Below are 72,089 nucleotides of genomic sequence, written 5' to 3'. Positions count from 1 at the left end.
GCAAGTATGCGACTTGTTTACGAAACTCTTTGTTTATATCATGATGTTATTCTTAGTTGAACCCTAGTCACATATCATTGTGATGATACACAAGACCAACATATGCATTGATTGATGATCACGTTTTATGGATCTTAGGTATAGAGATACAATGTCAATAATGTGGATATTTATATTGAAGAATATAATGTTAGATAGACCTACCTTAGGTAATATTGGGATTATTATTATGATGTGCCATCAGTTGTTATCTCAAATGATATACCTACAAGATCCTTAGACTTGAGTTCGTCATCGATTCCTAGAATGTGTAGTGACATACTTTGGAGATGCCAAACGGTATTCCGTAACTGGGTAGTCATAAAGGTAGCTTTCGGGTTTTTCATGAAACATATTGTGGGTGTGAGCGATCAAGATGGAATTTACCCCTCCTTGATAACAGGAGAGACATCTCTAGGCCCCTCGAGGTAGGTGAATTAAGAAAGTGCATGACCATTTAAATATGATTAAAGAGTTAATCATGATGAATCCACTACTTGATCGAGTGAGTGAGCGATCAAGATAAAATTTACCCCTCCTTGATAACAGGAGAGACATCTCTAGGCCCCTCGAGGTAGGTGAATTAAGAAAGTGCATGACCATTCCAATATAATTAAAGAGTTAATCATGATGAATCCACTACTTGATCGAGTGAATGGTCGAGCTATTGCAAGGGTAACACACATCTCACCTTGAGCTTGACTGGTATCGTGAGGCGAAGGGATCAGTGCATGTGTATATTAAGGTTCAACCGATATGATCTTTTGTGTATACTCGGGAGTCAACATGTCCTGCTATGGACCGCTATTGATTTTGGCTTGGAAAGGGTTTCCGAGTCATAGCCGTATGTACATGAACCTAACGGGGCACACACCTAATGGGTTAGAACAAAACATATGAATTGGATTCTTATATGGGTTTGATTGGATTGTGATCCATAAGGTGTTGAGTCCTAAAGGGATTCCAACGTGGGAGCCCATTAGCGAGCTCTATATAAGGAGAGGCGTGGGGTGGGGTGTGCAGAGATTGAGCCATTCTGAAACCCTAGCCGTAGCCTTCCACACGATCTCCCAAAATCCTAGCCATGCGTGAAGTGCTAGCACATTAGCACTCGATGTTTCCGCCTAGTATGTGTGGATACCGTAGAGGTGCTACTGCTATTGCGGCACTGATCTTCTCAATAAGTTGATCACGACATGTTCGGGACTGGCCTCAAAGCACAACACAGCCACTTAGATCTGGTCGGAGTGTACAACATGACCACTCAGATCTGGTCGCATAGCACAACACGACCACTCAGAACTGGTCAAGGTCATAGCAGACCTGATCTAGAGGTGGTCGAGGAATTGGTCGAGGAGCATGACCATCTGCTCAGAGTTGGTCGAGGAGCGTGACCATCTACACGCGGATGGTCGCGGTTCTGATCGAGAAGCTGTTCAAGGAGCTTGACGCGCACGGCATTGGATCGGTCTAGTCCAACTCTTCTTCCGCTATACTGTGCGTTGAGTGGTAACGATCTATGATCTTCTACTAGCATGGTTTCATGGGTGAATGCGGTAGAATTTTTTGTTTTAGGCTAGCATAGCATACTCATTACCCAATAGTGTATCAGAGTCATCCTTCATAGTTTTTGATCTAGATCTGTCACATATAGATGATATGTGGTAGTAAAAGATTGGATCTTGATCGGTTCATGTGATGGATCGGTTATTACACAGTTTGTTGTAATAGGGGTCGGATGAGGTGTGAGTCGATGGAACCACATGACCAAAGGATTAGCTTGCTTTCCCACCTGGCCGTGCGTGTGACTTGCTCCTACTGGATGGAATCACTATCGAGGCTAACAACATGCACCGCTGCATGGTCAGAAGAACAACAGATCGAGATTGTGTGTGTTGTCATCGATTCCAGAAAACCTCACGCGATGATCAATATTAATGATCTAATGGAAATTGAGGCATTGTGAATGACTCAGAATCGGCTTGATATGATCAATCCAATGAGATTTTCATAGCGATTTCATAGATATGATATATGTATTACTGAGAGGTTTTCAGGGCACTACCCTGGAACCCGCCCGGGGGGGGGGGGGAGGGGGCTTCCCCCTCAACCCCCCGCGGGACCGCCATGCTGTTTGAGCCTAAGGCTTTTAAGGATAACATGTTTTTATCATTCCGTTAGAATTCGATTCTACGCCTAACTTGTTTTTGCAGGGAAAGATATGAATAGTATGGCCTTTATGTGTATATGATGCATGTGCGTAATTTTCATGGTCTGCGAGTCATGGTTAACTGTAGCCAAAGGCTGTCATGTTATTGTATAACGGTCTGCATACCGACTTGTGATGCTTAATGTTCTCCTGTAATTTTTCTAGTGCTATTAAGTGTAGTAGACTAGCACATAAACATGGCGATGAAGATCACTATGTGAAGAGGCCATACTATGTCACAGTTAATATGATTGCCTGTGATGTTTATCTATGTTCCTGTCATGCTATTTTATTCATGTTTTCTATGAGATAGATATGTTTACATTATAGAATAGCCTCACTTAGAAAAATTAAGAGTAATTGATGTCCTTCCAATAGCTGTACCTATATAGGTTTTGATCATTATTTGGCAGGCCTGTCAAAGCAAGGTGCCATCTTTTATCCTAACTAGTTAGGGTGGATGTCGAACATCCACACGCATAGTGTTGGTTTACTTAACAAAGCTATCAAAACAATTTTAGATTTTGGGGCATGGAGTTGGACGCCGGGGCATTTGATGCCACCCAACAAAGAAGAGTCACATAGGGATGTGATTAGCAAGATGTTGCTTACCTATGTCGCCTAAGTTTCTAGCAGTGATGCCAAAGCTCACTAGAACCTAGTCGAATATGGATCTTGTTCCACTATATATCGTTAGACGGAAACAATTTGAAAACATATAGTGGGAGTATCTTTTGTTAAATTGTTTAACGAAAGGTTACATAAAATAGTGTTGAACTTTACATATTTATTTATGTTGTAGATCATGGCACCTACTGTTAACACCAATTTAAGTGTTAAGTTGAGTTCTATTCTTGAAAAGGAAAAGTTATCTGGAACAAACTTTATTGATTGGTATAGAAATCTGATAATTGTTCTCAAACAAGAGAAAAGAGAGTATGTTCTAGAGGTTTCCTATCTTGATGAACCACTTGATAATGCATCTGCCGCTGACCGGAGGGCTTACGAGAAGCATACTAATGATTCACTCGATGTTAGCTGTCTCATGCTTGCCACTATATCATCTGAGCTTTAGAAGCAATATGAGAACATGGATGTTTACGATATTTTTGTGCGACTCCAATGCATGTTTGAGAACCAAGCTAGGGCCGAGAGGTTTAACACCTCCAATTCCTTGTTTGCGTGTAGGTTGACAGAAGACAATCCAGTTAGTCCTTATGTGATCAAGATGATTTGTTACATTGAGAGCCTGGAAAAACTTAGTTTTCCTCTTAGTCCTAAGTTGGCTACGGATGTGATTCTCCATTCGCTCCCTACAAGCTTCGAGCCATTCATTTTGAATTTTCCTATGAATAGCATGGAGAAGAGCATGACTTAAATGCATGGGATGCTTAAGACTGCTGAGGAAAGCATTAATAAAAGCTCTAGTCATGTGATGATAGTTCAGAAGGATAGCAAGAAGAGAAGGAGTATGGCCAAGGCTAAAGCGTCAGATGAGATATTGAGCTCAAAGCCTAAACCCGTTAGAAAGTCTAAGGCTAGCCCTGCTTCTTCCGATGCTTGCCACCACTGCCATAAGTCTGGCCATTGGCGGAGGAACTGCAAGCTATACTTGGAAGAACTCAAGATTAAGAAGGGAAGTAAGACTTCCACTTTAGTGAATTTGGTGATCATCTAAAGCAATGTGAAATTGTTCCACAGTTGACTCCTTCGGGTACGCCTCTATGGAATGGGGTGTCCGAATGGAGGAACCAGACTTTGTTGGACATGGTCCGGTCTATGATGAGCTAATCGGATCTTCCATTATCCTTCTGGGGATACGGTCTAGAAACTGTTGCATTCACTTTAAATAGGGTTTCATCTAAAGTTGTAGAGAAGACACCATATGAGATATAGACCGGGAAGCGTCCTGGGTTGTCTCTCCTTAAGATCTGGGGTTGTGAGGCCTATGTAAAACATTTGACGTCTAATAATTTCACTCCCAAATCAGATAAATGCTTCTTTGTAGGGTATCCAAGGGAAATCAAAGGATATTACTTCTATAACCGGGAAGAAGGAAAAATGTTTGTCGCCCGGAATGGTGTTTTTCTGGAGAAAGAGTTCCTCTCAAAGAAAGTTAGTGGGAGCACAGTGCTACTTGAAGAAATTCGGGAACCATCAGAAAGTGTTTTTAGCCCCTTCTGAACCACAATTGGATGTTGCAAAATATGTTGTGGAGACATCAGCTCCACGTCGGTCAAAAATGGTCAGTCGCACACTTGAGAGGCTTATGTTCCTAACCACAGAGCAATGCGATATATTATTGTTGGACAATGACGAACCTAAGACCAACTCAGAAGTGGTGGTGGGACCAGACTCTGAGAGATGGTTTAGAGCCATGAGATCCGTGATAGAATCCATACACGATAATCAAGTTTGGAACTTGGTTGATCCACCCGATGGTGTTAAAGCAGTTGAATGCAAATGGGGTTTTAAGAAAAAGATAGACATTGATGGAAATGTTCATATCTATAAGGTACGATTGGTGGCGAAAGGTTTTAGGCAAATTCAAGGTGTTGATTATGAAGAAGCATTTTCGCTCGTTGCAATGCTAAAGTCTATTCGGATCATCCTAGCAATTGCCAAAAATGAGATATGGCAGATGGATGTCAAAACAGCTTTCCTTAATGGAAACCTAAGTGAGGATATGTACATGACACAGCCTGAAGGTTTTATCGATCCGAAAAATGCTAGGAAGATACGCAAGCTGCAAAAGTCCATCTATGGGCTGAAGCAAGCTTCTCGGAGTTGGAATCTTCATTTTGATGAAGTGGTCAAAGGGTTGGGTTTCATCAAGAATGAAGAAGAGCCTTGTGTTTACAAAAAGGCTAGTGAGAGCACACTTATATTTCTGGTCTTATATGTGGCAATTGTAATGCTTGATGCTGTCAAATCTTTGTTGCGAAAGAGTTTCTCAATGAAAGATCTAGGAGAGGCAACATACATATTGGGCATAAAGATCTATAGAGATAGGTCGAGAAGGCTGATCGGATTAAGCCAGAGTATATACATCGACAAGGTATTGAAAATGTTCATTATGCAGGATTCTAAGAAAGGTTTCTTGCCAATGTTACATGGCATCACTCTCAACAAGAGTCAGTGCCCTTAGACTACTGATGAGCTCGAAAGGATGAGTGTGATCCCGTATGCTTCCGCTATCGGGTCTATCATATATGCTATGATTTTTACACACCCAGATATTTCCTATGTTCTAAGTGTTACGAGTAGATACCAATCAAACTCGGGTGAAGCTCACTAGGTAATAGTAAAAAATGTCCTCAAGTACTTGAGAAGAACTATAGATATGTTCCTAGTCTATGGAGGTGAGGAGGAGCTTGTTGTAAATGGTTACACCGACGCTAGCTTCCAAACTGAGAAGGAAGATTCGAGATCGCAATCTAGTTTTGTGTTTTGCCTCAATGGAGGGGCAGTGAGTTGGAAGAGTTCCAAGCAAGAAACGGTGGCCGATTCCACGACAGAGGCCGAGTATATTGCAGCTTCTGAAGCTGCAAAGGAGGTTGTTTGGATCAGAAAGTTTGTTTCTGAGTTAAGTGTGGTGACTAGTGCTTCTAGTCCAATGGATCTCTATTGTGATCATAAAGGAGTCATTGCGCAAGCCAAAGAACCTAGGTCGCATCTGAAGTCCAAGCACATACTGCGGTGCTATCACCTTATTCGAGAGATTTTAGATCGGGGTGAACACGAATTTGAATATTTCTGATCCGTTGACAAAGCCACTCCCGCGGCCAAAGCATGAGGTGCACATGAGAGCTATGGGTATTAGATACTTACATGATTGATTCTAGTGCAAGTGGGAGATTGAAGGTGATATACCCTAGAGGCAATCATAGAGATGATTATATCACACGTCTATGTTCATATACTTATGAATAATGTGTTATTCCAAGAATGACTATTGTTTAGTTTGATGGGCAAGTATGTGACTTGTTCATGAAACTCTTTGTTTATATCATGATGTTATTCTTAGTCAATCCTTGGTCGCATATTATTGTGATGATATATAAGACCAACACATGTATTGATTGATGATCACGTTTCATGGATCATAGGTATAGCGGTACTAGGTCAATAATGTGGATATTTATGTTCGAGAACATAATGTTAGATAGACCCACCTTGAGATATTGTTGGAATTATTATTATGATGTGCCATCAGTTGTTATCTCAAATGGTGTACTTACAGGATCCTTAGACCTGAGATCGTCATTGATTCCTAGAATGTATAGTGACATACTTTGGGGCTGCCAAACGCTATTTCGTAACTGGGTAGTCATAAATGTAGCTTTCGGGTTTGTCATGAAATATGCCGTGGGGTGTGAGTGATCAAGATGGAATTTATCCCTCCTTGATAACAGGAGAGATATCTCTAGACCCCTCGAGGTAGGTGAATTGAGAAAGTGCATGATCATGCCAATATGATTAAAGAGTTAATCATGATGAATCTGCTACTTGATCGAGTGAATGGTCGAGCTATCGCAAGGGTGGCACGTATCTCACCTTGAGCTTGACTGATATCATGAGGCAAAGGGATCGGTGCATGTGTATATTAAGGTTCATCCGATGTGATCTTTTGTGTATACTCGGGAGTCAGCATGTCCTGCTAGGGACCACTATTGATTTCAGTTTGGAAAGAGTTTCTGAGTCGTAGCCGTATGTACATGAACCTAACGGGTTACAGGCTTAATGGTTTAGAACAAAACATGTGAATTGGATTCATATACGGGTTTGATTGGATTGTGATCCATGAGGTGTTAGAGTCCTAAAGGCCTTCCAAAGTGGGAGCCCATTAGCGAGCTCTATATAAGGAGAGACGTGGGGTGGGGCGTGCAGAGGTTGAGCTATTCTGAAACCCTAGCCGCAACCTTTCACACGATCTCCCAAAACCTAGTCGTGCGTGAGGTGCTAGCATATCGGCGCTTGACGTTTCTACCCAGCACGTGTGGATATCGTAGAGGCACTATTGCTATTGCAGCACTGATCTTCTCGACAAGTTGATTGCGACGTGTTTGGGACTGGCTACAAAGCATAACGCAACCACTTGGATCTGGTCGGAGTGCACAACATGACCACTTGGATCTGGTCGGATAGCATGATATGACCACTCAGAACCGATTGAGATCGCAACAGACTTGATCGGGAGCTGGTCGAGGAACTGATCGAGGAGCACGACCACCTGCTCGGAGTTGGTCGAGGAGCATGATCATTTGTGCGTGGCTAGTCGTGGTTCTGATCGAGAAGCTGTTCAAGGAGTTTGACGCGCACGATGTTGGATCGGTGTACTCCAACTCTTCTTCCCCTACATTGTGCGTCAAGTGGTAACGATCTATGATCTCCTACTAGCTTAGTTTGTCGGGTGAATGTGGTAGAAAATATTTGTTTTAGGCTAGCGTAGCCTACCCATTACCCAATAAGACCTCGCTGACATAGTAGACTAGTCGCTGAAGGCCTTCGCGCTTGACGACCAGGACTACACTCACAACCTGCGGGGTAGCTGCTATATAGAGAAAGAGCTCCTCGCCTGGTCGAGGAGCGGTTAGTACAAGAGGGGAAGAGAGGTACCGAAAACCACTTTTGCTTCTAGTGTCCACTAGAAGTGGTCGCTTTTCTTCAGGAGTTTGAAAAGCGGCAACCCCTTCCCTCCCATCCTCGAGATGAACCTATTCAAAGTAGCCATGCATCCTGTTAGTTTCTGAACTTCCTTCAACCCAGTTGGGGACCTCATTTGGTTAATGGCCTGAATCTTCTCAGGGTTTGATTCTATTTCTTGATTGGATATGAGGAAACCGAATAGCGTCCTTGATGGGACTCCGAACGGGCACTTCTCCAGGTTCAGCTTCATGATGTATATCCCAAGGTTGTCGAACGTCTCTTGGAGGTCTGTGATCAGGTTGTCCTTGGTCCTGCTTTCTACAACCACATCAGCAACATACACCTCGACATTTTTATCGACTTGTGGTCGAAGAATGAGTTGAATACGCTTTTGTGGCACTGGCATTTTTCAAGCCAAAAGGCATCTTTACATAGCAAAAGATCTCAAAGGGTGTTACAAAAGTGGTTTTCTCCTCATTTGCCCTACACATGCTAATCTGATGGTACCCTGAACGGGCGTCTAAGAAGCATAGCAGCTCGCTACCGGTAATCGAGTCCACAAGCTGGTCGATCTGGGGCAGAGGGAACTTTAGGGCACGCCTTGTTGAGGTCGGTGAAGTTGATGCACATCCTCCACTTATCATTGGGTTTTCACACCATGACTAGGTTAGCCAGCCACTCTGGGTACTACACTTCTCGGATGAAGCCTGCTTTCAAGAGCTTGTCGATATCCTCATGAAGTGATTCCCTTCGACCAGGTGCCACCTGATGTGCCTTTTGCTTCACTGGTCGCGCATTACGTCGTACTAACAAATTGTGCTTGATCACCTCCTTGGGGACTCTAGGCATGTTTGATGGACTCCAATAAAAGACATTAGTGTTTACCTAGAGGAAAGCGATCAACACGATTTCCTATTTCGGGTTTAGGCTGGCCCCGATCTGGACCATCCTGGATGGGTCGGTGTCATCTAGACATACTGCCTTGAGCCATCACCATCACAGGCAACCGAAAGATGGCCCTACACTACGGGGGTCATGGGTGCGAAGGGAGTCATGCATGTCAGTGGGTTGACTATCCCGACACAGTTGGGGTGTCCACGTACTCCCTGCTGTTGAGGGAGCACGTGTTCTCTCCTACTGTGGGGCCCACTACGAACCCTATTTACCGCAACCTCGCCCATTCCTTGTGCTGGATGAGGTGGTTGATGCCACGGTCTGGTGTCAGGCGATTTCTACCAAGAGGTCAAGGCCGTACAACAATGGCGCTACCGATGAACCCTCTAGTACTGCTACCGGCAGATGGTTAAAAAGCACTCACGCAGTCTGTAGGTTCTATGTAGGGGTCATGGCCTTGTAGTCAATCCACTGACCGTGGAGTGATGAGACATCGCGAGGGGGAGGGGGAGCTCCCGGCACTCGTGTTCCCCGTGTGGCGCGATGGCCTTGAAGACGCCGCCGCCAAGGTCCCAACCTCAGGTAGGCGTTCCTCCGGGCCATGTTGCAGTTGCTTGGGCATTGTAGGACCACCTCCGTGCCTAGTGCCAGGCTGGTTTCCCTCTAGGCCAACGACATGGGGCTCACCACCAGTTCCTGAGGCACGAGCATCTCTATTGCCCCCTGTTGCATGGTATGCCATGCACACTTTATGTTTGGTCTCAGAATCCTCGGACTGTGTGTCGGTGTCCCATGCTTGGAGCACACCAGGCTCGTCTGGGTCGTACCCCACAATGAAAACCTCACGAAGATTGTGGTCCTCGAAACGGAACTCCATGGATGCCATGGATCCGGTCATGGGTAGCCCAACTATAGTCTCAACACCTACATAAATGCGAAAAACACGCCCCCTCCCTAACACACCAACTGTCGGGGAATGATCCTTGACAATGTATCTGGGGTATACCAAACGATGGGCACGTGAATCAGCGTTTCTTGTGGATGTGTATTGGATGACTCAAGAACACAAGAATTTATCCAGATTCAGGTCTTTCGTGGGATAATAGCCCTACGTCCTGTGTATTTTCTTATGAATGTGTGAACTCTTCAAGTGTCCTCCCTCACCCTTTATATACTAGGAAAAAGGAGTATATACAAATGGACTATACCAAAATAGGTGGCAAACCTACCCCTGGCGAAGCCTAGCAATTCCTAGCCCATCATGACTGTGGGTATGCACGCCCATCCTACCATAGTCCCCCTGCACACCCTATCACATCCGTCTGCGAGACCGTCTCATAGCATTTAATGCTATAGGACTAGTCATCCCGTCTCCTCGCCTGCCCACGACCATGCTCACCGAAAGTGGGTTCCTGGGGAAAGAAAAACATGAATGGACGACATTTAATGTGATTTGACTGGTTAGGTGAGAACTTACCCTATGATCAGCAAGGGCTGGTTACAGGGTCTCCTTCTACGACCAGGGGCTGGTCGCACGAGCCCCACTCCGACCTCACAATGAGGTCATGGTCTTGAAAATATCTATTGTCGTCTAACATTTGGCGATGTGGGCCCCTTGATAGGGTACCCCCTTACCCATTACACCAACAGTATGAAATATAAATGAGTTATTGTCGGTGTATCAGGAATCAGGGGTCCACGAATCCCGAGGCCAGGCCAGCAATCCACCACATGGCGCCATCCCGCGGAGTCTCCTCCGCAAGGTAAAAAAGATTAAGTCCCGGGAGAGGACGCTCGGGGCCACGGTCGGTGGTCCCCGAACACCCAAGTTCCCCGATGATCTACGAAGTATAAGTGCCGGGAAGAAAGTGCTCGGGAAGGTATACGGTGGCCCTCGAGCACCCGAGTCCCCCGACGGTCAAGAAAGCTAAGTACCGGGAGAAACGTGCCTGGGGCCGCAAGCGGTGGCCCCCTGGGGACGCAAGCATCCCGAGGACCCACTGAAGGAAGTTTCGGGAGAGAGTGCTCGGGGTTGCGTGCGGCAGCCCCCGAGCACTCAGTCCCCCGAGGAGCTGTACAAGTGTGCCCGGGAGAGAGTGCTCGGGGAGGTGAACAGTACCCCTGAGCACTCGGTTCCTCGAGGACAAGAAAGGGTACTCTCGGGAGAGAGTGCTCGGGGAGGTGAACAGTGACCCCCGAGCACTCGGTTCCCCGACGACCCAGAGAACCCCCTGACAGTGGCCCCCGAGGGACCCACTAATGAGGTGTCAACCAGTCAAAGGCCCAAGGCCGCATTTAAAGAGCTGCGTGGCCTGTCACCTCCAACTGCTCCCGCCACGCTCAGTGTCAGTTTCTGCCACATTCTGGCAGGAGGGCGTGGGGTCATTGAATGCACGGGTCCCATCCCGTGCCATCTGGCCCGTCTCGGGATAACGTCGTAAGGGCCGAGGCGTTCCATCTGACGCACTGCTGTGACAGGGGAACAAGACAGGGCGGGCACACCGAGCCGCTCTGCGGCTGCCCGGTGGGCCCTCTCCACGGAGCCCGTTGCCAGTGCATTTATGGTGATGGATGACCGGTCGTGGGACACATTTTCCACCCCCGGTCACTTCGCCCAGAGGTAATGATGACGCCCTTTCCATTTATGGTGTCTTGGAACTCGTGCCCCCCTCCCGTTCGGGGCACGTTGTTGCCGACGGGTATTTAAAGCAGCCGGCGGCACAGAAGAAAGCAAGTGTGGGAAAGAAGACAGGCCTTAGAGGACGAAACAATTGCTCACAAGCAGAGAAGAGTAGGACAAGAGCACCCAAAGCCGGTGGCTACACACAGACCGAAGAACAAGGAGCCCCAGGCTCTAAGATAGATAAACATTCTTGTAACCAGCAACATCCTTGAGGGACATTCTCAAGGCATTTATAGTATCCATACAGGAGTAGGGTGTTACACCCCCGTGCGGCCCGAACCTGTCTAAACACCCGCTCATTTACTCCGTTCCGCATTAGATCGTTCCACCCCACCGGCCATCACATTTATACCTATTTATATCTCCGGCGAACATATTCAGGATCATCCCTTGGCCGAATCTCTAAAAAGGGGTCCCTCAGGATCATTGTGACAGGAGTTAACCCTCCGACAGCTGGCGCGCCAGGTAGGGGGGAAGCATCCCTGAATTTGTTTGTCTGTTTCCTTCTGCATAAAAAATGGCCGGTGGTCATCGCCTCCAGCATTCTTGCTCCAGCTCCAGCGGGGAAATGCAGCCCCTCGCACAGGAGGCCCCAGTCGCTGCTGCGTCCCAACAGCAGCCGCGATCTGCACGCGCGGCATTCCCCTCTCAAGGGGACCAGGACGCTGGGCCCAGCAGGGCCGCCGCCGCTGTCGCTGGTGCACCATCCGATCCCCAGCCGGTGGGCGAAACTCCTGCCGCCAGGTCCGCGTCTGGACAGCGCTGGGTGCCTCTTCGGCGTAGACTCGCCTTCGGCGAGGCCAGCCCCAGGAGCGCGCTGCTTGCGGTACACGCTCTCCTTAGGCATCCGCCAGTCCAGGCAAAAGGGGAAACCCCGGAGGGCCGCTGGCTCCAGGAGGTCGCCGCCCTGGTCGGCACTGCCCGCCGCCAAGTGCTGGCCGAGAGTTCCCGCGCCACCACCCAGCGTGGCGCCGCTAGGACCGGCCCATCGTCGGGTGGCGTTCGCGCTGGCCGGGGGGCCTCCAAGCGGAGCGCCGCCCCCCTGGCCACTTCCGGAACCCAGGACCTCCGCTTACACCTCAATGAGCGGAGGGGCATCGAAGACGCGCGCGTCACTCTCGAGCGCCAGCGGGAGACCCGGCAGGAGGCTGAAGCTGAGGACCAGGCTTCCTCCTTGCCGGCCCATGATCGCCGGGGCTCCCCGGCTCACCGGCGTTCACCGCCCAAGGGCACCGCCCGCGCCACAGGGTATGGCACCGGCTGCCGTGCCTTCACCAGTGAGCTCCGCCGGGTCAAATGGCCCACCAAGTCCCGCCCCGAGCTGCCAGAGAAGTACGACGGGTCCATAGACCCCATCGAGTTCCTCCAGATATACACCACCGCTGTCCAGGCAGCTGGTGGCAGCGAAAAGGTGATGGCTAATTACTTTCATGTCGCCTTGAGGGGCTCTGCCCGCTCTTGGCTTATAAACTTACCCCCAGGATCTATCAGCTCCTGGGATGATCTTTGCCACCAGTTCGTGGCTAATTTTCAGGGCATATTCACGCGCCCCGACCTGGAGTATCACCTCCATGCCGTCAAGCAGCAGGAGGGGAAGACACTGCGGCGCTTTATTCAGCGCTTCAGCCAGGTCCGTAACACCATCCCACGGATAACCCCCCACGCTGTCATTGTCGCATTCCGGCAGGGCGTCCGCGACGAGCGGATGCTCGAGAAGCTAGGCACGCATGAGGTCGAAACCACCGCGGAACTTTTCACGCTGGCTGACAAGTGCGCCAAGGCGGCGGAAGGTCGGGCGTGGCACGTCCCGCGCCCTGAGCACCCCGCCGCCGATCAACCAGGTCCTTCCCGCTTTGATAGGCGGTAAAAGAAAAAGAGAAGGAGGCGCGAGGCTGTCCCCATCGAGCCAGCCTAGGGCCCCGCCCGTGGGCCGACCTAGGAGCCCGACCGCTGGCAAGCACACCGGGCGGCTGCCGACAGACGGCCTGCACCCGTGAGAGCCCCGGCTCGAGCCCCTCCTAGGGCTCCGGCTCCCGCTAGGGCTCCGGCTCCCGCCAGGGCTCCCGCTCCAGCAAGGGCCCCCGCTACTGCGGGGCCCGAGCCGGGGAAGTGGTGCCGGATCCACCAGATCAGATGTTATGATCTCACGGGGTGCCGCACGGTCAAGGGCCTCGTCGAGCAGCGCCAAAGGGACTGCGATGAGCCCCGCGGGGGTGGCGACGAAGAAGCCGCCCCCAACAACACAGAGCTCGGCTTCAAGGAGCCTGCGCACACTGTCGCCTTCATCGACGGAGGCGCGTACACGCCCTCCTCCCGCCGCAGTGTCAAAACCATGCGGCGCGAGGTGTGCTTGGTGACCCCGAGTGAAGAGGCCGCAAGGCCCCTGAAGTGGTCGGACGCGCCGATCACGTTCAGCTTGGCCGACCACCCCTCCAGTACTGCAGGCGTGGGGCGACTACCCCTGGTCGTGTCCCCCACCATCTGCAATGTGAAGGTTAGCAGGGTGCTGATCGACGGGGGTGCAGGCCTTATCCTCCTCTCCAAGGAGGCTTTCGAGAAGCTACAGGTGCCCTCCAGACGCCTAAAGCCGTCGCTCCCATTTTACGGGGTGACACTCGGGCACTCCCTGCCCCTTGGGCAGGTCGAGTTGCCCGTGACATTCGGGAGCCGGGACAACTTCCGGACGGAGAACGTCATCTTCGACGTCGTGGAGCTCCCCCTCCCCTACAACGCCATCCTCGGGCGCCCGGCGCTCGCTCGGTTCATGGTGGTTACGCACTACGCGTACCTCACGGTCAAGATACCGGGCGCAGCGGGCCCCATCTCCGTGTCCGCCGAGACCAGCAGCGCCGTCTCCTGCGCCGAGCAGTTATACTCGACCTTGGTCTCAGGCCGAGCTGAGGTCGAAGGTCGTCCAGGGGGCTCGGGACCCTCTTCATCCAAACCCCGACTCGCTGCCGACGCCTCCGTTCCTACGAAGGAGGTTGTGGTGGGCGAAGGAGCCTCCCAGGTCGTCCGAATCGGCGGTGACTTGGGCAGCAAATAGGAAAGCGCGCTCGTCGCCTTCCTCTGGGCTAACGTTGATGTGTTTGCATGGCAGCCGCCCGATATGCCCGGGATCCCTAGGGAGGTGATTGAGCACCACCTGGCTGTGCGCCCGGACGCACGCCCGGTTAAGTAGAAGGTCCGGCGACAGGCGCCTGAGCGCCAGGAGTTCATCCGGGAGCAAGTCAGCAAGCTCCTTGACACCAGATTTATCCGAGAGGTCCTCCACCCCGAGTGGCTGGCAAACCCAGTTATCATCTCGAAGGCCAACGGCAAGCTCCGCATGTGCGTGGACTACACCGATCTAAACAAGGATTGTCCCAAAGATCCTTTTCCTTTACCCCGCATAGATCAAATTGTTGATGCAACCGCGGGATGTGATCTTTTGTGTTTTTTAGATGCAAACTCTGGTTATCACCAGTTTCGCATGGCCGTAGAGGATGAAGAAAAAACTGCTTTTACCACTCCGGTGGGGACTTATTGCTATGTGTCGATGCCTTTTAGTTTGCGCAACGCTGGGTCTTCTTTCCAGCGCGCTATCTGCATCACCCTTGATTCGCAGGTTGGCCGCAACGTCGAGGCTTACATTGACGATCTCGTGGTTAAATCCCGAGACCGCGCCACCCTGCTCGAAGATCTTTCCGAGACTTTCAATAGTCTCCGCACTACCAGCCTGAAGCTCAACCCCGAGAAATGCGTCTTTGGGGTACCTGCGGGCAAGCTCCTCGGTTTCTTGGTTTCCAGCCGAGGGATCGAGGCCAATCCAGAGAAGATCCGGGCCATCGAGCAGATGCGACGCCCGGCTCAACTCAAGGAGGTTCGGCGTCTCGCCGGCTGCATGGTGGCCCTCGGGCGCTTCATCTCCAAACTTGGGGAGTGAGGACTCCCCCTCTTCAAGCTTCTAAAGAAGACCGGTCGTTTCGACTGGACGCCAGAGGCCGAGCAGGCCTTCCGCGATCTGAAGAAGTATCTCACCTCACCACCCGTACTGGTGGCCCCTCTGAAGGCGAGCCACTATTCCTCTACATCTCGACCACTCCTCAGGTCGTAAGCATGGTGTTGGTGGTGGAGCGTGATGAGTGCACGAGGTCAGGTGCTGGGTCCCAGCTCCTGGCCGCCCCCGAGCACTCCCCCGAGCACTTGGCTCCCCCCGAGCAGGGGGTCGAGCCCAAGCACTTGGCTCCTCCCGACCAGGGAGTAGAGCCCGAGCACCCGGTCAGCCCCGACCACGTCGCTGAGCCCGGGGGCTGTAGCAGGCCCTCGGGTGAAGCCGCAATCCGGGCCCGCCGGTACAGCGACCGGTGTACTTCGTCGGTGAAGTCCTCCGGGAGGCCAAGACAAGGTACCCCCAGGTCCAGAAGCTGCTCTACGCCGTGCTCATCGCTTCCCAGAAGCTGCGCCACTACTTCCAGGCGCACAAGGTCTCAGTGGTTACCACATACCCACTGGGGCCCATCCTCCGAAACCGAGAAGGCACCGGGCGTGTAGTCAAGTGGGCGGTGGAGCTGGCGGAGTTTGACCTGCACTTTGTCAGTGCCAGGCGATCAAAAGCCAAGCGCTCTCTGACTTCGTGGCAGAGTGGACGCCCGTCCCTGAGGTCGTCCAAGAAAAAATCTCCACATATCCCGGGTTCGATGCGCTCGGGTACTGGCTTATGCATTTCGACGGTTCCCTCACGCTGAAAGGTGCGGGGGGCCAGAGTGGTTCTCACCTCCCCAACAGGTGAAGAACTCCGGTACTTCGTGCACCTGCAGTTCCGCGCATCCAACAACATGGCGGAATATGAGGGCCTCATCGCCGGCCTCCAAGCCGCGGTGGGCCTCAGGATTCGTCGCCTCCTGGTCAAAGGAGACTCCCAGCTGGTGGTCAACCAGGTATCGAAAGAGTACCAGTGCACGGATCCTCAAATGGCGGCGTACGTGGCGGCAATCAGGAAGCTGGAGAAGCGCTTCGACGGCCTGGAGCTGCGGTACATCCCTCGCCGCGACAATGCTCTGGCCGATGACCTCTCCCGCCTGGCCTCCTCCCGTGCGCGCGTCCCTACCGGAGTCTTTGAAGAAAGACTCACACGACCTTCTGTCCTGCCTGCCGAACAGGACGAAGGGGAAACCTCGAGCTCAATTCAGGGGACCCCCGCGGCGCCCTCAGTGGGAAGCCCCGACAGGGTGCCGCCGTCCGGCGAGTGCACTGCGCTTGCTGATTGTTCTCAAGATGCCTCGTGGATGGACGAGATCCGAGGGTACTTGAAGGAAAAGTTCCTCCCCAGGGATGAGGCTTCTGCCGAAAGAGTTGCTCGGCAGTTCAAACGCTATGCCATAGTAGATGGGGATCTCTACCGGCGTAGCGTAGGCGGCATCCTCCTGAAATGCATCACCCGCACAGAAGGCGGCGAGCTTCTCGCTGAGGTCCACGAGGGCGAGTGCGGTGGCCATACATCGTTCCGCACGTTGGTCGGGAAGGCCTTCCGGCAAGGTTTCTACTGGCCTACAGCCCTCCAGGATGCTTCCGAGCTGGTTCGGCGCTGCAGGGCGTGCCAGTTCTACGCAAAGCAGATTCATTAGCTAGCTCAGGCTCTTCAAACCATCCCCCTGTCTTGGCCTTTCGCGGTCTGGGGGCTGGAGATTCTGGGTCCATTCCCCCGAGCAATCGGGGGCTATGAGTACCTCTACGTCGTCATCGACAAATTCACCAAGTGACCGGAGGCGGTTCTAGTCGTCAAGGTGACCAAGAACACAGTGCTCCAGTTTATCCGCGGTATCACCAGTCGCTTTGGTGTCCCAAACCGGATCATCACCGACAATGGCACTTTGTTCACAAGTGCCCTGTTCGGGGACTACTGCGAAGACCTCGCCATCAAGCTCTGCTTCGCCTCTGTCGCTCATCCTTGGAGCAATGGGCAGGTCGAGCGCGCCAACGTGGAGATACTAAAGGGGCTCATAACTCGGACCTACAACATGCTCGCAAAGCACGGGAAAGGGTGGATCGACGAGCTGCCTGCGGTGCTATGGGCCAATCGGACCACGCCATGTCACGCTACCGGGGAGACTCCTTTCTTCCTTGTGTATGGCACTGAGGCGGTCCTCCCCTCGAGCTCACTCTAGGCTCCCCTCGGGTGCATGCCTACTCTGAAGGCAAACAGGAGCAGCAAAGGCGCGATGACGTCGACTATTTGGAAGAGCGCCGGCGGCGTGCCACCGTCCGGGTAGCCCGCTACCAGCAAAGCTTGCGGCGCTACCATCAGCGTCATGTCTGGGCCCGGTCTCTCGAGGTGGGGGATCTGGTTCTTCGACGCGTCCAATCACGCGAAGGAAGGAATAAACTATCCCCTATGTGGGAAGGCCCCTTTACCGTGATCGGTGTCCCGCGAGAAGGCTCCTTTCGGTTGGTTGCAGAAGATGGGCAATCGCTCCCCAACCCGTGGAACATCGAGCACCTGCGCAAGTTCTTCCCGTAGATGGCCATGTTTGCAGGCTTAGGTCAACCAGGCCGGGGGCTTCCCCCCGCCCAAGTTGACCGGGGGCTACCACTAACTGGGTAAGTCACCCAACCTTGCAAAAAAAAATTGTCAATACAATATATATATCAATGTGCAATCCTTATGTCAAATTTCGTTTTTCTGGATTCCATATGTGTAATCTTTCTGGTGAGATGCTCGATCATGCGAGAAAAATTCGCTCTCTCTTTTTCCCTGTTGATAAAAGAATCCCGATCGGTATGCACGCGGGCAGTTGCCGCTGACTTACGTCTGTTGTGGTAGGCTGTGGTTTTCGGTGCCGTGGTAGTCTCCCGGGCACTACCGAGTCCCTGGGGTTCTCGGGTAATCCTATTGCTCGAGCCGCTCGAGTAGTCTGGAGCCTAGGCCCCAGGGGCGGGCTGTCGGTGCTCGGTCTGGTCTGTCATCCCCGGGCGCCACCGAACCATAGGACCTCTGGGTTATGCCTCTGCCTGCTCTTGTCCGCCGGTCTGGGCATTCGAGAGGTCTCGGGTCGAAAATGAGAGCAGTCCACAATAAGTACCGCACTAACAGAGCGCACCAAGCAAAGAATTTCTCTATTTTTCTAAAGTCACAGATCGACAATCAAAAGCAAAAGCAACTCGACCGCGAGGGCCTTGGTGCCTAGGTCGCTGCTGGGCCATAAGGGTTCTCGGGTGGTCCTACTGCTCAGGCGTGAGTGGTCGGGATCGCCTGATCCCGGGCTCCCCATGCGCCCTCTGCTGCTCGGGCGCCCCAGCCGTGGGAACCAAGTTCCCGGGTACCCTGAGCCCGGAGCGCATTCCCCTCCTGGATCGGTTGGCCGAAAAACTGACAGCTGTCCGGTGAGTGGTTAAATTCATACGAATTTACATTTAGTAATATGTTGTTCCCGAGTTGTCCTCGGGGGCCCTCATACTCTAATCTGTTCGGTGAGATGGTCTCCTCGCGCACAAAACCCTGCCACGTGTCCCCTGTCTCCTGGAACGACAGATCGGTCAGTAGAAAGGTGTACCGTACGTACGACAATGTCTGACCGAAGTCTTTCATGGTGGTCATGGTGTTCGGTCCGCTTAAAAGGCCCCGGGCACTACTGAGCCTTTGGGGTTCTCGGGTTTTCTCACGGCTCGAGCTGCTCGAGCGGTCGGGAGCCTAGGCCCTGGGGGAGGGCTGTCGGTGCTCGGTCCGATCCGTCCTAGCCCGGGAACCACCAAACCGTGGGGACTCTTGGTCGCATTCCCGCCCGCACGTGTCTCCAGTCTACTTGCTGAGTGGTCACAGAGTGGGAAAGTGTTCACTGGTCATGGCGTGCTCCGTGCTGGATCGATCTATCTCCCGAGCAAGGATGTTCGTGCCTTTGTCTTTTGACTTAGCCGTTGCGGACTCGCGAGGGCTCGGGGGCTGAACGCGCCGAGAAGGCCTCACCGCTCGGGCGACGAGTGGTTGGGGCAATTTCGTTCTCGGGGAAGGAAAGGTCTGGCTCGGTCCAACTGAGTACTCCTCGGGGCATCAAGTGAAAACAGCAGAAACTTCATCAAGCACTCAGAAGAATATTGGAGTTGCGAGCCCAAAGAAAGGCTTCCATTATATTCACAAAAAAGGACAGCTATTCTGAGGGATCACTCCCATATTTACATCAAGACAAAGAAAACGAAAAAATTACAAAAGCCTAATCTAAGTCGTAGCCCTCGGAGGATGGCGGGGCCTCCTCGCCGCTGCTCCCCGGGTCCGGAATCGGCGGCGCCTCTCACGTGAAGCAGGTTGCCACCTCAGCGGTGGCACCCCGAACTGCCTCCCAGGCGGCCTCCTCTTCGGCTTCGACCACCCCTTCCCGAGCTGGTCCCAACGGGAAGTTTGGGTCCCGGCTTCGATAGCAGGTCAGGACGTGCTCGGCCACCGCCTGGGCCAAGCTTCGTCCCTCTCGGGCGGCTAGCTCTTGGATGGCCTGGGGGAGCGCCTCGAGGCGCTGGCTGATATCTTTGAAGCCAAGGGCGAGGCGGCCGATGCCCGTCCCCTTCACCTCCACCTGGACTCGCCTGAGCCCGGCCACCCTCATAGACCTCCGTGCTTGCCGAAGGATGTCTTCCATCATCAGCCTCACGTTGGCCTGTTCGGTCTGGGCGGCCTCGAGCTCCTCCGTCATGCTCCGCAGCCGCTCCTCGAGGCTCTGTTCCCCGGCTGCGCCCGCCGAGGCAGCGCCGGGCGCTTGGGCTTCAGCCCGCTTCACCCGCTCTGCAAGGGCGGAGAGGGCCCGCTCGCGGGCGGTCAGCTCTGACTGTCACAGCCCAAAATCCTTAATTAGATAATTAAGCATCATGAGTATCATTAACATCATGTTTAATGGTTTTGAGCAATTTTAGGCATGCAATTTTCAATTAAACAAATTGTAAAAATCCATATTAGTTGATGCGTTGTTAAGCAACTCACCATATTACTATACAGCATAGGGCTGGAGAAAATTTTAGAAATTAGTACATGATATGCGGGGAATATAGATGAATTTTCCCAAAATTTTGGGAATTGTTTTGAATGCATAGAAATTACCATAATTTAAAAAAGGTTGCATGTTTAGAGAATTTTAGTTTGAAATTGGCTCAAGCATTATGGGTCACACAAGTTAAAATGGGTTGCACATGAATTATAGAATCCAGCAAAATTGATCCTCAATTTTTATGACGACTTTTCAACCACTAGAGAAATTCAAGAAAACAAATGAGAAAATGAAGACACACGTACAAAGTAAACTAACACCAGAAGTCACTAGAAGTTGCTAGCTTTTTTCTTTCTTGGTTACTGTTCATGGCCATGGCTGTTCTTCGAGCGGCTTCATCCCGGCTGCCACCGAGATTCCTTCCAGTGGATTCGGCCACCTCATGGACGGTGCCGTTTTCCTTGACTTCCAGCCGGCCAGCTGCAGGCTCTCTCTCTCTGATCCTTGTCGCTGGCCAAAAGCCTTTTGCTCTCCTCCTCCCTTTTCCTTCTCTTGCAAGCCATCACCCACGCCACACACACACCGGCATACTTGCACCAGCAGCTCACTGCATTAGCTCAGCCAAGCAGCTACCACCTCACCAGCTCGCGCATGGTCAGTGCCTCAGCTGGCCACGCTCGCACGTGTTCACCAGCGTTGCCGACTCTCTGCACCACGACGCAGCACACCCACGAGCGCCGCTGTGAGAAGCTGTTTCCTAGACGAGTCGTCGTCCCATTGAGCCGGTGACCACAGCTCCGGTCTGTCCCTCACCATGAAGCTCGTGGTCGTCATCCTCTCCACGCACAGCCACGCCACCGCACGAAGCATCCCCGAGCTGAATTCCGCGCGAAGCTCCACCAAGCCACTCCGCCGACCAAATCCACTGCTCGGCCAACGTCGTTGGACCTCTCCGGAGCTTTGGCACGCGCGTCTTTGACTTAGGCCCGTGGCCGGCGTGTCTTCCGCGGAGCTCTAACCGCCGTCACGTCGGGCGCTCATCGCCGGACCTTTCAGGCCGGGCCCGTCAGCCGAGCTATGCTCAAACCGGTTCCCCGCGACCGCTGGAAGCTTTCACGCGTGCTTGTTGGCCCTCGGGCCGACGCCGGCACAGCCGCTCGCATGCGTCTTGCGCTGTCATGCCTCTCTGCTCGCCGCCGATCGTCTTCCAGCCGAGCCCGCCAGTCGAGTGCCACCCAGAGGAGTTCCTAGTGGTGGACTGTTGCCGCTGCCACCCTCCACCGATCGTTTGGCGCCGCCATTCACCGGCTGCAACGTCACGCCGTCCCTTCTTCATCAACTCTGGCGCAGAGCTCCAAGATTCCACCGCTAACCCAGTGCTCTAAGCCGCCTCCGTCCAAGACGAACCACTGGTGAGCTTCCCCACGCAGTTTCCTTGCTTTTGCACGCGGTCGTTTTAAGTTTGCCCGTAGCCGGCGCGGCGTTCCTCGACGACCGACCGCCGCCGCCCATGGCCGCCGTCGCCGGCCCAGCTCCGGTCGGGCTTACCGGCCGTGAGTACCTTGAATGGACTCCCCACTTCACGCTGGTGTCGCCGATGCTCTCCGCTGGCCGTGCCGCGCCGCCGTTCACCGCCGACGACGTCGCCCGAGCCGCCGGCGCACTGTGTTCTGGGCGCGGGTCAATTTTGACTCGGGTCAAAATATGCCGACCCCACTGTCAGTCACAGCGGCTGGCCGAACCCGAGTAGGAAAAGGTTTTAGGGTGTTTAAGTATTCGGAAAAATCGGAAAATGCAAAATTGGATGTTTGTTTAACTAATAAATCAGCTGAAACATTGTAAAATGCATAAGAAATGGAATATGGCTCCAAAATTTGTGAAGCAAATTTTGTTAGCTTTATATGCTCATGCTCTACATGTTAAAATTATTAGTGACCATGAGATATGTGCTGGAATTTCCTTAATTAATGTAATGTGCTTAGAGCCTCATTAATTCATAACTAAATATTGGTAACTCCAAAATTGATGAAATCAATTTTGTAAATCTTGTTAATTGATTTCCTGCTCATAAAAAAATAATCACCCACATGTTAGATGTTGTTACAATTCTGTATAGGGTTAAGCTTAATTAATCCTAGAAGTGTTCAAACGTTTAATAGTAATCCCACTTAAGAAAAGTCTTCGATGCTTTAGAACTCATGCCCTGACGATTTGCACTGTTATCGCATTCTATGGAGCATCCTTCATTTCATAACATTCATATTCATTACATTGCACGCGTTATTCTCTTAGGGAACTTCGACTCGGCGAGCGAGGCGAACGAGGCTGTCCCCGGAGGTTACCGCAGTGGTGATCGTGAATCGGGTAGTGTCGGGCAGCAGTCAGGGCAGCAAGGCAAGCATCGTTCATATTGCACCGTGTCTACTTGAAAATCTAATATGATATCTACGCTTATGTATACATTGCATGTGTCGGGTACCGAGTCGGGTAGAACCTATGCCGATGCATTCTCCCATTTCGGTCATGTGTTATTCCTTGGAGCCTAATGGTGTCGTCGAGGTCTAATTATAGTTTGCTATGCTTAATGGTACTTAGGCTTTCCGGTAGAAGTCGACGACGGCGTCCACCGTTGTCACGAGCCTAGGACTTATTACTTGTTCACACTTGTGGTTGTGTTGATGATGAGTTGGTTTGGTGAGTGGTGAGTTGAGACGAGGTGTGGGCGGTGTTAGGGGTGTCATCTGCTCACGAGGAGTCCTCAGGCAGTTCGGGGAGGGAACCCAGACACCGTAGACCGCTTGTACCGGTTAAGCGCCGACCATCGGTGTAGTCGGCTTTAGCACTTACCTTACTCACCACATGCTGATATAATGGTAGGCGAGCTGATTACCTTCGCAGACGTGGTCATGTGGGCCTCGTCATAGACGGTGTGAGTCCGGTTTGAGTCCGGGCTTTTAGCGGTATTAGTTTGCTCGGGGAGTAGTTCTAATATCGCCGTGCCGAGCTATGGTTGATCCACATGGTTGGGCCTGGTTGGGAAAGGTTATCACGGGTACCCCCTTGTGTGCATCTTAGTGGGTGGCACAAGCCGTATGGTCCCTGTGTCGTGTGGGTCTAGGAGTATCCCCCTGCAGGGTGTATAATCAGTTCGAACTGCCGCGCTCTCGGTCATGAGCATTGCTATCGCTTATCTCCACCGAGCGACCATGTTTTGGTCGTAGAGTTCGATGTGGGTTGTGGCATGGTTGGTTTGGGTGGTTTGGTCGTTATGTGGTCGGTGGTTTGGTGGTAATGGTTTACTTTTATACACTTGTTATTTACTTATCTGTTGTGGTCTGTTGGTTGGCAGAGTTTGAGTCGGTGGTTGGTTAAGTCAGTTGCTTACACCTAGAGTCTAGGTTGCTTACCGCTTAATGAACTTAAAGATGTCTTAATCCTTGCTACAGCTTTAAATGCATGATCCTTGGAGTCGAGAATATATATATATACTCATACTGTGTAAGACTTGCTAGTACCTTCGTACTAAGGGGTGCTGCCCTTAAGTTGCTTTCAGGTTCACAGGTTGGCGAGGAAGAGGCAGTGTTCGGCTACTTTGTGCCTACCGATCAGGGTGGCGGGCAGGAGTAGCACCTTCTACTCCGAACCCCGGCGCTTTTGGTACGGAGCCTAAGGGCAGACAGCTCCATACTCTTTTGTTGTATAGGTTTTTCTTTCGCTGCGTAGTTGCTGTTGTTCCTCTTTTGTTGTAAATTGTGGAAGCAGTTGCATGTTTAAGTATTGTAATACAGCTTAATTACTTGCTCTCTATTAAACTGTGTTGTGATATTTGAGTTGGAAGGCATGTGTTCCGATCCTGGGCACAAAACACGTGCCGGGACTACCAGAATGGTATTCTGGTTAATCATCGAGGTTGTGATTATGAACAATGATCCTCTTGATGATTAATTGGAATACTATTTGGACGGTTCCTCACACTGACTCCCACTTAGCGGACCGCTCCTCCCGAGCAGCTGAGGCCTCCAACGCCTCGGCGACCTCCGTCTCCCGGCGGACCAGCAACTCCTCTCGGGCGTCCAGGTCCATCGCCGTAATGCTGACGTCAGTTTCGCGGATCGCGATGTCCTCCTCCCGGCGCTGGAGTTCCTCCTCCTGCCGTTGGAGTTCGCCGTGGCTCTACTCCACCTCGCCCTTCTGACGGGCCAAGTCAGCCTGGGAGGTCTCTGCCATCCTCTCGCGAGCCAGGACCGCCTCCTCCCGCGCTTGAACCTGCCTCTCCCTGGCGAGCGCCTCGGCAGCCTGCTGCTGCGATGCCTCGGCCAGGTGGGCGACTTCTTCCTGTTCCCGCACAACCTCTGTGCGAATGCCCTCTAGGGCCTCCCGCTCCTCCTCCAGTGCGCGCCGCTCGTTCTCGTTGACGGCGCACGCTGCGGCGACGCGGGCCTCAAAAAGGTGCCTGCCCTCAGCAAGCCGCTCCCTCTCCGCGGTAAGGGCAGCGCGGCTCACCTCAAGCTACATCATCTCCCCCGCCACGACCGCCTCCAGTCGCCTGATTACCTCCCGGGTGCTCCCTAGCACGACTGGGAGAGGTTCGGCAGGCCGGCTGGGCGACGACCGGGCGCTGGGTCCCCTGTGAGCCCCCTCTGGCGGGCTCGCGGTCCCCGAAAACTGCCTTACAGGCGCCGCCCACGGCGAGGTAGTCCGCCCCATGCTCGATGCACTCGGGGCAGGCTCGGCCAGCGTCGGTTGCTCGGGCGCGGCCATCGTCTTGGGGCAGGCCGGCGCCTTTGGCTCTGCCTCGGTCGGCCCGCTCAGCGGCTCTGGCTCCACCGGAGTGCTCGGCTCACGCGCGCTCATCTCGGGGGCTGGAGCCAGCCTCGGTGCCTCCGGCCTCCCTTGGTCTCCGGCGACGCTCGTAGGCGGCCTACAAAAGAAGAGCACGATCAATCTCTGAACTCTCTCCGGGCAAGGCATGCTCAGGAAAAAAGGGGGAAACTTACGCAGGTTTGGGTCTCCAGTATTGCCACCTTGATTTCGGGATCTTGTACCCCGGGCCCGACGGCCCCGGCCCGGGATCCTCCCTCCTCTTCCGCGGGGGGCTCTGCGGGGCTGTCGCGCGATCTTCGGGCTCCAGACCAGGCCCAAGCAGATCAAAGTTTGGTTCCAGAACCGCAGATGCCGCCCCCGCCGATGACCCCGCGCTAGACGACTGGCCATCCCGACCTCCCTCCCTCTCGCCGGGCGACGGCGACGGCGGGGACGTCGGCGCAGGAACGAAAGTCCGGGGGCGCTTCCCTCTGTCCCCCGGCGCTATTGCCGCCCCATTGTCGGTGGCGCCTCCTTCTCCGACCTGGCGGCTGCTGCCCGCAGCAGCCCCACCGCTGGCCTACGGCTTGCCGCATGCGGCGCCCGGGCCACCGGTCTGCGCCGGATCACTTGCGGCCTCCTCGTCCACCTCGGGGATCTGGATGGTCCTGGGGTTCCGGCGCCCTGGTCGGTCGACCAGCCCCTGGGCTTCGAACTCCGGCAGCTTCGCTTGCAACGCCACCCGGTCCGGGTTGGCGCAGAGCGCCAGCTCCTTCCAGGGAAGCTCCGCCCGACTCAGCTCGTCCACCCCGATCACCACCCAGAGCAAGCCCCTCAGCGCCGCTCTGTACAGGTCCCACTCCACTCCGATCTGGGTCCGGGTGATGTTCTGAGGGCCGATGTAAAACCAGCAGGGCCTGGCCCGCTCCCGTAGAGGCGCCAGGCGGCGGCGCAGGTAGTTCGCCACACCATCACCGAGGTAAGCCCGGCCTGGCGTAGGAAGTCGATGCGCTCCAGGACCGGCTCGATCCACGTGTCCGCCTGCGGCGGCACCTCCCAGGTCGCCTTCTGGGGCTCCGCCGCCTTCTCCGTCAGGGTCAGACGGTCGTGGGGGCTGACGTCGATGTAGAACCAGTCGCGCCGCCAATCCTCTCACTTGCTCCGCAGCACCTGGGGAATGTATTGCTCCCCTAGGCCGTCCCGCAGCCGGAAGTTGCAGCAGCCGGCGACGTCCGTGGTGGAGAGGCCCCTCTTCTTCCCGGCTGACCGCAGCACGAAGAAGTGCCGGAAGAGCGTCACCGACGGCGGCACTCCCACGAACATCTCGCAGAGGTGGGCGAAGACCGCCAGGATGATGACGGAGTTGGGGCTGAGATGCACCAACTGGATCCCGAACGTTTCCATGACCTGGAGAAAGAACGCCGAGAATGGTGGCACCAGCCCGGCCGCCACGAAGGAAGTAAAAAGAACGATGCGCCCCGGCCGGTTCGCCACCGGCGGGAAGCTCGCCGGCGTCACCACCGAGGCCCCCCGCTAGCCCTCGGGTACCATCAGCTTCCGCACCCTGTCCGCCGCCTCCTCATTCACAAGGCGGGACTCCGGCAGCACGCTGTCGGGAGTCCTGTCGCGGCGGCTTCCTCCTGCTCTCGACATCTCGTCAGGGTGGGGGATGATTTGGACGGTGGGGGAAGAAGGGTTCTATAATCACCTAAGGAAAGTTTAGGGCTCAGGAGCGCAAAGAAGGCAAGAGGTTGATCGCAAGATGGCGTAAAGAGGGGGGCGGTTCGCTCCCCTCCTCCTTTTATACCCCAGGGAAATTAAAACGTCGCCTGCCGCGGTGTGCTCGGCGGGACATTTTCCTCAGCCAGCGCAACCGCCAGGCGAATCTCCCACAGGTCGTACGGTGTCAGCAGTTGCCAGGCGTATTTTCCTCGATTTGCGCGGTTGCCACGTGTGCCGCCTGCCTCGTTATCACGCGCCGCCCGTCCCGTTGTCACACGCCTCGGGAGCCGGTTGGACGCGCGTCCGTTCGGCTCCCCGTTGGGCCGTACCAAAGGCCTGGACCGGAAGGGCCACCATCTAAAAGCTCGCCACCTGGCGGCAGTACCGGCTTTGGCCTCGTTGACGACGAAGGGCCCATCCGCAGTCTCCGGGCCATTGCCTGCCAATGGGCCCGGGGGATGCTGTCGGTGTATCAGGAACCGGGGGTCCCCGAATCCTGAGGCCAGGCCAGCAATCCACCACATGGCGCCATCTCGTGGAGTCTCCTCCGTAAGGTAAAAAAGATTAAGTCCCGGGAGAGGGCACTCGGGGCCACGGTCGGTGGTCCCCGAACATCTAAGTTCCCCGATGATCTACGAAGTCTAAGTGCTAGGAAGAAAGTGCTCGGGAAGGTATACGGTGGCCCCCGAGCACCCGAGTCCCCCGACGGTCAAGAAAGCTAAGTACCGGGAGAAACGTGCCCGGCGCCGCAAGCGGTGGCCCCCTGGGGACGCAAGCATCCCGAGGACCCATTGAAGGAAGTTCCAGGAGAGAGTGCTCGGGGTTGCGTGCGGCAGCCCCCGAGCACTCGGTCCCCCGAGGAGCCGTACAAGTGTGCCCGGGAGAGAGTGCTCGGGGAGGTGAACAGTACCCCTGAGCACTCGGTTCCCCGAGGACAAGAAAGGGCACTCTCAGGAGAGAGTGCTCGGGGAGGTGAACAGTGACCCCCGAGCACTCGGTTCCCTGACGACCCAGAGCATCCCCTGACAGTGGCCCCCGAGGGACCCACTGATGAGGTGTCAGCCAGTCAAAGGCCCAAGGCCGTATTTAAAGAGCGTGCGTGGCCTATCACCTCCAACTGCTCCTGCCACGCTCAGTGTCAGTTTCTGCCACATTCTGGCAGGAGGGCGTGGGGTCATTGAATGCACGGGTCCCATCCCGTGCCATCCGGCCCGTCTCGGGATAACGTCGTAAGGGCCGAGGCATTCCGTCTGCCGCGCTGCTGTGACAGGGGAACAAGACAGGGCGGGTAAGCTGAGCCGCTCTGTGGCTGCCCGGTGGGCCCTCTCCACGGCGCCCGTTGCCAGTGCATTTATGGTAACGGATGACCGGGCGTGGGACGCATTTTCCACCTCCGGTCACTTCGCCCAGAGGTAATGATGACGCCCTTTCCATTTGTGGTGTCTCGAAACTCGTGCCCCCCTCCCGTTCGGGGCACATTGCTGCCGGCGGGTATTTAAAGCAGCCGGCGGCACAGAAGAAAGCAAGTGTGGGAAAAAAAGACAGGCCTTAGAGGACGAAACAATTGCTCACAAGCAGAGAAGAGTAGGTCAAGAGCACCCAAAGCCAGTGGCTACACACAGACCGAAGAACAAGGAGCCCTAGGGTCTAAGATAGATAAACATTCTTGTAACCAGCAACATCCTTGAGGGACATTCTCAATGCATTTATAGTATCCATACATGAGTAGGGTGTTACGCCCCCGTGCGGCCCGAACCTGTCTAAACACCCGCGCATTTACTCCGTTCCGCATTAGATCGTTCCACCCCGCCGGCCATCGCATTTATACCCATTTATTTCTTCGGCGAACATATTTAGGATCATCCCCCTGGCCGAATCTCTAAAAAGGGGTCCATCAGGATCCCTGCGATAGGAGTTAACCCTCCAACAGTTATAGAGCGCAAAATAGGCACATGCGACTTTTTTCGGGTAGTATCAATTAGTTGACTTTCACCACCACTACATGTTGAAGCTGTACAAGGGACAAGCTCTCCGGTCGGATAACTTTGTGGCTCTAGCCATTAGAGTTCACCCACACAACAATGGATTTTCTACTAAGGGCACTTGGATCCTCAGCGTCATCTTCACAAAGGTAGTGCTTTGTCACTCCAGTACGTGCCACTCCTCCAGCTCACAACGCTTGTGCCCACTCCACAAACTCTGTTGGAGAGTCTCGCAAGACTCACCACTACCAAACCGTCTAGGTATAAGCAAACAACAAGAGTAGTAAGTGTGGATCATTCACTTAATCCAACTTTAGACTAAACATCTAGCTAAATACACACTAAGCCTAAATTAGCACTAATCAAGTTTTTAATCTTGTGCTAATTGGATTAAACTTCAATATCTTCATTTTGGTGGTAAAAGCTCTCAAATGTGTGTGACAACACTCTCTAGCTCAACAACCTTCGAATGATCGAGTGTTGGAGTATTTATAAAGCCAACTTAGAACCAATTCCAAAACTATCCGTTGGACGACTAAGAATATGCAGTGACTGCTTTCAATCCCTTTAGAGTCTTCTGCTGGCTTAGTCCCAAGGTCGCCGTATCATGCAATGACATGATGGCATCATGAGTTGGCCTCAACACATCATGTGGTGAAAACACTTCAAATGAGACTTGTCTAGTTCAATCTATCTTAAATCCCAACTTTCGTGACTTTTTTAATCTATTAAGCTAACCAAACCTAATATGTATCATCTACTATGTAACTAACCTAAAGACAATAGATTAAGCTATATTAAATACAAACCCCTCTTTATAGTACGACAAATGAAAATATATCTATCTACACAAATGATGTTTTGAACACCATGATCATTTGTCTAAATAATATGCCCTTATATCTTCATGAAACTTTTTTTGACCTTGATGTTCATCCCTTTGAGGTGTTTGGAACTCTAAGTCTATCACATTGCATCCACGAGGCTAAATCTTGCACACTAACAAGCCATGTTAGTCTCATTAATTATATTGATATTAATCATCAAAATCATATGAACCTAATGCTTGATCATCGATCTTTCACCGGGCAAAAGTCCAGCGATTAAACCAAACAAGGTGCCTGCAGGTTACACGCAGGCTCCAGGCAGATTTCTTCCGGGGCTTGAACTTGAACCAAACACTTGGCTCCCGGAGTTCCAGCTGCCACCAATGCGTGCGCGCATCATCGTTTGGTCGTCTCCTCTCTGTTTGTACCTCCATCTCCATGCCCCCAAAAGGCCGATAACCTAAGTACCGGTCCACATTCCAGATGACATTGGAACAGAACTATCAGTACAATACTAGTACAATGTCCGTGTATTTACAATCCTTCTTCTCAAATATTGAAGAAGGAAATCTGCACTACTGTGGCACCATTAATCAAGACGGAATAAATCTCTAAAGAACAATTAGTGCATGAAATACGAACCGGCCCACGTTAAAACCCATCAAAATCAAGTCAAGCACACCTGAGGAAGGCGGCGGTGACCGGGGTTGTGGGAAGAATCGGGATGGCGGTGGCGATCAGGACGCGAATCCGTCCTCGCTGCGGTGGCAAGTACTTAATGTGACCTTTTTGTGCTATAACATGTAAATTAGCAATGAAAACATGCACTGTTTGAATTACTAAAAAAATGAATTACAACATTCAGCATACATATCCAGTTATCATATTTCTCCTGACTTCCTCATATCAATTCATTAATTCAAGTTTTTTTTCCAATTTGAAATACTCTAATTATATAGGACAGGAAACAGTTCATCAGAAATACTCCATGCCCAAGCTTACAAATACACATAACATGTTGCATCTTTTGCGACAAATGCACGCGATCTGAATTTGCTGATAATAATTGAAAGCTGCTACGTAACCCTGATATGAGCTCGCAAACATGCATCTTGTACCTTATGGAGAACATAGAAAACCAAAAGGATGTGCCCCACTGGAAGTGATAATCAATTTGGACTGAAGTTATATATACAAATAGCAGGGTAAATTGGAATTTTGTAAAGAAGAAACAGTGAATAGCAGCAAATGAAATTGAATTTGAACTATTGACAAGCTGTAATATCTCTTAAAAATTAAGCTAGATTTCAGAACGGACAACACCACAGGAAAAGAGAAGGATGAAGAGAAAAACCAAAACCATTGCATTATTCAAGGATGAAGATGATGATCAAAACCTTCATCATTCATCCCTTTTTGTCCAATTGAAGAATGATATTTGTGCAAGTATTTGAAGAATAAATTCAAAAGGGAAGATTGTCATATTGATGAGGACATCACTCTTTCAGATACACACACACCGAGTATTCCTCCAACAATAGGTCCATTGACACGAGCTCGTGCACGTCAACTAAATCATGAGGTGAGCTCGTTCCTTAGTGTTCCTTTATATTTTGATGAGGATGGGATGCTACTGAATAATTGTGATATATTGTTACTTAGGAACACGGGAGAAGAACAGCAAGGGCGCCCAAGCCAAGGTGGAGGTCCAATCAAGTTCGAGTCCGTTTCGGAGTCCAGGACCAGCCTGCACTAAAATCGTCGCCCAGGACGCATACGGACTCCGTTTTCGACGTTCTACACATGGTTGGAAAGCTAAGGAGATAAGCTTTCCAACGGGACTGGACCCATGTCCAAATTATTTCTGAGTCAACGGGAATCGTCGAAATAATTGGACATCCAGAATCTGTCAGGGTGTTGCGCCACCATCTTTTGTGCCATTGGGCCGTGTATCGTGTTGGAGTCCATTAGGGACGCGTCCAGGGGTCCTTGGCCGACCCTAGTCTTTTATATACAGTAGCCGCCACCCTAATTAGGGTTGGGTTTTACTTAGACATTGATCTACACACAGTTGTGAGATTTTCGCTCTTGTTCCGGACCGACTAGGCCGCCGCAAGTGTTTGTGGAACCCCGACTTCGAGTGCTTGAATTCAATTCGCAATATTTCAAATTGCATCTTCTACGTTCTTGCTTGTGTTCTCGGTACGCTTGCAGGGATTGAGCCTTCTTGGCGAAGTCAACCGCGCGACACGGTTGATAACCATCGGAGCTGTGGTGTAGTGATTGCAAGGGAGACGATCTGTTCGGGCCGAAGCCTTTGGATTATCAACGTCGAGTTCTCCACCCACCGACTTATCGCTACCTATCGGAAGATCAGGCCAACATTGCTCATCAACTGGTATCAGATTTTTAGGTTGCCCGTTAGGTAATTTCGTTTTCCCCTTTAGATTAGTCTGTTTTTCATTACCTAGAGTCCAGAAAAAGCCAAAAAAATTCCGTCAATTTTTGCTGCCCTAGAACCCTTTGTGCCTTTGCAATTTTTGTTTTCAGTTGCGCGTTGTTGAGTTTGTGTCCGTGGTCGAGTCTTGTTGCTGGTTTTAGAGTCGTGTTCTTGGTCTTTAGTCAACACTCTGTGCTGTTTTGATCACGCCGCTATCCCATCGCCACCATCCCCACCAACAAGTCGAGCCACCACATTACTCGATTTGCCACCGCGAGCCGCCTTGTGTTACTTTCTGCCACGCCAACCCTAGATAGGTCTTAAGCCGCTTTGTATCAAGTGCCCTGCCACCGCTGCCATCCTTGTTCATCTCGCGATCCTATTGCTTGCAATACCTTAAAGAGGTCAATTTCTGCAGAGTTGCTTGAAAAAAAACCCTAACTCGATAGGGGTTCAGTAAAACAGCCATAACTTTCTCATACGGACTCGGAATCAGGCAAATTTTTTTTTCACGGACATCTATAGAAAAAGTTACATCCGTTGCTCCCCCGCTTTGTCAGATTCTGCTGAAATTTTTTACCCAAATTTGGCTCGGAAGATTGAGTATTCGAGCCGCGAAGTTTCCGCACGCTTTTCAGAGAATGTGCTTGATTTTCTATAGGCCACATCGTGCATCCGTTTGAGCTGAAAATTTCTGTGGCTGTTGCTTGTGTGCTCCTAGTTCAGAAAAAAAATATCAGAAAAATACAAAAAAAAAACAAATTTCGTGATTCCTACTAATGCTAAAAGACAAAAAAGAGGAGCACATAGAGAACACCCAGATCATTGTGCTATTTGCTGTGTCTTTCTCTGATCATCCTTTTTAGCTTTGTTTCAGCTATTGTGCTAGGACTAGGGACACAAGATAGACCAGCAACTGTGATTCATACTTTGGACACTTATTTAGCTTTGCTCTTCTGATTACAGTTATTGCTAATCCTTGCTACCATATTGTGCCTTCCAAGCTCCACCTCCTTTGATCTGAACAGGTTCACTCTTGCAATCATCCCACGCTTCCAGACTCGTCACCGGTTGTTCCTCCTTGCTGCGTTGGTAAGAACATTTGTAAGAGCGTGGTAAGACGCTTGAGTGTGTGTGATTCCACCTTCCACAACCTAGTAGTTGATAGGGATAATATTGTGTTGTCCTTTGTTTTCTACTAACCATGTGAGGTGATGGCTCTCCGTCGAATTTTAAGGATTGTGTGTCCAAGGAAGAACTCAACAAAGCCTTGCAGGATCATACTAGGCTATTGACAGACATTAGAACAAGCATTGCTAACCTCGTCACGCGAGTCAACGACCTTCAGTTGCGACAGCCACCACAGGATGATGACCATTCACATGATGATGATGATGATACTAATAATGGTGACCAAGAAGATGGTGAGGTTTTTGTTGGGCAAGATGCGCGTGCTGAGCAACATCCTCATGCTGAACAATTACGTCGTGGCCAACAACAACGTCGTTAAGGTAATGGAGGTAATAATGTTAATCGCAACGGTCGCGATGATCCTTATTCTAAGATTAAGTTTTCAATGCTTCCTTTTGATGGTGCATATGATGCTGATGCTTATTTGAATTGGGAAATGACGGTTGATCAAAAGTATAGTTCTCATATGGTTCCTGAAATGCATAGAGTTAGACTAGCCACTTGTGAGTTCACGAATTATACTATTATTTGGTGGAATGATCTAGTTTCTAGTGGCTTAGAACCTGAATCATGGCCTAGACTAAAGCGTGCCATGCACAATAGATTTATTCCTCCTGATTATACACGTGAATTGAAAAAGAAATTGCAGCGCTTAAATCAAGGTTCTAAATCTGTGCATAATTACTATCAAGAGCTTCAAATTGCTATGCTTCGTTGTAGTATACAAGAGGATGATGAGGATACCATGATTCGTTTTTACTCCGGGTTGAGACGTGAAATTCAGGACCTTGTTGATTATAAAGATTACAATACTACCAATAGGTTGTTCCATTTTGCTATCTTGGCAGAAAAAGAACTGCAGGGTTGACAACAGGTGCAGAAATTGCGGAACAATTTTGGGAGTACATCTACTTCACGAGTACCACCGGGACAAGCAACAACATTCCCTTCTACATCTACACGATCTGCTGCCCCCTCCTCCAACACTCGGGCGCGTTCAGCAAGAGCACCACAACCATCACGTGAGGTGAGTAAATCTACTGTTTCGCAGGATCCAATGCCACGCTCTTCTTGAGGTGCAGCTACCACGGGTCGTACAACGGGCATTGTGTGCCGTCGCTGCCAAGGTATTGGCCATGTCATGAAGGATTGCCCAAGCCAGCGAGCATACTCCGCAACAGCAGATGGTGGATATGTTAGTCATAGTGATGTCGAGGAAGAATATGCATTTGAAGCTAATCTTGCAGCCGATCATGACATGGATAGTGAGGGGGAGGAGATTAGTGGTACCGCTGCCACGAAGAGTTATGCAGCACGCACCTTCATTGTGAAGCGAGTTTTGAGTTCTCAAATGGGGCAAGCCAAGCAGCTACAACGCCATAATCTATTCCAGACATTCCTCATTGTCAAAGATGCACGTGTTCGTACCATAATTGATGGCGGGAGTTGCAACAACATCTTGAGCTCCGATCTTGCGAAGAATCTTTCCTTGCCAACACGTGCACATCCTCATCCATACTACATTCAGTGGTTCAATAACAGCGGTAAGGTTAAGGTAACACAATCTGTGAGAGTACATTTTTCTGTTGGTTCCTACCATGATTATGCTGATTTTGATGTAGTGCCTATGCAAGCATGTTCACTTTTGTTAGGCCGTCCTTGGGAATTTGATACCGATGCTACACACCATGGTAGAAGTAATAAATACTCTCTCATGCACAAGGGAAAGAAAATCTCTTTGCTTCCTTTGACACCTGCTAAAATTGTGCAATGTGATAAAGCTTTAACTGAAAAAGAAAAGAAAGAACGTGTTTTGGAATCTGAAAATCAGCAAGTAGCTCAATCTGTTTTTCCACCTAAGAAAGAGAAGAACGCACCTAGGTCCGAAGGCATTAAGTTAAAGGGTGGTGTTATGCTTGCTACTAAATCTGACCTTGCTGAAATTCAAGATAATGATACTTTGTGCTATGCTTTTGTATGCAAAGAGGTTTTATTTTCAATTGATGATATACCTAGCTCTTTGCCTGCTGCTGTCACTAACCTTTTACAGGAGTATAAGGATGTCTTTCCAGCTGAGATACCCCCGGGGCTGCCACCATTGAGAGGGATAGAGCACCAAATAGATTTGATCCCGGGAGCGGCTTTGCCAAACCGCGCTGCATATAGGACCAATCCGGAGGAGACTAAGGAAATTCAGCGACAAGTCCAAGACCTTTTGGACCGTGGGTACGTACGAGAGAGCTTTAGTCCTTGTGTTGTTCCCGTTCTTTTGGTTCCTAAGAAAGATGGTACATGGCGCATGTGTGTTGATTGTAGAGCCATAAATAATATCACAATAAGGTATCATCACCCTATTCCTAGGCTAGACGACATGCTTGATGAGTTGAGTGGTTCTATTATTTTCACGAAGATTGACTTGCGTAGTGGTTACCACCAAATAAGAATGAAATTGGGAGATGAATGGAAAACTGCTTTCAAAACTAAGTTCGGTCTATATGAGTGGTTAGTGATGCCTTTTGGTTTAACTAATGCACCTAGCACTTTCATGAGATTGATGAATGAGGTTTTACGTGCTTTCATAGGAAGATTTGTGGTGGTGTACTTTGATGATATTTTGATCTATAGCAAGTCACATGAAGAACACATTGATCATCTGCGTGCTGTTTTTACTGCTTTGAGAGAGGCACGTTTGTTTGCTAACCTTGACAAGTGCACATTTTGCACGAATAGAGTTGCTTTTCTTGGCTATGTTGTTACTCCACAGGGAATTGAAGTGGATGAAGCTAAAATTGAAGCCATCAAGAGCTGGCCGACCCCTGGGACTATCACACAGGTGAGAAGCTTTCATGGCCTTGCAGGGTTCTATCGGCGTTTTGTGAGAGATTTCAGCACTATTGCTGCCCCACTCAATGAGTTGACAAAGAAGGGTGTTCCGTTCCAATGGGGGCCAGCACAAGAACAAGCTTTTAATACGCTGAAAGAGAAGCTTACGCATGCACCTTTACTCCAACTTCCGGACTTCGGTAAGACTTTTGAGTTAGAATGTGATGCTAGCGGCATTGGAATTGGAGGAGTGCTACTAAAAGGAGGTAAACCCGTTGCTTATTTTAGTGAGAAATTGAATGGGCCATCTCTTAATTATTCGACTTATGATAAGGAGTTGTATGCTTTAGTGCGAGTTTTAGAAACATGGTAACATTATCTTTGGCCCAAGGAGTTTATTATTCATTCTGATCATGAAGCTTTGAAACATATTAGAAGTCAAGCCAAACTGAACAAACGTCATGCTAAATGGGTTGAATTTATAGAGTCATTTCCTTATATCATTAAACACAAGAAAGGTAAAGACAATGTCATTGTAGATGCATTATCTAGACGTTATACCATGCTGTCCCAACTCGATCATAAGATTTTTGGTTTAGAAACAATTAAATGATTATATGCTACCGATTTGGACTTTAAAGATGTTTTTGAACATTGTAAAGAAGGAAGAACTTGGAATAAATATGTGTTGAATGATAGATTACTATACCGTGCTAACAAGCTATGCATTCCATCTAGCTCTATTCGCCTATTGTTCTTGCAGGAAGCGCATGGAGGTGGTTTGATGGGACATTTTGGAGTGAAGAAGACCGAGGATGTATTGGCTACTCACTTCTTTTGGCCTAAGATGAGGCACGACGTCGAGCGCTACGTGGCACGCTGCACTACTTGCAATAAAGCTAAGTCTCGCTTGAACCCACATGAACTTTATATGCCTCTTCCTGTTCCTAGTGTGCCTTGGGAGGATATTTCTATGGATTTTGTTTTAGGATTGCCTAGGACCAAGAGGTGGAGGGATAGTATATTTGTCGTTGTGGATCGTTTTTCAAAAATGGCACATTTTATACCTTGTCACAAGAGCGATGATGCTACAAACATAGCTGATTTGTTTTTCAGGGAAATCATTCGCTTGCATGGAGTGCCTAACACCATTGTTTCGGATTGTGATGCAAAAATTTTGAGCCACTTTTGGAGGACACTTTGGAATAAACTTGGGACAAAGCTGCTGTTTTCGACGACATGTCACCCTCAAACTGACGGACAAACGGAGGTTGTGAACCGCACATTATCCACCATGTTGCGGGCTGTTTTGAAGAAAAATTTGAGGATGTGGGAAGAGTGTCTACCCCATATTGAGTTCGCTTACAACAGATCAGTTCACTTACAACAGATCAGTTCACTCCACCACCAAGGTAAGTCCGTTTCAGGTAGTGTATGACTTTAACCCCCGTGCCCCTATTGATTTACTTCATTTACCAACATCCGAGAAATTGAATTTTGATACTAAGACACGTGCTGATTTGATTCTGAAAATGCATGAGTTGACTAAGCAAAATATTGAAAAGATGAATGAGAAGTATAGAACTTATGGTAGCCAAGGTCGGAAACATATTACTTTTGAAATTGGTGATCTTGTGTGGTTACATTTGCGCAAAGATAGGTTTTCTGATTTGAGAAAGTCTAAATTGCTGCCTCGAGCTGATGGTCCTTTTAAAATTGTGGAAAAGATCAATGATAATGCATATAAGCTTGAGTTGCCTGCAGATTATGGGGTTAGTCCCACATTTAACATTTCAGATTTAAAGCCTTACTTGGGAGAAGAAGATGACATTGCATCGAGGATGACTCCAATTCAAGAGTGGGAGGATGATGAGGACATCACTCTTTCAGATACATACACACCGAGTATTCCTCCAACAATAGGTCCATTGACACGAGCTCGTGCACGTCAACTAAATCATGAGGTGAGCTCGTTCCATAGTGTTCCTTTATATTTTGATGAGGATGGGATGCTACTGAATAATTGTGATGTATTGTTACTTAGAAACACGGGAGAAGAACAGCAAGGGCACCCAAGCTAAGGTGGAGGTCCAATCAAGTTCGAGTCCGTTTCGGAGTCCAGGATCAGCCTACACTAAAATCGTCGCCCAGGACGCATACGGACTCCGTTTTCGACGTTCTACACATGGTTAGAAAGCTAAGGAGATAAGCTTTCCAACGGGACTAGACCCATGTCCAAATTATTTCTGAGTCAATGGGAATCGTCGAAACAAGTGAACGTCCAGAATCTGTCAGGGTGCTGCGCCACCATCTTTTGGGCCGTTGGGCCGTGTATCGTGTTGGAGTCCATTAGGGACGCGTCCAGGGGTCCTTGGCCGACCCTAGTCTTTTATATACAGTAGCCGCCGCCCTAATTAGGGTTGGGTTTTACTTAGACATTGATCTACACACAGTTGTGAGATTTTCGCTCTTGTTCCGGACCGACTAGGCCGTCGCAAGTGTTTGTGGAACCCCGACTTCGAGTGCTTGAATTCAATTCACAATATTTCAGATTGCATCTTCTACGTTCTTGCTTGTGTTCTCGGTACGCTTGCAGGGATTGAGCCTTCTTGGCGAGGTCAACCGCGCGACACGGTTGATAACCATCGGAGCTGTGGTGTAGTGATTGCAAGGGAGACGATCTGTTCGGGTCGAAGCCTTTGGATCTTTAACGTCGAGTTCTCCACCCACCGACTTATCGCTACCTATCGAAAGATCAGGCCAACATTGCTCATCACATATTATGCAGAAAGGTGCCTAATTTTTTTTTCTAAATGACGGCACGAGCTCTACCGATTTTATATTAGAAGAAGAGAGTTGAACTAGTTTATAAGAAAAACCGAACCCAAAAACCATACAACTGCACATGGCGGACCAACGACCACTTCGACACTACAACTGACGGAAACGCCATAAGTTATCGTTGCCAAGCATGACTGTAGCTCCGACTTACTACAACAATCCGCAACTACTGCTTCTATCCACCAACTCCGCCACGGGGGAAAGCCATGCATTGCGTCATCATTGCCAAGCTATGTCGCACCCCTAATATAACATCTTCGACTTCCCCACTGCATGGCTAGTCCCACACGGAGAGCAACACGAATGAGGCAATCAACCCAACGAAAGAGAATAACAAATGAACTGAAGGTTCAGTGTGGTTGAAGCCACCGCTGAAAGATCTACGCTCGCGCCCAAGCCTGCAGCCACACGAACCCAGGAAGGGATCTCCATTACGACGCCTCCAAGGAGGGAACAATGTCCGCAGATGCCACCATCACTTATCCATACTCCCGAAGCTCAGTTTTCACCAAGAGTCCCTAACCTAGAGGTGGGGGGGGGGCAACATGACAACACATTCAAGAAGGGGAGTGGTGCCTCAGGCGTCACCATTGTCGACATGACAAGAAGCCGAGCAAGGCTTTCGCTCGTGGCCCTCGCACCACAACTGATAAGCCGCAGGAAGATCCCCGTGGTAGATCAACAAAGTAGCCACCCCCTTCACAAGCGCGCCACCTCGAGCCACCACCATGCCATTGAGCTACCCACGAGCCAGATTTGGGGAAGAGTAGACATCCGACAAGGGGGGGGGGGAGCACAGATAGTGATGGGGGGTTAGGAGATGAGCACAGGGGTGAAGAGGGCCAGCAGCCATAGCAGATCTGTCGCCAACCCAGCCACCGCGCTATTAGGGTCGCAGATCCGGCCGTTGGGTCGCCCACCGCGCCATCGGGGGCGCAGATTCAAGGCACGATGCCAGCCGCGCCGACCAATTCCATGGCGATGACCACGAAGAGCTCGTGTAGCGCGGCGGTGTTGACAGTAGGGGGAAGCAGCGGGCTCCCCTCAGTGCTAAGGTCCATTGACATCACACACCGGTGCACTGCGGACTGCACCAAGATCACCTCCGCAATTTGCTACTTCATCCGCATGAAGGCCTCACATGAGAAGCATTAGAATGTGCCGCCGACCGTGACAGAGTCCAGGGTCAAGTTTAACGCGCCCACCGTACCATCGATCGTGTCGCCCACCTCACCGTTGGGGGAGCAGATCCGCCGTTGGGTCGCCCACTGCACCGTCGGGGGTGCGAATCCGGCTATCGCACCGCACCGACCGGCACGCCACGCCCATCGGGCACATAGATCCTGCCTTCATGCCTCTGGGTCGCCATGCCACATCGCTGGTGCCGCGGAGCCAGCTGTTGAACCGCCACCCTGAGCCGACGAGGGAGCGGATCTGGCCGCCGCGTCCCATCACCTGCCGTGTTGCGCCATGAACAAAGAAGAGTGAGAGAGGAGGAGGAGGAGACCGCAATGGTTGCCGCTTGGTGCCATCACTGGCTGCTGCCACCACCGCCAGCCAGCGATGGTAGTGGCGGTCAGGCTGAGGATGTCGCCGAGGCGTGGGGGCGGAGGGTGGGGGGTCACCCCCAAGGCAACACGAGGGCTTGATCATTTCCTTATCACCTTCAGCCTAAGGTGCCTAATGCCTCATACGGAAATCTGAAACTTGTTGGGCAAGTGCCTCTACATGTTACATTCTATGGTTGCTGTAGTGGGATCGTTGGTTACACAAATGTACAGAACACTTGGGGACCTACTGCCTCGTGGTAATAACCACGGCTGCACGCTAAAGCTACGATGATGAGGAACAAGCTGACCCACTGCAAGATGGTCCGAGCGTCCAGCTTCCCACGCTTGAAGTCATCGGGAATATCCACGTCCATGAATGGGTCCCTCCTCGTCCTCGTCCATGGGACCTAACTTGCCCATGGGGCCGAACTTATTGCCGGACATAAGCCCTTATCAGGGCCGACCCTGAGGGAGGGGGGGGCGAGCGGGGTGGCCGCCCTGGGCCCCCAAATCCCAGGGCCCCCCATATGTAGCAACAATCTACATATTTTGGTCCAACCCAAAGGAAGCCAACCCTGCTACTGATCAACCATTCAGCTCGTCCAGCGTCAGGCAAAAGAAGCTTTGGCGGCATTGTGGCAGGCGGCGCCGACCCTGCGTCCCTCGATCCCTGTTGCTGATCTCTCATCCAGTCATTCACCTTTGCGTATCCTCGATTCCCCGTCAGGCCTGCGATGTTGCTGCTGCTGCTCCCTGTGATTCCATGAACATGACCCGTATTGGTGGCTGAGCTCCTGGCGAGTGGCATGAACATCCCCGTTAGGCCTGATTGCCTATTTGCTTGAACTGTTGGTTCACCGCCATCGGTCTACTACCCTGCAGGAGGCTCTCAGAATCACTTAATTGGTGTTGTTCCTGTAAGTTTGAGTTCCATATGTTGGTTTTTTTGGCTTTAGTGTTTTCGTTTAGCATTTGATAAAATCATCCTAAGAATTAAGATTAGGTGTGATGCACATGCACTGATGCCTAGTATTACCAATGTCACTTGATTATTAGGGTTGAGGCCTCCGTGACCATGACTGATAGTGAATTCGTGATTAGCAATTCGGCAATCCGCATTCATGGTGAAGCGACCCTGTAGCGCACACTTGTTGAAGCGCCTGCATTCGGTGATACGGTGACTCATCTTAGCCGTCTAATTGGTTATCCTTTTAGTATTTCATCCGCAGATTTGCTAATGCAATTTTTTTTAATTTTTAGCACGTTCTTGATATCATGTCTTCTAGAAAGCATGCATCTGGCAGCGAAAAAGGAAAAAAGAAAACGAGTAGATGAGTTGATAGAATCACAGAAGGGGGCCATTGATAAATTTTTTAAGAGTAATACAAGCAGTTCAAGGAACCCAGATGAGTTGGCGATAGTTGCTATGGAGGAACAACCTAATGGGAATTCAGAAGACTAAGGCCCTATAGAAGAAAATATTGACACCAATAGGGATGATAACAATGTGAGTGATCATGAGCATATGTTTAATTCATCTGCTAGTGTTGATGAACAACTGGTTTTTCCTACGGATATCTATGATCCAAGAAATTGGGGTAATCTTGATAACAAAGCAAGAAACATATTAGTTGAGAAGAGACCTATAAGAGAAGAAAAACTTAAATTCTCTTTAGATGGTAACTCAAGACATATTTTTATGCTCATTATTCCAGAATAATGAGCAATGGAGAGGTACATGACAGAAAATGGTTAGTTTATTCTAAGCATGTTGACAAAGTGTTTTGCTTCTGTTGTAAGATTTTCAAATCTAATAATAGCAAGAGAGTTCATTAGGAGATAATGGATTTAGAGATTGGAGGCATCTCAGCGATAGGCTCAAAGAACATGAAACTATTGTAGAGCATACTACTAGCACGAACTCTTGGAATGAATTAAGAACTAAATTGAGCAAAAAATGAAACAATTGACAAAGATTTCCAACAGGAAATCACAAAGGAGAAAGAACGGTTGAAGCAAGTTTTGTTATGAATAGTTGCCATTGTGAAATAGCTTGGTAAACGAAATTTGGCTTTTACAATGACAATAATGGTAATTTCTTAGCTTGTGTTGAGATGATTGCATAATTTGATTTGGTAATGCAAGACTACCTTAGGTGTATTCAAAACAATGAAATTCATTATCATTATCTCAGTCATAAAATTCGGATTGAGTTGATTTCTATTTTGGCTTCCAACGTTACAAATACTATCTTAAAGATTGTTAAAGAGGCTAAATATTTATCCATTATTCTTGATAATTCGATGTGAGTCATGAAGAGCAAATGACTTTGATAGTTCGATGTGTTAATATGTCTGAGAGAAAAATTAAAAATTGAGGAGTACTTTCTGGAGTTCTTGAAGGTGGATGACACATTTGGTTTAGAGCTTTTTAATGTATTGCTTGAGTACATGAAGTCCTTTGGTCTTAATACTGATGATATAAGTGGTCAAGGTTATGACAACGGTTCAAATATAAAAGGAAAACACCAGAGGGTAAAAAAATGCTTGCTTGATATCAATCTAAGAGCTTTGTATATGCCATACACTTACCACAGTCTTAATCTTACTCTTTGTGACATGGTAAAATCATGTGTTAAAGCTGTTTGATTTTTTGGTATTGTGCAATGAATATATGTATTATTTTCTGGTTCTACCAAAAGATGAATTTTTTTGCTTGATCATATTCCAAGTTTAACTATGAAATCATTGAGCAATACCCGTTGGGAGAGTCGAATCAACAGTGTTAAAGCAATTAGATATCAAGCTTCTCATCTAAGATCACCTTTGTTTGAGTTACGTGAAGCTTTTGATACCGAACCCAAGGACAAGAGTGATACAAAAAATTTATTCGACGTTCTTGTTAGCTTTGAGTTTATACTTGGTATGGTTATTTGGCATGATATTTTATTTGCTGTAAATAAGATGAGCAAGAAGTTGTAATCATCATCCATGTGCATCGACTATGCCTTGCACCAAATTGAAGGTACGATTGAATACTTTGAGAAGTATAGAAATGAAGGGTATACATCTAGTTTGAACATTGCCAAAGACCTTGCATCTGAAATGGGTGTGAGCCATTGTTTCCAGTAAATTGTCGTGCTCTTAGGAAGAAACAACTTGATGAAATTGATTGCAATGAAGAAATACTGCAAGTTAAGAAGGCCTTTGAAGTTAATTACTTTTTAGCCATGGTTAATATGGCAACAACTCATTGAAAAATAGATTTGAAGAACTCTAAGTGTTTAAAGGTCTATTTGGGTTTTTATCGAGTTCAAACACCTTGAAGTCACTTAATGATATTGAACTAATAGATTGCTACACTAAATTTGCAAAAACTTTCTCTCTACATGGTTCATCTGATGTGGAGTTAAATGATCTAATATCTGAATTAAGGATTATGCAATTGACTTTGCCGGATAGAATAATATCTGCTATGGAGATTTTTAATTTGTTAGAAAAGTGGACTGCTATCCTAATATTACTATTGCTTATCGAATCTTATTTACTGTACTTGTGACTGTAGCATCGATTAAAAGAAACTTTTTAAAGTTGAAGTTATTGAAGAACTATTTGAGATCAGTAATGTCTCAAAGAAAGGCTAAATGATTTGACGACTTTATGCATTGAGAAGAATTTACTGAATGAGATTAATATCGATACTATCATTAGTAACTTTGTTTCTATAAATATTAGAAGAAATTGTCAGATGATCTCTACATGTAAAATGCTTTCCCTAGTGGTCTATATGCTATAATTTTGATTTTTTAATGTATCATCGTTAGAGGTAATAATTTTTTAATACCAGAATATTATCTTTACAATTGATATATAAATATTTTAAAATTTATATTTAATTGATCGCCGTTTTTAATTTTGGCCTGAACATCAAAATGTCAGGGCCGGCCCTGGCCTAGAGAAGAGCTGGCCAGACTCTAAAGGAGTCCGCAAGACAGACGACCTCCGCTCCTCGTCGATGACTGTAACCGTGGCGGGTGCCGGTGCCGGCTGCGACTGCGGCAACGGGTCCATGAGCCGGGAGCGCGTCTTGGCTCGTAGCAATGGTCCCGTTCCCGCAGCGGTGGAAGTATCGTGCAACGTACCACCTCACCGTTGTCACCGGCATCGGAATCGGAGGAAGATGACGACGTGGAGAGCCGCTTTTGGGGTTCATGGAAGGAGACATGGGCATCCCATTCGAGCGAGCTAGAGAAGGACGGCTGCGCGCGTAGCTGCGCCGTCCTCCCGAGCTCCTCCATCTCCAGGTCGAGGTCGAGCGACATCTCGGCGCCGGACGCCGCCTGCTTCCGGAGGAAGTTTCCGATTAGCTGCGTAGGCGGGTCCTCGCCTCCCTGGCCCGCGGCGTTTGCCGGCTGCGGCGACAGCGAAGGGGACGACGACTGCGATGAAGACAACGGCGCCTGCGGCGGACGGTTCTTGAAGCTGAACGCCTCGGTGGCGGTGCGCCCGTCGCCGCCGCCGCCGCCGTCATTATTCCCAAACTCGTAGCTCCCCTCCCGCCACACTTGGCCGGAGATCGCAGCGAGCTGGTCCCGCTCGACCTCGTCCTGCTTGCCGCCCTCGGCGTGCTCGCCGTCGAGTTGGTGCTCGAAGTCGCATTCCCTGCCAATCCGCCGGTGCCGCCTTCCGCCGATTTTTTATTAGACAGTGATTTTTTTTACAGTTATTAGGTGGAGTGTCGGTATTTTGTTAGATTAAGATTTTTTACAGTTTTTTATTAGGTAGAGTGTCGGTTTGTTTTATTAGACAACTATTTTTTTATGATTTTTATTAGGTGGAGTGTCGGTTTTTATTAAACAGTGTTTTTTACAATTTTTCATTAGATAGTTAGAGATGACGCACAAACTTTATATTGTAGAGATACACACCTTACTATCAGCTAGCATCCATGATAGCCATGGCCAGCTGATAAGCACGGGTGAAGCAGAGCTTTGAGTCTTGGGTCACGAGAAATTAGAGCTCTTATTATGATGCCTGCCTCACGAACCAACCAGCATGCATGATCGATAAGATAGTCTATTAACATAGTCACTTGGCTGAGATATATGACCTGAATTCTATTTATTGTCATGGTGACACATCAAGACGATCTTCGTTACAGTGACGTCCCATCAGTCTGCAACAGGTTTCATGGATAGAAACCATCCTGCTCACATTTGCTCCAGGCATCGAAACCATGACCCCCAAGAATAGCTTCAACGCAATGCCAATAATAATTCGGGCTCAAGTTCGGATTGTGGCAACCGCAGCATTATTGTGCATCGTACAAATGAACCAACTGGTGAAGTCTACTCAAAATATGTATGAAAAAAAGACCCAACGCAAATTCAGTCCTTGGCCCTATACAGGTCTCATCATGTATTGGCAGTTCCTGAGATTGCAATCGTATAGAATTTCCAGATATTCTACATAAAAAATGAATTTCCAGAAATCCTAAAGGCAAAATCCCTTGAGATCTCGAATTGGATCATTGGATGATGAAAGCATAAACAAAAGAACATCCCAAAAAGGCTATTGTGTGCAGCAGCCATGACCGTGATTCCATCGTCAACACAAAGAAACACTAGTGTACAACAACAATCTGCCAACTGAGAATATCCCGTGTTGGCATGCACGACCTAAACACAGGTAAGACAGCGTTAAACAGCAGTATTAGACAATCTACTGACCAGAGGTAGGCAGAAGTAGCACACAGCAGCCTATACACACTAATTCATTGTTTCATGCTTGAGCTTGTCATTTAAATAAACTTCACCAGGGGCAGAGCAAAAGTTTACTGGTGAGGCATAATCGAGAAGCCCTGTCTGGTTAGAAACCAGAGGTGTTTTTAAACCATTATAAGCCCTCGCTTGGGTAAACCAGAACAGACTGGAACCAGACCCACCCACACGTAATTCTAATTCAAATTAGGAGATTAGGGTCACGAGTCACGATCCAAACCATAACGGTCCATCAAAACAAGGTATAAGCGGTTTTCAGAAGGATGTAAAAGACGAAAGTAACTTTTTATAAAGCAGCTTATTTGGCTTATATCACAAGATGGCTCACTGCGCTTGTTGGGTAAAAGCACATGGCTTATAGAAGTGGCTTAAGCTAGACAAGACAGGAGCAATAAGCGATTCTGTATTATACATATAAGCTTTATCATATAATCCATTGTCAACTGAAAATTTCTTCCGAAAATCAGGCTAAACTTATTTGACAAAAATCAAGTTAAAAACTCTGTACTAAGAAAGCCTCATAAGAAATAGCATTTAAAATATCAGGACCTCATACCTCAGGCATATTATACTGCTGAGAGACTGCCAATCTTTCCCATCTCATATGTGTCAGCGTAGTAGTACAACTTGATCTTATTTGACAAAGACAGTCCAGAGGCCAAAGGAAGATTTCGCAACTTTAAGCCATCAAGCTCAGAAATGTCATCAACAAAGGCAGTGACATCCCCAAGTAATCTAAAGATAACACAACGGGCATCTTCCTGCAAATCTGGAAAATCAAAATATAGTGGTGTATTTTCTTTTACTTCTGGTAAACGGTATTCCTCCACAACCAGCTTGCCAGACTCCTGTAGAAGATCACAACCACAACAAAAACGCTTTATGAACACAAAATACAAAATAAGCTGGAAAAACTATGGCTATCTAAAAGGTTCAGCTGTATGCTTATTGAACCCTCAGTTAACAAAGCATGAAGCAGAAAATGATTTATAGTTTGCAGCAAACTTGAAAAAACTACAATCACATAGGTGAACTAACAATATTTTAGGCATCTGAGATATGAACAGACACATTCTCTAACTACCCCCTCTATATATAAATGTTGTGGTTTTGGACAAGAATTAGTCGAACATTTTAAACTTTTACTACTAATATGAACAAGAGAAAAAAGGGTCCATTTTACAAAGTCTAAAACTATCTGAAACAGAACCCTTAACCAACAAAACCAGGTCACATGACCACCTCGACCCATTCCACGGCGGTCTTGACATCTACATGGATCCTAACTAGCATCAGGAAAATTAAAAAGGATTTTAACACCACTACCACTAGGCCACATATCAAAAATATCTCTCTTCCATGCACGCCAACAAAAAGATCAAGTTGAATTGTAGACCCCACTTTTTTATTTCTCCTTTTTCTTACTTGCTGACTTCATCATTTATAGTTGGGAAAACTGCAAAAACCCCCCCAAAAGTCACTTGAATTTTGACTTTCCCCCCCAAAAGTTGTTTTGTTGCAAAAAACCCCCCAAAAGTTTGACTTTGTTGCAAAAAACCCCCTAAAAATTCAAAAGAATAAAAAAATCATAAAAAAATCTAAAAAAAACTAGAGACAATTCTAAGACCTTCTGTGAAATTTGTTTTCAAAAATAATATCCTTTGCATCATATTTAATGGAGAGGAAGTTTGGAAAAAAAAGAAAAATGTGTAGCTCATTTATTAACTCATGTTATTTTAACTTTGTCATGTCTACCATTATTTTTTCTACACAAATAATTGTTTAAGTAAACTAATAAAAGTGGTTTCACTAATTTTGGGGGTGTTATGGATTAGTTATGAATTAATCTATCTGCAACACATTTACTCAATCCTGCACGTTACAATAACTATTTCAAGATTTCATATATTTTTACAAGATAGAGGATCATCTAAGAAGACTAAAAAATTTTGTTTCATGATTTTTGGATTAGTAAATAATTAACTATGCATTTAACTCGAATTAACAAATGAGTTGCACGTTTTTCTTTTTTTTCAAACTTACTCTCCATGAAATATGATGCAAAGGATATTATTTTTGAAAACAAATTGCACAAAAGGTCTTATAATTGTCTCTAGTTTTTTTTAGAATTTTTTGTGATTTTTTTAAATTTTTTTTGAATTTTTGGGGGTGTTTTTGGAACAAAATCAAACATTTGGGGGGTTTTTTTGCAACAAAACAACTTTTGGGGGGGAAAGTCAAAATTCAAGTGACTTTTGGGGGGGTTTTTGCATTTATCCCTTTATAGTTTATTGGGATAGCAAGTGGATGTAACTGTCTAACAGGAGTCCACCTCAGTGAAAACCACTGCCATGTCAGACAAAACCATGGTGGTGTGGTTTCAAAGGCACAGTGGTGTCTTTCATTGGTTCTGAGTTCAAGGGTGAACTAGGCAGTTTTACAGTTGAGGGTTCAAATTTGTCTGAAATTATAGTTGAAGGGTTCTAAAATGGATATTTTATCTTTGAAACATACGGCTAGCTGGAAAGCTTCCGTTTTACTCCCCTGAACTTTCACTGAAGTCCATTTAAACTCTTAAACAACAAAACTGGATATCCTACCTAAACTTTCATTATCAGATTACTACCTCTTATGGTGGTTCAGACTAGCAGTTTGGCTACTATGGGTAACGGCATTTTCTTTTTTTCTTTTTTCTGTGCATATGGATAACAATGTGCACGTCTGAATGGAAATAATACCACAAGACACTACCCCAATTGGGCGCTGCACCTAGCAAAGTAGCCAGTCACCAGGCATCGTCTTCAACCCAGCTTGCTACCTATCTACCTAGTTGTCACTTCTACTGCTGACAACCACCTAGCTTTTTCCTATCATCTCTTGCAAACCCTGCTTCCTATCCAACCTGCCGAAGAAGGGCCAGATCTGAGAGTGCTGGGTGCAAGCAGCTCAAGCATGATGGAAAGACATTGTTGGTCAGTGATGACTACACTGGATGGAGCACATACACATCAATTTTGTGCTAACAGATAAGCTCCACAACTAATCCATTTAAAATAACCATAATTGCACATCAGTTGAATGCATATAGACATCAATTGCTACAGTTGGGAGGGGGAAGGAAGACATGTTAAGCATGATGAGGTAAATTGAGGCAGCAGGCTTGCTGCTGCAGCGCTTGGGCTTCCATGGCGCAGGTTCCAGGGTTGGACACGCCCATCACACCACTCACAGCTGAGGAAGTCACCCTGCCGCCAAACCACTCCTTGTGTGACCGGTGTGCCATGTTCAGAGGTCACTGCCGCAGACCAGCATGACGATTGGAGTAGGCTAGGATGTTGAGCTTATCAAGGAAGAGCTGCAGTAGATGGGTGAGATTATGACGGCAAGATGACCATGGATGATGACAAGTGGCCAAGTGGGGTAAAGGAATGATGAGAATGGGACTGGTGGCGTGTAAAGCTGATTGTAATGTCAAATGGAGGAACCGATCCACACTACCCTCCAAGGATACACAATTTTGCAGTTTAAGGAGACTTTCAGGAAAGCTATTTGGGTGTTTTTGTGTGTGTGTGTGCCGGGGGGGGGGAGGGTGGGTGGGTAAAATGGGCTTATTCCTATTTAGGTTAACCACAAGAAAGCAATAGTAACATGCTCGTCATAGGAAATGCTTTAATTTCCCTATAGTTTCTAGTTTTTACCAACGTAATATGGTATAAAATACTGGTTAAAGTGGCCTCTTGGAGATCATGCCATGTCTAAAACATCTTACAGTTACAAAGAAGCAGTGGCTATGAGATTTTATTGTAAGGCCAAAAATAGTGACTAAAGAGTGGTTTTATGTTCAACACAAGCATAAAAGGAGATCGGAAGAAGCAGAAAATAACCAACCACTAATTTTGAGCAGAGGCAGTGTCTTATTACCTTAACAACTGTAACTTGTATATAAAGAATAGCTGGATTTACAAATCTATCTTCCATGCGTGTCAATGAAAACTCCCTCATGTACAATTCTGATGAGGAAGGTGAATGGGTCACGAAAGGTCTTATAACATTGAAAAAATCAAGGCGAAATCCAGCTATTCCAGGTGAATTAGGTAAGAGATATTGCTCAAGAACAAGATCATTATCTGCGAGCCTCTCAGCTTCAACTGGAATCTGGGAAATAGGGAAGAAAAGCTTCAGTCATAGCTAGAATGAAAAAGATCAAAAACAGTTCAGCAAAACATAGGGTTTACCCTAAATCTGCCCAAGGGTGGTGATCCGTCTAAATAACTTTTCATCCTCATTATTCCCACAGATGTATCAGGACACATCTCCTTTCTCAAAGAATTGCCGAAAACGACTATTCTTTTTGCATGGATAAATGATTTATGTGGATTGGTTGGCTTTGGTTCATGAAAGCTATCATCCAATGACAGAAGATCAAATTCTTCGGTAAACTTGGTTGAACGAGAACCAATATGGGGAAGTGTCATTTTTATTGAAATTATACGACCGCGGATAGGATTTGGGAAGTGAAATTTAATGTGTCTTGGTGCTTCACTCAAGCTACTTGATTTTTCTGGTCCACAAAGATGTGGAGATGAAGATATTATATCTTGTACATCCCATTTTCCTATGAACGTACGATCTTCTCGGTGTATTTTATTACTAGCCCATATCTCCACCTGCGCAAGCAGCACGATTATTAGAATATGAAGCAAGGAAGTATAAAAATGCACTAAAGGAACAGGAACAATGAAAATAGCTCAATGGGCTAGTTTAAATGATCCTCTTGTTTTTGCATAGATAGTTAACTCTGCCAGTATATAAAAAAGAGAGTGAATTGCACAAAACTACAACTATTGTGCCATTTATAACACAAAACTCCAAGTATTGTATCTAATAACATAAAACTACAAGTTTTGTACACCACTTTCACACATAACCCGATTTTCGTTACACAACTATATGCAATGATAAAACCGCATATAGATGGAGCATTACAAAGGAACTCATTTTTTCAACATATAATCTAGGGCTGTAAATAATTTTATAAATTAGTCTATCATATAAGAAGAATATTAGTGAATTTTTTTAGATTTTTGAGATTTTATTTGAGGCCCTAACAATTGTTAGAAATTATAGTTTTGTGTTACTAAACACAATACTTGTAGTTTTGTGTCACAAATGGCACAATAGTTGTGGTTTTGTGTAATTCACTCTAAAAAAGATGTCTTGCAGGTCTTGCATGTTGTGCTAATTCTAGACCAGGATTATGTCAACAAATTAGATGTATTTGCATCATTGCTACATTAATGGTGTACGTATAGAAAGACAGTCAACTGTCACAAAATTATGACCGTGCCCAAACCAATAAAGCCACAAACATCATAAGACAGGAACCACTGTTATATTAGATGCCATAGATTGAATTGCTTAAAGAGCATAAGTTCAATTCTGAAGTACAGGCAGAGGTTCAGAACCAAAATACTTATACAGCTCCAAATAATTGACATCACATTATCATTTTGTCTCAAACAAAACCAGATGTTTTCCTGTGCTTACAAGTTAGAAACATAGCTAGAGCAGTCACCTTACAATCGGTAATTAAATATAATTGTATATAGCTCCGTAGAGCCAATATTAGGAATTTATTTTCTCTCTGCATATTTTCTATTGCCTTACTTTTTTCTAGACATTCTGGGAAATAAGTAAGATAGAGCATGAATTATCTCTCAAGGCGAGTTCTATTCTTTTTTGGCATACAATTTCAGAGAAAAAGATAGCATTTTGCGCATTGCTTCCCTTGTATCGATATGTAGCATACTCAGGCATACAGTTGAACTCTTCTCTTATTCTCAAGCTACATGATTTCATGATTAAAAATTATGATTTCAGTAACTTCAATTTAAATACGCCTTTTCAATTATCAAGAAAGCTGGAAGTAAGATGTATCCATATAGCTGGGAGTCCATACATATAACATTAAGGCATGCCTGGCTAATATTGTTTATACTGGTTTTATAGGTACAATAAGGATAACATGATCAAGAAAGAAAAAGTAAAGTAGGCTATCTTACAATTGGGCAGTCAGATGTTGAGTAACCGCAAGAACTGACAATAATGGCAACTCCTGCAACATCTGATAAACCACCAAGAACAATCAAGAACTCTACAGATGTGTTGTCCCGTGGAGCTTTCCAGTAAGACTTGTGGTCCCCATTACCAAGTGGTACCAGTAATGAAAGCAGTGGTTCAGAGTCATTGTCAGTTTCGACCTGAATAATAGAACATGAAGGCATGGTCAAAGCATTATCTAAGTTTCATAGAAGAACAAAAAGAAAAACGAAAAAGGCATCTTTCAAAAATGACGCATAAGGCCAGTTTATTTAACAGTTTTCCCATGGTCCATGTGCATTGTAAACTTGTATATGCAGCAGAATGTATGGATAACAGAAGGCAGCAGATCATAAAGGAGCACGAGTTATCATAATTGTACAAAGTTGAGAAATACCGTATGTAAAAAGCTTGCATATGGAAATTCTGCAAGGGATTCTTCACCATCAAGGATCTCCTTCAATTGCCTCTGACCAGATTGAATACTTTGCGATAAATCAGATGCTCTGCTGGATTCAAGATGGCAGACCTGATTCACAGCATTCAGTGCTGCTTTCTCTGTACGATCTTTTCTCCGCAAGCTATGAAGAACCCGGACATAATCCACATACAGTACACATTTGATCATTTCACTGCAGCATGATTTGCACACAAAACAATCCGTGAGTGCTGAATAGCCACCACCTTGACTCCCACCATATAACTTCAGATCTCTGTAAGTGTTAAGCAAAAGGAAGGCCCCTTTCCCAGCACAACAAGCTTTGCAAACTGTCCTTTCACACTGGGAACATTCCACAAATACTGACTGATTTTCACTAGTGGCTGAAGCTTGTAATGAAGACAAAGCATGGATTTCACATGCCCCACCATAGCAGGATTCATCATTTTCACTGACATTCCAAAAGTCTATAGTTTGGTCATTGCCCTTTTCAAGCCCTATTGAAGCATTAACACGATCCTCAAGCACAGCATGGCCCAGCAGTGCTAGATTATCAGCAAAGCTGGACAACTTCAACAGGTAAGAATAATCAACTGAACGGTTTGGATCAACTGTGGCAGGAATTACACCAATTGATAGCAATGCTCGATCCCTTTCAGCGGCAGAAAGATCAAGATGGAGACGTTTTATTTCAAGCTTCATCATTTGCTCAAAGTTAAGACCTTTTCCCTGGAAAGATGAATAAAGATTGAATGAATATGATCCTGAATTAAATTTATATACACATCATTTCAAAATAAGCCTTTTTTTTAAAGAATAGCTAAATAAGCAAGTCTGTATTGAAAAGCAAGGAAAGTAATAGTGTCCAAACATATGTCACCTCGAATTCAAAACCGTATCAGAAGTAGACGATGGTAACCAGAATAGAATTACAGATTCAGTGAACTATAAAAAATTTGAAGTTGTCTTTGTTGAAAACAAAAGTTTCAGTTACATTGTCGCTAGAGATTAGAATATTCTTGGACGTTTATTGGATACAAGAAGCCATTCAAGATATTATTGGTAACTTCAGGACAAGCTCTGCTAAGAAAGATTCAATGAAAATCTACCAAGAACATAACAGAACATAAACAGACAGAATATGAGTTTAGTACAAATTCATACCTTATTATTTCCAGAAAGTGATTCAAAAAATTTAAGATAAAGTTGTGTGCTGCCACATTCTTTAACCTGGTTATTCACTTTAGCAACAGGCACTTCCGATGCAGGAGCAAAAGGGTTAACATCAAATCTATCATCTAAGAAGTTTGTTTGTTCCTCTTCCTCATTACCAAAAGATGTATTGTCAGTTATATTTGACTTCGATACATCAAAATCACCAGTGAGAAAATCCACAAAATTTCTCGAACCATCTGATTGAACTGATGGCAAACTTTTAGTACAAGATCTTACACTACTATGAGCATCATTCCCAGGCAAGAAAGAATTTGCAGAAGACTTTGAACCTAGATCACAGTGAACACTGGATGATTTTTTACAGAGAAGCTCCATAAATTCAGGACTGCATCTGCTATTGGTTAACATATCTTCCCATGGAAGAGAAACTCCAAGTACTTCAATCTGTTAAAGAAGTTTAGCTCAACTCATGAAGGGAAAATAAATAAATGAACACAAGAGAAAAAGTTCTAATGCCAATAACAACAACAACAAAGCCTTTCAGTCCCAAACAAGTTGGGGTAGGCTAGAGATGAAACCCATAAGATCTTGCAAGTCTAATCATGGCTCTGGCACGTGGATAGCTAACTTCCACGCACCCCTGTCCATGGCTAGTTCTTTGGTGATATTCCAATCTTTCAAATCTTTCTTTACAGACTCTTCCCATGTCAAGTTTGGTCTACCTCGACCTCTCTTGATATTATCCGCACACTTTATTCTTCCACTATGTACAGGCGCTTCTGAGGGCCTGCGTTGTAATGCCAAAAGTTCTAATGCCAAAAGTAACTATTTAAAAGCATCTGCATCTAGAAGATTGCGTCAACCTTTTACCTCACCAAGAGTAATGGGTGTTCTCGATGTGGCAGATGGATGAAAAGATAATGCAACAACCCGATTTAAAAAGTTCAGTTCTCCTTCCAGTTCTTCAAAGTCATATAATAGGGGAAGGTAAGTGCTCTGTTGAACATCAAGCCTAGCACTTTTCCCTGTAACAGCAAAGTCCTCTGGATCAATTCTACCAGTGAGGGGGATCAACAGATTTGTCCCATTCGAGCACTGTGGAATGCAAGCACCCTAAAAAGATAATCTCTTAGTTAATATTCATCTATTGCTTAAATAAGATGTGTAAAAGGCAACAAGTACAATGGAATGAAAACATTTGATGAAGACACAACATGCAAAGAGCTAGATTATCACATTGCTATGCCCTAGTTCATAAAGTAAGAATGAAAAACTGCCTAAAAGCGAACTGAGCAGTAGCTCAATTGGTTAGTGCCTCCAGTAGAGAGGATGGTCACCCGGGCTCGAACCCGGGGCGCACCGGTTTGTGGGTACCTCCCTGAGAAACTGGTTTCAGCAAGTTTCCTGGCCAGCCAGGGTTCGGTACTCCCCTATCTTAAATTTTAAAAAATGCCCGAGGGAGTCTCTCCTCGTGGTCGAGAAAAAAAAACTGCCTAAAATGGGAGAGTTCTACTTAAGTAAATATAGCTCAAAGGATCTGCAAGCTTTAATTGGATTTCATAGACAAATACATACCAAATTCAAAGCAGCTGTATACACAGAGAAAATATCCAGATAAATAATTACATAAACTGCAGAAAAAATACAAAACCATGCAGAGGACTACAGGATCTACATGCTTTGAAAAGAATGCGCATAGAACAGATGAAACCAATACCAGATGGAGCAATAGACCAATTTTGAAACTACAAGATCTCAACAGCATATGGACAGAGTTGAAAACCTAGCCAAAATCAAGGGCTCAAGGCCAAATTCAGAAGCTGCACTTAGCTCATCTCAGCTCAGCCAAAGTTAACAAGCATTCAGTTAAGCTCTGGTTCTGAACCAAGCAAAAGTCATGTGCCAAAGTTCAAATTGTTAGAATTGCAAGATAGTATGTTGGCTTAAACCCAAATTTAGATGGCACATCCGAATCTGATGAGGTTCAATATTAGCAAGGACTGCCATTTTTGTGTGTCTGCAATCTTGATTTTGAGTGCAGGGTGAAAGTCCATCCAGCCAAATTTTAAAAGTAAGCGACCTAACTTGTATTTGCAAATGAACTTGATGAAACATCTGGAGCAAAAAAAAAAAATGATAATAAAACTAGTGAAGTAAGATGGAGGCAAGAACCTCAACCACAAGCTTAAGGGCATCTATGCTTGAGCCAAGTCTAACATCTACAGTTGCTGGATACGACGAATCTTCAGCACCGTGGGAGACAGTAAGCAGCAGCTGACAAATTTGACAAGGTTCACCAAGGTATATAAAAAGTTCCACGTAGTCTGCGCCTGTTTGACAAACCTGCAGGAGTAAAAAAATTTAACATGCTGTGTGAAAAACTGAAAAAACATTGAGTCTATAATTAAATAAACCAGGCAACTGTCAGGAAATATTACTGGCCAGTAAGTATCTAAAGAAGCACTATACCCAAATAAGATCCTTCTTTTTGAAGCTGAGAAGACTGGAACCGCCATCAGCCACTGGGGTGATGCTAGGAACTGGTTTCAACATGCATCCAGATGGCCTTGATAGCACCTGAATTGTCAAGATTAAGCATGATACCACAAAAAAATATAATCCTGAATTAGCACATTGAAATCAAGTACTATAAAGTAAAGTTTTCAATAAAGATACTGATAATATGTTACCCACTTTGAGAGGGAACATTGGGATGGATGGGAGATGCTTATATAGCCTCAATCCAAGGAACATCTCTAACTGTTTTTGACGAGAACTGTCATTCAGAAAATTGTGGTACCTTCTTTGCACCGTAATCTTCACATTCTGAACAGCTGAGAATTTACTAAATTTTCCAGATTCCTCCTTGAATATGTTCAGAATCTCGCTGTGCATAGCTTTTGAGCCAGTGTACAACGTGGCATGGATATCACCAGCCAGAAGAAAAAGTTCAGCAAGGTGGTTCATCGGAGCAAGCATTGTTGAGCCTTTGAATTGATCAAATGTCATATCAAATCTTTTCCAGGGCTTCTGCGGGGCCTCCTGGCATGGATGTTCCCAGGTCGTAGTACGTGTATTATGATCAATATAGAATGATTTCCCTGTTACAGAGTCAAAGCGCTCCTCCCATCCAAGGGGCAAGGAACGAACACTTCGACCGCTATATTCGGAATATCTGCCTGTTGATAACCCAAACATGGCATCTATGTCGAGGGAGATACTCAATCGACTACACTGTTCAACAAAAACTTGAAGTGCCCCAAAGTAGCTAGCAGCATTAGTCCGATCAAGAGAGTCCGCACAATTGAAACGTATCACCCCATTTTGAATAGATTCCATGCAAAACTCGCCATTAATGTCATCGTTGCAGATAATCAATCCTTTACATTCCTTAAGCTGCTGCTTTGCATCATAGTAATTCCCTTCACTGAAGCCAATAGCCATTGTAGGTGCTTTAAGATGTCTCCATAGGCCCTCAACTGTCTGCTGCTGCCCTTTTGACTTTACAGTGGCATGCCAGTCATAATTTATCAACTGAATCCATGTGTTTCCAAGCTTTCCACTAGACTTCATGTACTGTAGAGATTCTTTGAAATGATCAACTAGAACTGTCTCAGTTTTTCCCTCGCCGTATCTTAGTAAGTTAACACAAACAATGGGAACCATTCCAGATTTCTTTTGCCTAGCTGCATTCACTTCAGATGATTTATTGCCGTATCTTCTACTCAACCGTTGATAATATTGTAGGCTGCCATTGTAAGGATCATCAGCAACATAAATTTCAGCTTCTACTGACACAGCATTTTTTATTTCTGCACCCCACCAAATTGGTATAGTTCCACGCCGCCAGATATATGAGCTAAAAGGGATACGCTGTCCACCCTTTAGTGGAGCCCAAACAAGGTGCTCACACTCTACCTCATTGCCTGTGCCTGAACATGCATTTAGTCCACGAGCCAAATAGCGGGTTCCAGGATGCAACCGACTACGGCGTGCAATGAGGGCAACTGACCCACCTTGCTGCCCTGTACCTCCAAAGTATCGACACTCAGCAAACCCCTGCAAAAGAATGACACAGTGTCCTGGCAACCCAATGTCCTGAAAAGGCTTTGATAGCCACCCATTCCAAACGAATTCCTCATCTGGTTCCCATAGAGTCATGCGACTTGGAAACGGTCTGGTAATATCCCTTGTTTCACAGAAGTAGTACTTCCCGTCGATGTCCAGATCAGCCAATTCGCGGATATTCTTCAGCTCTCCATTCCCCTGGGCTTGAGGGTTTTGCAGCTGAATCTTTATCCATTGACTCTCGGCCACTGTATATATGCACCCACCTCCAGGAAGATTCGGCACCGTTGCGCTCAACTGTGTTGCAACCAAAAGCAAAGCGTAGCTTCCTAACACCGCATAGCCTAGCACTGCTCTCGCGTATGTGGTGCCCTTGGATAAAATCCTTGATCCGTCAGTGATGGAGTTCAATGCCGCGGCCTCGGAATCAAAAACGTCATCCCCGTGCTTCCCCAGGTAGCGCAGCGATCCCGTGGTTGGGTCGACATGAATCACTTGTGTATCCCTCCGTGTCGACAAGCTAATCACAATGTACACCTCGGTCGTCTCCAAAACTACGACGACGATTGATGTGTCCTTGGACCTAGGGAGGGACTTGCTGTGGAGCATCTGTAATTTCTGGAGAAACGAACTGCACCCAGCACCTTGGGAAGATTGATCCCGCGCGCTGAAGAGGAAGAAGAAGAGCCTGATTGAACAATGGATCAATAGATTACATAAGATTAGCAGGGCACCACGCAGCAATGGAGAAGAAAGAAAGATTGGGATTCGGTCGCACGAGGTCACAGCAAAGAAAGGGGAGATTCCTCAGGCGAAAACGAACTCTAGACCAATTCGTGAAAGCAAGCGAGGGCTACTTACCGACAGAAGAAGAAATCTACCCGAGCCCGGGCGGATCTACGCGCCGCGCCGGTCCAGCACCAGCAGGGGGCGGCGGTAAAGAGTAGGGCGCGACGACCCCAACGCCGGCGAGTGATCCGGCGATCGGAATCGCACGGCAAGGCCGCGATTCAGAGTAGAAATTGAGGGTGAAATATGCAGAGAAGGCACGGAAAGTTCAGAATCAGAACTTGAGATCCATTTGCTGTGACTTCAGATAATCACCTCAGTTCGTACGCTGGACGGTGGACCACTCAGGGCGTCTTCCTGAAAATTCGTGATGCTCTGTTGTGAATTTGTGATACCCAGCTGACGTTCTAAGCTTCTACTGCAAAGATCAATGCTCGCTGAAATTTTCTTTCATCTGCTGAATATCAAGACTAGCCATTAATGCTATCATGTAAAAATGGATTGATTGCATTATACTAGTAGCTGAGAAGCATTTGGAAGATGATCTGGAATAAGTTTTAACCACAATACTGCATCTTTGATCGTCCATGATGTAAAGCATAGTTAACATTGTAGATATAACTCTGAAACAGTTGATAGCTTAGATTTTGCATTTCTGAGACGCCTCTTGATGATATCTGCCATTTACAATGCTCAAATTTTGATTGTCACTTAATCATTTGTTTTTGTTGTCACTATATTGACTGTTGATCATCCAAATGATCCTTCTTTCATCATAGGTCTGAACCAACATAAACTGATTGAGAAGCTTGTTCTTATTTCACATTCTTGTTTGAGTAGGAACCAGGAAGATCAAATTGCCCGGAAGGAAGGAATTCCTTTCGGTCTGGACCTGGTTTCATTTAACTCGAGGGTTGGATGGAATTCTCAAGTTTCCATGGACTTTTGAAAGTTGATTTTCAGTCAATACGACAAATTTTAATGGCACTACTATTTTAAAGTCAGGTCGATGTATGTGTGGCTCTGTGAGGAGCACAATACTTGCTTAATCTTGTCCCCGCTTGCATACTAGGAGTCCCCTCTCTAGATATGTGTGTTTTTCCTCTCTTTAGATGGCAGTGTTGGTCCTATGTCGAAAGAGTAATCTGACCCGACGGAGTGGTATGTTAGCAAAACAGTTTGGGAATAGTGGTACAGAGGCAATTTTTCCTTATTTCAAACCCATTCTGAGGAGCAATCCAAATCCAGGATATCTTAATAATAATGAAAAAATCTTGGTATTTCTATCTAAGACATGTATCGTCATCAGCGCTGCACTGTTGAAAACTAGTTTTTTGGAAACCATGTTGAAAACTAGTGCCTCACTCCATCCAGGAAGACCACCCAGTAGCCAGCCACTCGGCACATGCTTTTTCCCGCGCCAACAGTGTGATCCTATTTCTGCTCGAGTTCTGTTACTCCCAACCACACTCCACTCCTCAGTCCTCGAAGCGAAGTGCTGAAGTTTGAGACACCTCCAAACCGCTTCCCCGAGGTGGAAAGAACCTAGTCAGGTGGCCACCGTTGGTGATCGGCGTCGAGAAACGTGACGCCGGCACGGGGGAGGTCACCGTGGCAGCGGCCAGGGAGGACAAAGCCAATGCCAGCGCGGTGGAGCCGATGGAGACGATGTTCGAAGCGCAACCGGTGCCGTCGTGGCAGGAGCAGCTGATGGTGCGCGCTTTCGTGGTGAGCGCGTTCCTGGCCGTGGAGTTCAGCGTCATCGTGATGAAGCTCAACCACACCACGGGGTTCATCCCCTCGCTCAACATCTCTGCGGGGCTGGTCGGCTTCTTCTTCGTCCGCCTCTGGTCGCTCGCCGAGGTGCGGATGGGGCATTTCTCCGCCGGCCATTTACCAAGCAGGAGAACACCGTCATCCAGACATGCATCGTCGCCTCTTACGGCATCGCCATCAGCGGTACAACGCTTGCCTTTGTCGTCGTCTCGTCACCTCGAACGTGGCAACGGAACAGGGTCGGTTATGATATTTTGGTGATCCAGCGAAAAATTAAAAATAGGAGCTTATTAAATATAAATTTTAAAATATTTATATATCAATTACAAAGACAATATTCTGAATATTAAAAAATTGTTACCTCTAATAGTTATATATTAAAAAAATCAAAATTATAACATATAGACAATAGCGTATAGCACATTGGCTCGAGGCAATGGTGTTATGTTTTGTATATCATACAAATAGCAGTTACATGTATCACAGGAAAAAATAGCATGACTCAACACATAATAATATAAACAGAGAAAATAAGATGCATACGAGATATATGAGATGGTAAAATAAATACATACTTCTCAACTAAGTCTATGTAGTAATCATGACTTCATCACCCAACTTGAAAACAGAAACTAACTTCTCATAAATCTAAAACAAATATAAAAATAAAATTAGACATGTCAGACACAATAAATATAGCGAAGCTTACAAAAGTAAAATAGCATATGTAGGATTAATTCAAGCTAAGAGTCATCTACCAACCGGAGCAGGACTCTTGTAGTGACAACACCTGTAAAAAAGAAAGTATCCAATTAAATAGATTTATTGTGCAAAGATCATAGATTTATAGTGCAAAAGGTACTGGAGAAGTAAGAAAAACAAAAATTAGTAGCCTACCATGGGGCATAGAACTCAACAAGGACTTCTTTTGATCTATCAAGGACAATTGAGCCAAAAGTCTCAAGGGTGAGCACAGCAACGCTTGAAGGAATGGTTGCCAGCTTTATATTGGTCCAATCACGATCAACCTATAATGAGAAACTGGAATTGACCATGAGAAAATCCTATTAATTTATCAAACCATAAAAATGGAGAAGAAATAATTTCTTATGAGTATCCATGTGCCAAATCCTATAAATTTCTTATCCATCCTTCGTGGATAAAATTTCAAACCATCACGATCAAGGTAGAGTTAGCTTTCTTAAAACTTTAACAAAACTAATTTAACTTTTGAGGTATAAAATTTAACTTGAACAAAAAACTTATCTAAGCAATGCCTAGTTATTTAATAAGAACAAAGCTAATTTAACTTTTGAGGTATAAATTTCAAACCTTCGTCGATCAAGACAGAATTAGCTTTCTTAAAACTTGGACCAAGCCTTTCATACTTAGGGGCAAGCTTCTTGCAAGGACCACACCTGAACAAACAAAGTAGGCAGAAGATTAAAATCTGGTATGCTTTAAAATGCTAAACTGCTGATACAATGAAATACTTAGATTAAATTATAGTTCTAAGTTACTAAATTGCAGAAAATACAACTAAAGAATGCAAAACTATCAGCTTAAGAGCACTCTTCTACGTGTACAGTTACAATACGAATTCCACCTAGACCTTACACCAGAAACCTATTGAAAATGCATGCCATAAAGAAATATTCCACCAATTTTCCATAATTAATCCCACTCTGGAGAAGAGAAGATCCTGATCTAATCTAAAATATTACACATTTGTCAAGGACGTCGACGCCCAAGACGGCAGGGCCTCGGCTACGTAGCTCGTAGCTTCGGCTGGTAGAGGCGTCGGGGTTTTTGCCCGGTGGCCCGATGGTGAAGGGGATAAGATTAAGAGGAGAAAAGGGGGGATTAGGAATGGGTAGTTCTTTCTTAATCCCAAATAATGCTGATTACATCCAATATATAGGCACTTAGCCTGCTAACAAAGGAAACAAACCCCTTGATTCTAGCTTACCTTGCATGCCGATCTGCATGCCTGCTTCCCTAAACTCACGCCTAGCCACTTGGCGCCGGTGGTGGCTGTACCTGGACGTGGGATCGGCGCCGGTAATGCCGGCCCCACATGACATCTCTCCCCCCCTCGACGAGCAGCTCGTCCTCGAGCTGGAAGCTAGGGTAGCGGTCAATGAAGCTGTCGGCGTCTTCCCACGTGGCCGACGCTGCTGTCGCGCCCTTCCAGTGGACCAGTAGCTGGCGAACACCCCTGGCCAAGCGAGAGCGGAGGACGTGTTCCGGTTCCGGAACGGCGGCGCCATTGTGGATATGTGGAAGAGCTGGCGGAACGGACGGAGGAGTGCCCACGAACTTCTTCAAGAGATCCACATGGAACACGTCGTGGAGACGGGCTCGGGGAGGCAGCTCCAGCCGGTAGGCGACGTCGTTGATGACGGCGGTGATGCGGTACGGCCCGTAGAAGCGTGGCTTAAGCTTCCCTGATGTCGGCGCATGAAGCGAAGAAGCGGCCCGTTGGCGCAGTCGGAGCCAAACCCAATCACCCACCTCGTAGAGGACCTCCCTGTGATGCTTGTCGTAGTGGCGCTTGTAGACGGCCTGGGCTTGCTCGAGGCGGATGCGGACGTCAGCGAGGAACTCGTCCCGCTCCGCCATGTTCTTGGCGACCGCCGCTACCCGTGTTTCGCCGGACTCATAGGAGCGGATGGAGGGTGGGTCACGGCCGTAGACCACCCGGAACGGTGTGTCGCGTAGCGCGGACTGGTAGGCGGTGTTGTAGATGTACTCCGCCCAGGGGAGCCAGCGCAGCCATTGTCGAGGGCAATCTCCGGTGAAGCAGCGCAGGTACATGACGATGACCTTGTTGGCGGCCTCCGTCTGGCCGTCGGACTGGGGATGGAAAGCCGACGTCATGTGTAGTTTGGCGCCGATGAGGCGCATCAACTCCCGCCAGAAGATGGAGGTGAAAACGGGGTCCCGATCCGAGACCATGGACTGGGGTATACCGTGAAGGCGCACGATCTCGGCGAAGAAAACCTGCGCCACACACTCCGCCGTGTACGGGTGTGCGAGGGGAATGAAATGGCAGTACTTGCTGAAACGGTCCACCACCGTGAGGATGACGGACTTCCCGCCTACGCGTGGCAGCGCCTCGACGAAGTCAAGGCCAATGTCCGTCCAGACCGCCGTGGGGACGGGCAGGGGCAGGAGCAGGCCGGCCGGGTGTAGATGTTCCGACTTGTATCGTTGGCAGGTGGCGCAGGCGCGAACGTAGTCCTGGACCGCTCGCCGGAGATTGGGTGAGTGAAAGTCTCGGCGTAGGCGGTGCAGGGTACGCTGGACGCCCTCGTGGCCGTCGTCGTGCACGGCGGTGATGAGCTCGTGGAGGAGTGGCGACGCAGGCGGGATGTAGAGGTGGCCGTTGAACGCCACTAGGCCATCGAGGAGCGACCAGGGACCTGGGCGCTGGCCTGCTGCGAGCTCCGCCTTGAGCGCCACCAGAGCTGGGTCGGTGATGTGGGCCTGGCGGAGGCGGTCGACGAAGTCGAAGCCGGGGCCGGAGATGGCGAGGATCGCTGGTTCGTCTGTGTCACGCCGGGACAGGGCGTCGGCCACCGTGTTGGAGCTGCCGGTCTTGTACTCCACCGAGAAGTCGAAGCCGAGGAGTTTGCCCACCCAGTGATGCTGCGGTATGGTGGCGAGGCGCTGGTCGAGTAAGAACTTGAGACTGAAATGATCAGTTCTTACCAGGAAGCGGCGACCCCATAGGTACGGCCTCCAGTGGCGAACGGCGAGGACAAGGCCAATGAGTTCGCGCTCGTAAGCCGCCAGGGATCGGTGGCGTGGTGCGACGGGCCGACTGAAGAATGCCACCGGGTGCTGCCCTTGTAGGAGGACGGCGCCGAATCATGCGTGGAGGCGTCGCACTCAACGACGAAAGGCTGGCCGAAGTCGGGCAGTGCAAGCACGGGCGCCGTGGTGACGGCGGTCTTGAGCGCCGTGAACGCCGCCTCGGCCTCGGCGGACCAGGAGAAACCCTCCTTGCGTAGAAGGGCAGTGAGGGGCGCGGCGATGGAGCCGAACTCCTTGACGAACTTGCGGTAGTATCCTGCAAGACCGAGGAAGCCACGCACCGTCCGTGCAGACCGGGGAACCGGCCAGTCCGCGACTGCTTGAACCTTGGCCGGGTCCATGGCGACGCCGGAGTCGGAGATGATGTGGCCGAGGTAGGAGATGGAATTGGCGCCGAACTCGCACTTTGATCGCTTGACGAAGAGGCGGTGCTGGTGTAGAACGTCGAGGACGGCGCGCACGTGACGAAGGTGATCGGTCCACGTGGTGCTGTAGATGAGGATGTCATCGAAGAAGACGAGGACGAACCGACGGAGGAACGGCCGAAGGATGTCGTTCATGAGCGCCTGGAACGTTGCCGGGGCGTTGCACAACCCGAACGGCATGACCAGGAACTCGTAGAGGCCGTCGTGGGTGCGGAACGCGGTCTTTGCGATGTCCTCGGGGCGCATCCGTACTTGATGGTAGCCGGAGCGGAGATCCAGCTTGGTGAAGAAGCGGGCGCCGTGGAGCTCGTCAAGGAGCTCGTCGACCACCGGGATCGGGTACACGTCCTTGACCGTGATCGCGTTCAGGGCGCGATAGTCGACGCAGAAACGCCAGGTGCCATCAGCCTTTCGCACGAGCAACACAGGGGAGGATAACGCCGATGAGCTCTGGCGGATGATGCCCTGCTCAAGCATGGCGGCGCACTGACGTTCCAGCTCGTCCTTGTGCGCGGTGGGGTAGCGGTAGGGGCGGACCGCCACTGGTGCCGATCCTGGGAGCAGCGTGATGCCGTGGTCGCGGGAGCGTGGTGGCGGCATGCCCGTGGGCTCGGTGAAGACCACGGCGAACACGTCGAGGAGAGCCGGCAGGAGATCGTCGCCGGTGCACGTTCGAATGGCCGGGCTGGCAGGACCGGCCTTGCTACGCCAGCACACCTGGTGATCGCCGCGCCAGAAGGACATGTTGAGAGCGCCGAAGTCCCAGAGGATGGGTCCCAGCGACGCGAGCCACTGCGTTCCCAGGACCACATCGTAGCCGGCGAGGGGCAGGGCGAAGAAATCCGCGGAGAACGCCTCGCCGTTGATGGTGAACGCCGCGCCGCGGTACACGCCCGGACACGGTACGTGGTCGCCGTTTGCCACCGTAACCTGCAGTTTGCCCCCGGGTCGAAGCTGGAGCGAGGAGTGGGAAGCCGCCTCCTCAGCGACGAAGTTGTGGGTGGAGCCGGAGTCGAGGAGGGCGAGGAGGGAGGCGCCGCCGAGTTGGATGCACACTTGCATCGTCTTGCTGGTGCGGATGCCGGTGATCGCGTGGACCGAGATGTGCGGCTCGTCGGTTGCCGGCTCGTCCGCCCCGGAGTCCCCCCCGTCGTCCTCGATCGCCAAGTCGAGGAGGAAGATTCGTTGGCAGACACGGTTGTGGTCGCGTCCGAACTTCTCGTTGCAGTTGAAGCAGAGGCCCAGGCGGCGTCGCTCCTCCATCTCCGCCTGGGACAGGCGCTTGACCGGGCGCCCCTCCACTGTCACCGGTGTGTGCTGGGAAGCAGCCGGCGGGTTTGGCGCAGGTAACGCGAGACGTGGCGGGGGTGCCGGTAGGAGACCCTTCTGCTGCTGGTGGCGAGGCTGTGGCGCAGAGGCTCCCGCGTACTGATCGCGCAGCTCTAGCTTGCGGGCGAAACTCATGGCGACGGCGAGGGACTGTGGGTTGAGGATCTCGACGTCGAGGCTGAGGGGCGGTTGCAGGCCGGCGGTGAAGAGCTGCACTTTCTGGGCCTCCGTGAGTGCGTCGGCGCGGGGAAGCAGGGCCTCAAACCGGTCCTGGTACTCGACGACCGAGCCCGTGCGCCTGCACGCCACGAGTTCGCCGAGCGGGTTGGAGCGCAGAGGCGGCCCGAAGCGGGAGTTGACAGCTCGGTGAGGCGCCGCCACGGCGGCGTGCCTTCGTCGCGCTGAATCTGCATGAACCACAGCTGGGCACCGGCCTCCAGGTTGTATGATGCCATCCATACCTTTTCCTCGTCCGCGATACGTTGTTGGTGAAAGTAGGACTCGCACCGATTGATAAACGCCAGGGGATCGGATTTCCCATCAAATTTGGGAAAATCCATCTTCTGGAAACGCGGCGGACGATCGCTGTGGTGCTCGCCGCCATGCGGCCCTATGGGGCTCGACGAGGAGGGGACGGTGGAGCGTTGCTCGAGCGTCTCGAACTTGGCCTGCAGGGTCTCGACGGTCGCGGTCAGTTTGGTGATGAGGGCCGCGAGATCGGCGGTCGTCGGATTGGCCATAGGCGAGGAGACGGACGGAGTTGGGGACGACGGCGCGGCGGAAGTGGGCAGGGAGATCGGCTGTGTAGTGGAGGAGGATCGGCTGGATCGTGATACCAGGTTGTCAAGGACGTCGACGCCCAAGACGGCAGGGCCTCGGCTACGTAGCTCGTAGCTTCGGCTGGTAGAGGCGTCGGGGTTTTTGCCCGGCGGCCCGATGGTGAAGGGGATAAGATTAAGAGGAGAAAAGGGGGGATTAGGAATGGGTAGTTCTTTCTTAATCCCAAATAATGCTGATTACATCCAATATATAGGCACTTAGCCTGCTAACAAAGGAAACAAACCCCTTGATTCTAGCTTACCTTGCATGCCGATCTGCATGCCTGCTTCCCTAAACTCACGCCTAGCCACTTGGCGCCGGTGGTGGCTGTACCTGGACGTGGGATCAGCGCCGGTAATGCCGGCCCCACATGACAACATTAGAACTAAACTGACAAGCATACATGATTAACAAGGCAGTTGAATTCAAGTGCATCTACATCCCCACATGGTCAAACTGATCAAATTTTCCAATTAGGCAGAAGGTTAATCGCAGCCCGTTCAATTCATGGCAGAGATCCAGACATAGTGAGAACAACGCTGCTTCTAGTGAAACCAAGTAGCAACGAAATGAACTCAATCTGGCACGCAAAGATCCATACCCCACAACCCACTGCCATACCCAACCAGTCAACCACGGACCCAATCTGATCCGGTCCGGTCCAGCCAAACTACGTAAGGATAGGGAGAGGGCGAACCAAGTGGACGTAGAACTCTACGAGGGCATCACGGTCCTAGCCGACCTCCTTCTCGAAGGTGGACTCCATGAGGGCCACCAGGTTTCCGCCATCCGTGAACGCGGGGCCGGTAGCAAAGGCGGAGGCGAGGAAGAGGAGAGACATGGTTATGTTACCAATTGTAGCATCTACCCTCTTAGGTAAGTGGTAAGTATTCCGGTGATTAATGATAACCATATCATTGTGACTAACAAGTATGTTTTGAAGGGTATCAAAATTTTTAGTTCATAATGATGAGTGTGTATTCTTGGTCCCTATAGTGTTTCTATGGACGATCAAAAGATAAGCGAAAAGCCAAGGACAAAGAGATGGATTGTATTTTGCCCCTAGATTTGTGCAGCTTTCTCATGTATGTGTTCTCTCTCTTGTACTACTTTTCCCTTCCTTCCTCACTATCCGTAAGATATTTTTTTGAAGTTATGCTCCAACATTGGGTTCTCCTTCCCCCTTCCTTTCTCAATCTCCATTGAGATGGGCTTTGGAGGTGCTGGTGTAGCCAGATGCGGTGAAGGAATCACTGGCAGTGAACTCAGGGTGGTGGCCGCACCACTACATGCTCGGAGACCATTGGCTCAATGACCATGGGCCATATCCCAACTCACTCTGACTAGATTTGTGTGTGATTATGAAGGTGCATCTAGCTTCTAAGTGTGGTTTTGGTAATTAATAACAATATCTATAAACTAACAATTGTGTTGAGAATTGTTAGTAGGATGCTCCATAGGTGATGCATGGAGGAATGAGTATGGATTCATTAAGGAATGAAATGTGATCGGAGAGATGCATCAAGATGAATGAGCCCTCGGTGATGCTCAGATAAGTGGTGACAACACCTATACACTAATAATTATGTTGAAAATTATTAGTAGGTTAGAAGCATAAGTGATAAATCATGGATTCATTAAGGAATTCCATTAGATTAAATAAATATATCGATGTCATTGAGCTCTAGGTGATACTCATGAGATAAAGGAGAAGCTCAAGAAGATTGACAATAAGCATGAAGACTAAGTCACTTATGGAGATTATGTGACTAAAGGTATGAGATTACCAATAGAGTTTTATGGACTAACCCATATGCTATGTGCTTGATAGCGAGTGGGGTTAGGTTCCATATGAAGATTGACAATAAGAGTGAATGCCCAGTTACTTGTAAATATCAAGTGACTTAAGGTATAAAATTGCCAATTCAGTTTTATGGACTAACCTATGTGCTTTGTGTTTGAGAATGAGTTGGGGTTAGATTCTATAAGAATGCATGAATTGAATTGAGATATTCAATATGTCAAGTTGGAAGAGCAAGATCAAAACAAGCTTAGTGGATAACTTATATGCTTGATGCTTGCGATTCATGCCTTGGTGGTGAACCAAATGAAGATGAAACGAAGATTGAAGTCTCCTATGCTTTGTTCGTGGGAAGCTATGAAGAGAGCTTCATTAACCTTCCGTATATCGAGTAAAGATCAAGATGGAAGCGAGGATGATCATTGTCATCAAGAGAAGAGGAGTTGATGGAGAGCCTTGAAGATCTATGAGAAGCATCAAGGTTTGGATGATGTGTTCATCAAGTCCGACGGGATTGCTCAAGACAAAGGTATAACTAGAATATGCTTTCTAGTTTTGCCGATCTCAAGGAGTTTGGTGGGAGAAAGGGTTATAGGATCGATAGTGTAGCATCTAGGTCCTAGGTAAGTAGTAAGTGTTTCGGTGATTAATGGCAACCGTATTATTGTGACTAACAATTTATTTTGAAGGGAATAAAAAATTTAGTTCACAATGATAATTGGGTATTTTTGGTCCCTAAGATGATTATGTGGACAATCAAAGTACTTGTGCATCAAGATTAAGGATTTTCTAGTTCTAAGTGTCGCAAAAAAATGAAGGATACTTAGAGTAGTATAGGTCATTTTTACTTAGTCTTTTCACCGTACTATAAAGAGGGGCTAAAAGTAGTAGCTTAACCTAATGAGTTTAGACTTGATTTGATACATACTTGTGAAATTCTAGCACTAGGTAGCTCATAAAAACTCATGGTTGACATGTCGAGAAGCTAGAGCTCAAGAAAGTTTGAATTGGATCTCTAGCCTATAAATAACAGCCGAGTGATGGGTGATAGAACAGCAATAATAGCAGCGGTTCATCTATATTACTATACTTGGGAACACATATAATCGGCATGGTGAGAGATGGATGGGCTAGGTAGGACCTTGGAGTTGGACTTCGTGGATGTGGAAGTGGAAGGTGCGGAAGTAGCCCTCCCCGGTGACAGGGTCAACGAAGTGTCAGCGAACGACGCCGAGGAGGCGGCGGGTGGGTGGCGGGGGCATGGAGGCGCTCGAGCACGGCCTTGGCTGTGCCGTACGCAGCGTCGCCCGACGCAGCGCAGTCCGCCAGGAAGGCAGCAACGTCCTTGTGCTCGCCCTCCATTTGTCCGTCCCTTCCTTGGGTTGCTGGGTAGGCTAGGTTAGGAGGAGGAGATCCATCCTTGCATCCAGAGAGGGGTGATGGTCGGTGGAGAGAGAGAGAGAGAGAGAGAGAGAGAGAGAGAGAGAGAGAGTGTGAGGTAAGTTGGAGCCGGGCGAAAGTTTGGTGAGCCAAAATATTTGTTTGGTTAGACGTTTGGTAGGCCAAAATTACATTGGATAAAAATTACGGGTCCATGTAAAATATGAGCGTCGGTTGGGATTAAAACTGGCACTAGTAGTTGGAGCCGGACATTTGGTCCGAGCTAAAATTAGAATGGATCAAAATTTTCAGATCCAGATGAACTTTCAGGTCAATTGTGACTAGAACCGGCACTAATAGTCTGTATCAGTGCCGGTTCGTGTTACAAACCAGCACTGATAAATCAGTGTCGGTTTTTAGCGGTTTCATCACTGTTCGAGCGCGGGAAGTTATGAACCGGCACTGATACATCGTCAGTGATGGTTCTTGTACAACCGGCACTGATGTACCGATACTTTTGACTAATTTTGTAGTAGTAGAAGTTCAACTGCAACTCTATTTCCAGTCTCATCTAATTACAACTCAAATCTATTTGTAACATATATTCAACACATATTCTAATAAAAGTAACCAGGTTCGGTTCACCAACTCGGCTCCCCGTTTCGGCGACAAGCATCATGCTAAGATCTCCATTCGCCCGCCGTGGCTGAATCAGCAGCCAGCCGGTTCACGTCAGTCAAGCACGTCGGCGTCAGCGGAACAAGCTCCCAACGCCGCGGGCCTGCAGTTTTGGAATCTCTCTTTTCGGCCGGTAGTTCGGGGATGGCGCGAGCTCTTCCCCGCCCGGCTACGCGCCACACGTCGTTGCCGCGACGCGCCGGCGCGAGGACACGCAGGTTCGGGGGACTACTCTCGAGGGCCCCCGCCGCCCGACCCTCGTGGTCCATGCCCCAAGGCCCCAACATTTCGGGGTGGGCGGATCTGGTAGGACCTACTAGGCTGCAAAAAGAAGAGAGCGAGGAGCTAGGGCCTACGAATGCTCTGCCTGTCTGGCCTCCTTCGCTATCGTGCAACTCCAGAGCATTCGATTCGAGCTCTGGAATGCCGCGCACTCGTGTATGAGCTGCTGATAAAAGACGACGAGTAAGATCGACTAGATGATTCATTGCATGAGTTGCAGTTGTTGCCATGTTGCAGCGCTCGACCTGCTGTGGGTAGGGAGTACGTACTGAGAGCGCTGAGCTGATCGCGCCAGGGAGGAGCACTTCAACGAAAGAGCCGAAACTGTGACTGAGAAACAAACCCATGCCATGGAATTGGAATGTTCTGCTGAGCTGGTTTGAGCTTTTTACTCCATCTCAATCGCCAGAATGTTCCCTCGTTCTTGCTAGTGTTCTTTTTAGGACTAGTTCGTATGATCGTATCAGTGTGGAGGCGCCATAGGTACGCTACGGTGACGTTCCACGCTTAGTAGCTACTGTAGCATGACAACAACCTTACGGTCGTATTTCAGATGGAACTGCACAAATTCAGGAATGCTTTATGGTATAAAGCAGTTTCCAGAGTGCTTTTGCTTTGGATCTAGTCACAGTTGTTTTTTTATAATGAAAATGAAAAAAATGGCGTAACAGCATATTTTGCTATGGCACAGTACCATATAAACACATCCAACCTTTTGATAGCATGGAATGGAGGAGGCAGAGCTGCATGCACCAAAACAAACGCACAGTCGGACTTTGTTATGATCTTGTCACTTGAAAGTTACGCGACGCACATACCAGCGTAAGGA

The 72,089-nt window shown here is 48.2% G+C and overlaps 1 protein-coding gene and 1 pseudogene across 3 annotated transcripts; both read right to left on the bottom strand.

Moving 5' to 3' along the window:
* Positions 1–39,992: 39,992 nt before the first annotated feature.
* On the bottom strand, positions 39,993–46,191 carry LOC133883209 (mechanosensitive ion channel protein 5-like; annotated as a pseudogene).
* LOC133911954 (probable phosphoinositide phosphatase SAC9) lies at positions 45,965–59,329 on the bottom strand. 3 transcript variants are annotated; one of them, XM_062354460.1, is made up of 12 exons: positions 59,024–59,329; positions 56,789–58,850; positions 56,564–56,671; positions 56,267–56,437; positions 54,965–55,207; positions 54,083–54,538; positions 52,877–53,647; positions 52,443–52,640; positions 50,616–51,047; positions 50,302–50,535; positions 46,937–47,228; positions 45,965–46,278 (listed from the first exon to the last, which is right to left on the bottom strand). In XM_062354460.1, the coding sequence occupies exons 2-11, from the start codon at positions 58,769–58,771 to the stop codon at positions 46,947–46,949; spliced, it is 4,878 nt and encodes a 1,625-aa protein (XP_062210444.1). In that variant the 5' UTR covers positions 58,772–58,850; positions 59,024–59,329; the 3' UTR covers positions 45,965–46,278; positions 46,937–46,946. The 3 variants fall into 3 exon arrangements, with proteins under 3 accessions (XP_062210444.1, XP_062210462.1, XP_062210454.1); XM_062354478.1 differs by having other exon boundaries at positions 45,965–46,065; XM_062354470.1 differs by having other exon boundaries at positions 56,789–58,829.
* Positions 59,330–72,089: the final 12,760 nt, after the last annotated feature.

The sequence above is a fragment of the Phragmites australis genome, chromosome 1, assembly GCF_958298935.1.
Source record: "Phragmites australis chromosome 1, lpPhrAust1.1, whole genome shotgun sequence".
Lineage (NCBI taxonomy): Eukaryota > Viridiplantae > Streptophyta > Magnoliopsida > Poales > Poaceae > Phragmites > Phragmites australis.
This window is presented reverse-complemented; position numbering and strand designations above follow the sequence as displayed.

Excerpts from the sequence above, each read along its gene's own strand:
- LOC133911954 (XM_062354460.1), bottom strand. The coding sequence starts at position 58,771 with ATGCTCCACAGCAAGTCCCTCCCTAGGTCCAAGGACACATCAATCGTC. Across the intron at positions 56,438-56,563 it reads AAAAGAAGGATCTTATTTGG|GTTTGTCAAACAGGCGCAGA; the intron begins GTATAGTGCTTC and ends TTACTCCTGCAG. Across the intron at positions 52,641-52,876 it reads ATGCAAGCTTTTTACATACG|GTCGAAACTGACAATGACTC; the intron begins GTATTTCTCAAC and ends TCTATTATTCAG.